The 72,089-nt window shown below is 37.3% G+C and overlaps 1 protein-coding gene and 1 long non-coding RNA gene across 2 annotated transcripts; one reads left to right on the top strand and one right to left on the bottom strand.

The window, feature by feature from the left end:
- The first annotated feature begins 30,303 nt into the window (after window positions 1-30,303).
- On the top strand, window positions 30,304-37,585 carry LOC140166427 (uncharacterized). Its single transcript, XR_011860859.1, has 3 exons — window positions 30,304-30,449; window positions 35,132-35,266; window positions 36,729-37,585. It is a non-coding gene; the product is annotated as an uncharacterized lncRNA (long non-coding RNA).
- A 17,668-nt stretch (window positions 37,586-55,253) lies between these two features.
- Window positions 55,254-68,927, bottom strand: LOC140166426 (uncharacterized). The gene is made up of 4 exons (XM_072189887.1): window positions 68,786-68,927; window positions 67,481-67,645; window positions 62,288-62,502; window positions 55,254-58,703 (listed from the first exon to the last, which is right to left on the bottom strand). Exons 2-4 carry the CDS (start codon window positions 67,621-67,623, stop codon window positions 58,522-58,524), a joined length of 540 nt encoding a protein of 179 aa, XP_072045988.1. The 5' UTR covers window positions 67,624-67,645; window positions 68,786-68,927; the 3' UTR covers window positions 55,254-58,521.
- Window positions 68,928-72,089: the final 3,162 nt, after the last annotated feature.

Here is a 72,089-nt window from a genome sequence, read left to right as displayed (position 1 = left end):
CTCTCTATGTTAACTTTCCACTTTAAAATGTCATTAATAAAGGAAATCACGTTATTGATGGAGCATATCATGTCACGTCCAATGTGCTCTCTTTGTGCATATAGGCCTTTACTAGCAAGTCATACCAGGGGACAAGTTATGATAGCTTAAATGAATTGGCGTTACCCACGAATTCAAAGATAAAGCACCATATATGTCATTGAATGTCCTTCAATCAAAATGAAATTATTACCGTTAGAAAGACGTTTGCATGATCTCTCATCATATGTAAAACGATTGAATTCCACCAAAGTTTGTGGACTCTAGAGGCCATTAAGTCAATTTGGCTAATAATGTTGTTACCCGCGTATCAAAAATAAAATGATCGTTCTGAAAATGTTAAGTAAATATGCCATAAATGACTATATCATGAAACGAAGTTTCGTTCTATAATTCTGAGGTCCAAGTGATTATTTTATGCAAATACGTCTTACCCATAAAATTCCATAAAATCAAATTTGACGTTACCCACGTATCAACTGTTACCCACGAGTCCAGCAAATATAATTGCCATAACTTAAATTAACATTTAATGACTTTGGACACTGAATTTAGTTTGACAAGCGCTTAAAATTGTAAATCGTAAAAATACGTTCACCGCTTTAACAAAGAATCTACGACGGTTTAAACTTTTGTTACCCACGAATCCCGAATAGATGCTAACCTTGAAAAATAAGGAGATTGTTTATTTTAAGTTTAAATCAGCACATATTCAAGCCATGGGTATGCTATAATTTTGACAGTACTTACAGTTTATACACCTAAGAAACGCAAACCCCAAACGGTACTATAGTACTTATAGCTTTACCCACGAATTCGGCGTTACCCACGAATCCAAGGATTTACTCGTAAATTATATGTTTCTTATGCATCTTAACATTTTGAAAACATGCGAAATAGGTTCCAAAACAGTCCTGTTTAATAGCGTCCTCTTGAAGGTATACTGAAGCTGCATCATGAAGTTTTGATTGATTATCCTAAATTACCATTTTTTTGTTAAATGCAATTGGTTAGAGAAACGGGAATCATTGAAATACAATGGAGGAATAACCGCATGGTGGTTTCCAACCTTCTGTAATATTTTCTATTTTGCCGCTTACCAATACATACCTTCAAATATGTGTTACCCACGAACATTTTGGTTACCCACGAATCCCTACTTAAATTACAGTTAACAATGTATTGATAGTGTTTTAGTTCATAGGAACTGTCAAACACGAGTTAATAGAATATTGCTGCATGAAAATATGGAATGATTTTACTAAAATAATAATATAAAATTGTTTGCTCTGTCTATTTGAATTTGGCAACTTCATTATTCTCAAAATTTTTATACCCAAAATGTCATAATGATCCATTCTAAATATTCCATGTAGTCTGTATTTTGATTAAAATTCATTTTAGTGCCATTGCAGCCTGAATTATTGACATACGGAAAAGTATTTTTTATTTTTATTTAAAAAAATAATAGGAATTGCTATTTTCCAGACGCTGTTACCCACGAATCCATCCGAGATCCTCATCCTGCGACGAGATACACAATCTAACTTTATATTTATATGAAGCATTTATTCTAACCTTTCGAAATAATACAGTAATGTTAAATGATAGCCACTTTGGAAAGAGTTCGAAGAATTGACACAGTCTTAACTGTACACCTGGTTCTTTCTTAAAATTTGTAATAACCAAAATATTTCTTTGTAGATATATGTAATAAAATTCTATTTTACGTTCAAAGTCTTTACCGATTTCTAGTGTATATGAGTCACACATAAAATATTGAAAGATATTAAAGAAAGTGAAATTTTATGGCGTACAACAGGTGATAAATGCTTGAATTCGTGGGTAACATGCATATGCGCATTTAACACTATATTTGGTCTAGCAAGAAAAGTTATTTTTCAATCCGATGGCACTTCCACCTGATGATTCACTAGACATGATCGTCTCATTTGATAAGTCTAGAATTGAAACGGAAAACATTTTCAAAATGGCCACCAGAGAGAATTTTGGCCCGCTTTGGCTGGAATTGACCATATAGTGTTTGGGGCAATGCCAGAGGAGGCTTAAAGGCATTCCTACAATGCACTATGATTGGGAAATTTGATCAATATAACCTAATTTTAAAGGCAAAGTCCCCATTGCCACACACACAAAATGGTAATTTTAAAACTGCAGCCAACAAGCTAATAGTTGAGACTTAGGACTGATATTTAATTTTCTTACAGGAAACATTCATATTGTCCCACTGCATTAATTTTATTCCTAAGTCTCGATGTTTTGAATGTTAAATTATAGGTTACAAACACCAGATATTTGCACACAATCCCAATGCAAGGCATGATCAACTGTACCATGTGTGTACAAAAGCCAGACATAACAAGGTCAGAAACCCCATTGGGTTGTGGGAATGTCTTTAAACATCCTCTGGGGCAATGCCCTATAAGTTCTTTGTTTGGTAAAGTATAAAAGATACGTTCTTTGTCAGTTTCTGTCAGCTTGATCTCATTATGCATAATCTCAGCCACCTCATGTGAAATTATTGATGATGTTCTGTTTGGACTCAATCCTATTGATTGACACACCTTGATTTACCTTTGTTATATTATTATCATTGATTTGAGATACATGCAGTAATTCTTTAAAATTGAATAGGCCGCGTGGTACTTGAACAATTTTCTGAGCGCTTGACTGATTGTCTGTTGAATGAAACATTGGTTCATCGTCCTATTAACTTAGAATATTTTTGCAGTCATTTATTTTTGGAATCCTTCACTGTTTGGACTTTGACAATTTTTCGTAGTGAAATATTTGTTTCATTCTTCACCGTCTGGACTTAGAAAATTTTGATTTTAATTTTCAAATCGTTACGCGGCTGGACTTAGTTTATTTTCATTGATCATATCCAAACTGTCATCACTATTTACTGCGTATGTTGTGAGTAATATATTATAAACAATGTTATATCGTATGTGATCCGATGATCACCGTGTATTATTTTATCATGTTCTCTGGTTATATGATATGATGATCGTGTGTATTTGTTAACATGAGTGATAATGATGTAAAAGAGGAGTCTTAAAGTGATCATAGTAATTCAGATAGTGACAGTGAGACCGATAGTATAGTGGATTATTCAGACATGTCTTTCAAATAAGACATGCGTGGTTTTGGTCTCAAATATTCAGGGGGTCCGAAGGATGATCTTGATACTTTTATTCGCAAATTCAATAATTATGCGCAGTTGAGAGATTATACCGATCCCAAATCCCTCTTGGCTTTAAATGCAGTCATTGATGGTCACGCTAGCGTTTATTTAGAAAGAATTGAGGAGGCTGACAAAAACACTGTTGATAAAATACACAAGTTACTCAAAGATCACTTTGAAGGTCAATCATGGTTATGGGGCATTGAGTCGCAATACGATATTTACTTATTTTTTGGTGAGTGTAGACAATAATTTGGTTTAATTCATTGAGTTAAAAATTATTTTATTTTATGACCACTCAAACAGTAAAAACTTTCTTCTGTTGATGTGTTTATTACTGATAACATAATCCCCTCTATTTTGTTTCCAAACCACGCATAGTCACATCACGGAAGAATACGTGGATTTGTGCACAAAAGATCTAGATCCTGAAAAGAAACCACAGGTAACCTACTTTTAGCCTTGGTTCAAGGCGTTAGGCTGTTTTTTCACACCACTATTTTCTTTAAAATTGTTTAGTTTATTCACCATAGTCTAAATGGCTTTACTGCTTAAAAATTGTTAAACTCTGTCAAACCATATAGTCGGGTTTAGGAACATTAGATTTGGTCGGGAACCTGGAATTGGAGTATAGGCGTAGTTTCAATTTTTTTTCGCTTTTCTTGATTATTTTTTATATCAGCCATCTTAAAAATCGTTTTTAAGACCGTAACCAGACATCTAGATGCTATTAAAAAGTTTTGACCAAAACCAAAACGCGTTTATAGCATATGTTTAGAACGTTTTCAAAACATTTTACCTATGTCTCAATGTCTCACTGAGACGATTCCAATTTCACGCATTCCTACACCTAAATGGCAGCCATAGCTGCCCCCTTAGGTCTATTCAACCTAAAATGTGAAATGATGTGGCCTTGGCGGGGATATTAAGCTGCATTCCATCACCTGTGTTACACGTAATAAAATTCAGCATCGATTTTTAAGCGGATTTAATACACCCAATTGGGCAGTAAGAACACAAGTTTTGTGCAGACGGGACCCAGTAATGGCCGATTGAATTCTGACCTTCACTGCACTTGGCTCGTTGGATTTGTCAATATATCTATATTTCTACAGGATTTTATGGGTAGACAACCTATGTACAGTTGTATCGCGCCCATCTTGTCCTCTTGAACCTAGAGGGTTGAGTGCAGATATCAGAACCGGGGATGATCCCCCTTCTCTTTTCGAACAGAAAACTGAGTTTTTCGTCACATCAACTTCCTACAAATTAAGCAATTTACCTGAGCTTAAACTCAAGATTGGAGATGCAGAAATTGCCGCTTCACCCACTGTAAAGAACCTTGGTGTTACTTTTGACACAACTATGTCCATGTCCAAGCATGTCAGTGATATGTGTCGCTCTATTAACTTCCATCTCAGGAACATGTTTAGAATACGTCGGTACATTGATTTTGACTGTTGTAACCATCTTGCCAGGTCGCTGATCACCTCTCGTTTGGACTATGCCAATGCTTTGTTATACGGGGTCAAAAGCAGAGACCTTAAACGTCTCCAGTCGCTTCAAAACAGAGCGGCTCGTTTGGTGTTTCGTGTTCCCCGAGACCAGAATGCGGCAGTTCTATTGTCTGATCTGCACTGGCTGCCAGTGAATGACAGGATTTTGTTTAAAAACATGCTCTATGTGTACAAGTGTCTTAACCATGAAGCTCCGCCATACCTTTCTGACTGTCTGTGCAAACGTGTACCTGGAAGGGAAGGTATGAGATCTGGACATGATTCTACACGACTGTACGAGCCGCGAACCAACTTAGTAACTGCGGGTGATCGGTCATTCCAGGCTTTTGCTCCAAGGGAATGGAATAAGCTGCCGACCACCCTGCGTGAATCAATTTCCGTGTCAAGTTTTAAAGGGAAATTAAAAACCCACCTTTTCCCACGTTTTTAGTTTTTGTATGACACCACTGCCCACGTGCTTTTAAAATTTGGATGTGTATTTTATGTATAGGCTTTTTAATTGCCTATTTTAATTTGTCTTAATTTTGTTTTTAATAACTATGCTGCTTATATTCTTGTGTTTTTAAAAAATGTATTAATATGTATTATGCTTGTATTATGTATATGCGCTGTGATCGCTTGAAATGGCGCTTAATAAATGCCTTTGTAATAATAATAGCTCTGACACTTTAACGTGCACAGGGACCAACGGCTTTACATGCTTTACGTGACTTCCGAATCACATACACTACCTATATCTGCACGTGCTAAGCAGTGTATGGGGGCGAGAGAAAATTCTTCAATTAAATTCTGAAATTAAATTACTGAACCTAATTGAAGGATTCCCGACCATATAGGAACTTTTTGGGAGGGAAGAGAATTTTCACCTAAGGCAAGCCCAAGGCTCGAACCCTCGTCGATCGTATCTCCCGGCCGGCAGCGCAACGCCTTAACCGCTCGGCCATCTCGCCCTTTATTTGCCGAGATATGGGTTAAATTTGCTTATTTTAGAGATATTTCGACTCGGTGACTACATTGCAACCGTAAAGAACTATGTAACAAATACACCGCCTTCTGCTTTTCCATTTTAAAAATGTTACGTCCATTTCACAGTGTTTTGGTAGGCTTTGAAATTACTCAATGATGACAAACGAGTCAAGGTCCAGAATTTCATTCTAAGACAGTGTCAGGACCAACAAAGGAATTGCAACGATACTAGCGATTATAACCTTTTTAAAAATCAAAATTAACGATTACATTTTTGGCCCTAAAATTATTCTCATAAGCCGTTTAATGTTGATGGCTACTAGTTACTGGGAATGATATATATTTTAAGTAGCGTAGGCCGGGAAAAAAGTAACAAATACAACCATCTTACATGACTGTTTTAAATACATTTTTAACTATTATGTCTTTTGGGTTATTTTTGGTCATTTTGGTGCCACAAAAGAGGATTTTGTAAACATGTTAATGTCATTTATCGACTGGTATCTACAAAGAGTAAATTGTGACACCGAAACGAGAAAAACATTGAAGGCAATATGATTGTATTATTATTTTCTCAATTTAAATTCAATTTGAGTAGTTTTTGGTAATAGGTGATATTTCTCAATATATCCAAAGCTCAAAACTTCATCATGTTCACCATGCTACGCCAGTGAGTCAGAAACAAATTACTGACAAACTAGTAAGGAAGCATTTTAATGCTATTTTATGTTTGATTATCTACTTGGAGTAGATGTGGTATACTTAAACTCCGAAAAATCATGCCCTTAAGGGCTGGGGAATGAACGTTTGGACAGTATTTATTTTGGGACATCAGAGCACATCAGACATATCGAATTGCATTCTGAATACGAAGAATGTCATTCTGATATCAAATAATTTTGATTTTTGAAATTCGCAATTTAATACACATTTTATGGCAAATCATTAAAAATTGATATTTTTGATATTTAACAGTACTTGAAGTAAACTTTATAAATCTGATGATTTATACTTAAAGTTTATGTAGGTGGGATGAAAAGCCGACGATCAATTGAAAATGTTGACCTTTCGTATTGAAGATATGGATTTTTTTTCCCAAAACACCAACAAAAATTAGGTCTTTTTGGGAAAAAAATCCATATCTTCAATATGAAAGGTCACAATTTTCAATTGACCGTCGGCTTTTCCTCCCTGCTACATACACTTTAAGAATATATAATTAGATTTATATAATTTACTTCGAGGACTGTTATATATCAAAAATTTGAAAAATATCACATAAATTTGTATTATATTGTGATTTTCAAAAATGAAAATTATTTGATATCAGAAAGACATGCTTCGTATTCAGAATGCAATTGATAGGTCCGAGGTGCTCTCATGTCCCACAAAAATACTGTCGAAACGCAATAAACGCTCATTTTAGATCCCTTAATAGAAAGCAATTACCATTTTCTCAATTTTGGGTAAATTTCAGTCATTGTACATGTTGTCATATTTTAAATAGCTCAGTGATGACAAATTGGCATGTCGGATTTTATGTCAGGACATGTCACGTCAGAGAATCAGAAACAACAAAATAATGTACGAATCCAACAAGCCAAGTCATGGTCAGGATTTACTCGGCCCTTACTGGGTCCCGACTGCACCAAACTGGTGTTATTACTGCCCAAATGGGTAGATTAAATCCGCTTAAAATCGATGTTGAATTGTATTGTGTTGTAAACTTTCATCATTCTTTTGTCTACGTGTAACACGGGTGATGGAATGCAGTTTAATATCCCCGCCAAGGCCACATCATTTCACATTTTAGGTGGGATTAGACCTAAGGGGGACCCAGCTATTGCTGCCATCGAGGTGTAGGAATGCGTGAAATTGGATTCGTCTATACTGCAATTCCACGTTCACCTCAAATATCCCCCGACTACGGGGTTGGAAAAATGTCTTGAAGTACAGCGAATCCCGCACGTTTTGACGACATAATATAAGTTTATTGTACAAATGCGCACAAAGCGCGCGAACATTTTGCTATATTGAAGCTAAAATGGTGAAATATGGTGCAAAAGTAGACTAATTTGAATGAAGAGCGCAAAAATGAGCACGAGGATAAAATGACCAAATGAGGTTAATTTGGACAGAAACCCACATACAGGTGTTACGTCAACGTGGGGGTGATTGTATATACTGTGCCCCTTATCAATTTTTGGTAGTTGCCGCACCCAACCCCATTTGCCACGCAGGTTGACAAAATGGAAAGTTGCCAGAATTTGTTTTGATTGTAAACACCATCATGACTATCGTGAGCAAGGCGTGAGGGGAGGGGAAGTTGATGATACTAGCGGTTAGCAAACTATGTCTATAATATGCATGAGGCCCTGTGAAAATTAAAGAGTTTTCTAGAAACATGAGAAAAGGGGTAATGAAGTGTAAAGGGCGGCCAGCGCAAAACCTTTGCCATTTCATCTGAAAATGACCATACGGTAGATGCTATTTTAAAGCATCCATATTGAGTTTGTCGAATAGCATAAAATATTTTAAGCACGGATTTTGAATTCTCACTGCACGGATTTTTAACCTCCCTGCACAAACGTGCCAGGAGGCACGTTAAAATAGCCCCTGTGCACACCTCAAGTCTTTGAATTTGTCGGTACCTGGTTTGTGTACATGTAAAAAGTTTTGGCCTCAATGTCTCTCTTTCTTACTCCGCTAGGTTGGCAGGTCTGCCCATAACCCGTCCCTGGGATCCTAATCCCACCTTTGGTACATGCATCCCCACAACCTGTTTACCCTTAACCAATGCCCGGCACCCCTTACTCTGTTATTGGTACGTACCCATTTAATGGGCTACCCCAACCCTGGGACCCCTAATTCTATCACCATTACCCCTTACCCTATTCCCTGGAACCTCTAACACCAACTATGGGACTTTTAACTCCTGGAACCCGTAACTCCGTCCCCGAGACCCATGACCCATCCCTGGGACCCTAATCCCATAGTGGCTCCTGTAACCCCACATCTGGTTCCCCATATTCAATGCCTTACTCCCCTTACCCTGTTCGTGGTACTCATATCCCTAACCCTTGGCCTCCATCCCATTACCCTATTCCCGGGGACCTCTAACACAAACTATGTGACCTTTAACTCAATTCATGGAACACCAAACTCCGTCCCTGAGACCCGGCCATGAAACATACCTGGGACCCTAATACGATCTTCGGAACCTGTTAGCCCACATCTGGTTCACCATACCCAGTGTCCAGTACCCCTTACTCAGTTCCTGGTACCCATTTCTCCAACCCTGGTACCCCTAACTCAATCCCCAGTCACCCATATCCTATCCCTTGGACCTCAAACACGCGTCACGATCATGCGACCTCTAACCCCATTCCTGGACCCATGACCGGTCATCTCTGAAACCCCTAGCCCATTCACCGGGACCCATAACCCGTTACCCTGTCCTCAGTACCCCTAGCCCTTCCTCAATGCACCTAACGCTGTCCCCGGTACCCATTATCCAAACCCTGGGACCCTTTACTCCATCCCAGTACCCCTCACCCTATCCAATATATTTCAAATTGACCCTTCCCATTGTGAATTTATTGGTACAGTAGGCATTGTTTTAGGTGCCCTAACACCGACCATGGGACTCTCCCCATTCCTGGAACCCCTAACCTCATCCCCCGAACACCTAACCCTGTCCTTGGTACCTCAAACCCCATTGCTGACACCCCTAATGTCACCCCTGGAACCTAGCACCTTCACCTGGATCCATAAACTGTTGTCCCTGGGACCTTCGGTACCCTTTACTAGTACTCTTTTATACCCCATCCCTGGTATCCCTAACTCCGTCCCTAGAAACCATTAAAAATTCCATCCCCCGGGACCCATAAACCATTTCTGGGACCACTCGGTACCTTCTACCCTGTTCTCAATATCCCTCAATACCTCTCAATGTCTGGCCAATGCCATGTCCTGGGTGGTCTTCCTGTTTGAAGGTGTACAGGAAGGTGCCACGGTTTTGGGGTACCTTTTTCAGCGATTTTGGTATATCGATGGGTGGGTTTTCAGTGGAGACCAGTGCAACCAACTGGGCACATTTGGGCAAAATTGTCCTTAAATGGTTCAATTTTTTTTGAAGAACCATGTACCCCCTGCTGCCATGTGCTTATGGATGTAGTAATACAGCCTGTAGCCCAAACTAGCACCACCAACTGAAACTGTTCCCGTATGAGCCAAGAAAACGTTTTTGATACATTTTCTGTGGTACTTTAAAATAATATACGAAATATACGTGGGGGAGGTAAGGGGGTGGGGTGTGCATTAAGTATGGGATTTGTGTGTGTTATTATTTTAATATTCATGCCACGTGTCCAATCTCATTTTTTACCAGATTGATGTAGGCTTATTGTATGTTTGAAGGAAATAAATTGATTTCGGTGGCCATTTTGAATTTTTGGCGGCCATTTTGAATTTGTAAATCATTAATATTGGTGCTACTGCATGCCAACATGACAAAACTACTATAACAAGCCTAAAACAATCGCTACTGTGCCAATAAAATCACATTGGGAAGGGGCAGTTTGACAAATATTGGAAATATTTTGCCAAAATGGGCGCCATTTTGAAAAACAAGATGGCCGCCTTCTGCTGCATCTAGATTTTTGTAAACATGTGTAAATATGTTACTTGGGACCCAAACAACATGCTAGGATAGGTGGCACACTGTCTTCATCAAAAGGCCACGGGCCTTAAAAACTGGGTAGTTTGCTGCCCGACTATAAAACAATTGTATCGTCTGCATATAATAACAGAAATAAATTTAAGAACAGTACACAATCATCTGTTTCCAACAAATTATAAACAGTATCCTTGAATTTAACCAGACCTTTGTATTTCTTTGACAGGAAGGATTCTAAATCACTTAAATAAATTGCAAAAAGTAATGGAGAGAGATTTTCACCTTGGCGGACGCCTGTGAGACAATTAAAAAAAGAAGATTTGTTGCCCTGAATTTTGACACAGGATTTGGCATGTTTATATAAATTGTAAATAACCGTAAAAAGTTTACCATTAATGTTATTACTGAGAAGCTTTGTCCAAAGATTTATTCTGTCTACACTATCAAATGCTTTTCTGTAGTCAATAAAGGCACAATAAAGTCTATTTTTATCACTTAAATACATGTCCAATAAACATTTAAATGTAAACACATGATCAGTAGTTGAGAATCCTTTTCTAAATCCTGCCTGTTCGTGACCAATAAGATTATATTCATCAGCAAATTTTGTTAATCTATAATTGATTACAGAGGTGAACAACTTACCAAAACAACTAAGAATTGTTATTCCTCTATAATTATCAGCATTTTTACGCTCACCCTTATTCTTATAAATTGGTATTATGAAACCAGATAACCATTCACTAGGAACAATGCCTGTATTTAATACAATATTGAACAATTTAACATAAACATCAACATGAATCTGAAGTGTTTTTTAAAAATTCATTAATGACATGATCTTCACCAGCAGCCTTATTATTTTTCAACTTTGTAATACAATTCATAATTTCATCCTTAGAAAATGGTTGATTCAAATCTGCATTAGGACAAACATTCGCAGATTTCATGAATTTTGCTTCAACACCATCATGAATTTTATTACCAGAATTGAGTTGCTTAAAATGATTTTCAAAATCCTTCAAATTTGGCATATCATATTTTTTGTCAACTTTCTTATTCAACAGTTTCCAGTAAGCTTTTGGATCAGTAGCATAAAGTCTTTTGATATTACTATTCATTTCATTATATAGCTTCTACGAGCATGTTTCAAGATTTTCTTATAGTCTTTACTGGCATTTTTCATTTTAACAATATTTTCAACACAATTATCAAGCTTAACCTGATTTTTAGCATCAAAATATACTTTCCTCTTGTTTTCACATACTTTTGAAAACCATGGTTTCTTTTTATTTGCCCTGTTGTAAACAATACCATTTTTACTACAATTATTATTCTTTTTCTTTACCATGCCACAGGCATATGCACTATTATAAAACAAATTATGAATACGATTTACCAAGCTGTCAATATCATTTTGAGTAACATTTTCAGAGGAATCAAACTTATCAAGTGCAGTTTCAATACTAGTCATCATATCAATATCAATGTTGTTTCTAAAATCAATCTTTTTCATATTATCCCATTTAATTGATTCATTAATGGCATTATCCTTAGTATCAGAAATAGTGTTGGGAGAGTCAACAATATCACACGTATTTGAAGTTCGTCTAAACACCACATGAACAGGGTTATGCTTATCTGATAAAAGGTTGCAAAATGGTAACACTTCGAATTTCAGGATATTACATAAAAGTTCTGGGGAACAGAGAACATAGTCCACAATACTAGCATTACTACATGTTGTTTTACCTAACACATTGTCCTTACCACATCTGCCATTGGCTATTAAAATGCCTAGGCTTTTGCACATATTGATTAACCTTGAACCAAAATTGTTTAGGCCTACATGTTGGTCTTGAGAAACTCTTCCTAGACTAAAACCAAGGTCCACCAAAGTTTGCTCATTATCAATTTGTTTTTGAATAAATTCATTTGTAAAATCAACAACATCTGAGTCAAAGGTTAAAACATCACTTAAATTTTTTGTCCTTGCATTAAGATCACCCATGATACATAAACTTTCATCACCGTCAAAAAGGCTGAGGGCTTAATTTTCAATTTCATCAAACATATCTAATGAGGAATAAACAGAATTCTCAGGAGGAATGTAGGTTACACAAAGCAAAAATTGGTGTCCCAAAAGATCCTTATCAACATGAAACCAAATTGAAAAGTCATTTTCAGTATCAATCTTAACAAAATATTTTGCAATATTATTTTTGACCAATAATGCAATTCCACCAGAGGCACGTTTTGCATTTTTTCTGTTTTGAACAAACACACAGAAATCATTGAAGTTATCTTGTAAATCATCTAGACTACTAAGCTTTGTTTCAGTAAGTGCAATGACATCATAAACATCAATAAAATCATTTAAGTCATTGGCAATAAGTTTGGATTTTAATCCGCACACATTAAGTAAGCACCATTTTAAGTCTTTGGAAGTAAAATAGTCATGTTCATTGAGTTCAGAAGTTTTCGGTGGTAAACCAACCTCAACCGTTCTTCCCGCGCTCTCCTATTTACTGTCTGTGTGAATCAAGTAACTTTCCACTCCCAGTCTTTTCAGTAGAGAGTCATCCACATTAATTCAAACTTTAAACAAGTCATCTAGGGTATCAACGTAGGTACGCTTACCATCCTTATCGTACACTACAATTTTGCCATTAACTGTATGAGCACCCTTGTAATGTTCTTTGACAACTTTGAGCATCTTAACACGAAGCGGCGTTAGATCTTCATTCACATATACTGGGGAGCCTGGATTAGCTGCTTTCAGTTTTTTCTTGTTTTTCAACAATTCATCCTTTTTGTTTCTTCTGTTAAGTCGGCAGATTACTGGTACTTGCTTGGCAGTTGGTTTGCCAGCTCTGTGGCAGGCAACAATATCTTCTTTGTTGAGATTCACTTCAATACTGTTTGCCATATGACAAACTTTGTCAGTTATCTTGTTATTATCATCATCTTCTTTGATATCCAACCCAAAAACTCTAAAGTTCTCCCTGCGCGTGTACTGTTCAATCTTGTCTCTTTCATAGTGAGCAAGCAAACCCTGTTTCTGGATTGAATTTGCAATGATATTCACTTTGTCATTCAGCTGTGTTAACATTTCCTTGAAAAACATGTCAAGAGATTTGTTGATGGCGTCAATAAGCACAGGTTTAAGCTGCTTCAGAACTGATTCAGCGATCTTCTTGTTTTTTGCTCCTATTTGATCATTTTGATTGACTGAGGTAAGAGCATTATCAATTGAGTCATTGACGTATTCATTCACAGCACCAACAATGCTTTCATCAAGTCCCAAGTCCATTTTGTTTCTCTTACTAGGGTTGTTAATGTTTTTACTTGGTGTACTTGTTGTTTGCTGAGAGTTATTAGCAAATGATTCTTCAAGTTGTCTTTTAATAGCTGCTTGTAAAGATGACATAATGACATATGTAAACACAGAAAGTTAAGTCAAGTTCAATGTAACATACAATCTCCGTCACTGTCCGTATCTTGAAAAGGTGCAAAATTTTGCAACCTCAAAATTTATCGGTGAATGATGCAAGGCTCAAACAGAAAGTACCTTAAAATTCTGCAACTCACTGGATACAAAAATGTAAGCTAAAGTCCTCAGAATATTCACTGGGTAATGTTGTTTCCCTGGAACCTCCAAAGAAGAAATAAAAGCTCAATAAAAGGTATGTAAATATTGACTAAACATACGAAGAAATAACACACACATGTTGCACATCCGCCATCTACTGAAAACCGAGGTCATTCGTTGAGAGATTATAAGAAATGTGTCCAAAATCTTGAAAAAAGGGGGTCTTTTGGTGACAGAAAAACAAAAAAGTGGGTCATTGGGTGAGAGTGAGTTCAGTCAAACAAAAATGGGGTCATTGGGTGAGAGGGAGTTCAGTAAAACAAAAAGGGGGTCATTGGGTGAGAGGGAGTTGAAAAATGGAGGTCAATGTGGCTGCACATCCATATCCACGTCATCCATTTTAGTGAGTTCCCACCCCGGGGGACTTCCTGCATGTATTTCAATATACCTTTGCATAGTATCTATACAGGCAAAATTGACCCCGATCATGGGCCAAAATAGTGTAAAATACAAAAATTTTGCGCGCTGCGCGCGCACATTGTCACAATAAAGCAATTTTCGTTTCGATCATGGGCAAAAATAGTGTCAAATTCAAATTTTTTTGCGCGCTACGCTCGCATATCGCCCCAATAAAGCATTTTTAGAAGCTCGAAAACATGTACAGTCTCTCTAAAAACAAAAATTTCATGTTGCAACTGCAATTTTTTTCAGCTGTGCCTCTGAAATTTGTTTTGCCTCCCTGACCAAGAAAGCTGGCTACGCCCCTGTATACAGGTACTTCTCTGCACCTTAAAGTTAAAGCTTTGTACATGGGCGGAGCGGAGAATGGCTGTGTTTGTTTGTTTGTTTATTTCTTCTTTATACTGGGTCTATATTCAGGGGAAAATTTAAGTTTTCCCCTGTTCTTCCATATGTACTAATATCTGTCGGGTGGGCAAATTTCAAAATGGCTTGGCAAAAATACTTTCCCCTGCTCGGCATGCCAGAAACCCTTTCCCCCTCCCGGCATGTCAGAAATTGCTTCCCCTCACTTTCTCGTCCTCCAAAAGACCCTTTCCTCCATTTTGCATATAAAAATGTTTCCGTACTGTGTTACTAGGCCTTTTACAAGCATTTTATTTAAGCTTATTTAACAGGTACACCGTGAATGTGCGCCAAAAATGTCTTCTCCCCCTTCTGACTTGCCAAAGATCTCATGCTTCCTTCCAACCTGTCAAATTTGCTCCCCCCCTGGTGCCTTGTCAAAAATTACTTCCACCCCTCCCCTACCCTGGCCTATAGACCTAGCCCCGTTCCACAAACCGCGACGCCTCTCGAATAGCGAGCGGAGCGAGCACCGAGCGTCGGGCTACTATCCTACAGTTGGAAAATCATCATACAGGTATCAGAGTACAAGGCCAGTGCTAGTTTTGCCCAAAGGGGGCAGATAATTATTGCACATCCCTTATAGTAAACTATTGAATGATAGGCTACCTCATGTGCACATTTTATGAAATAACTCAACATGCTCAAAGCCTGCTTTTTTGTACAAATGTGTTGTACATGCACGTCTATGAAGGTAGTAACCGTTGAGGTTGCTATAACCTGTTTTCAATCAGTTGAGTTTCAAGATTGTAGTCCAAAATTTTTCCTTGGCGCATGGGGGAATTGCCGCGAAAATTGCATCATGCAGTTATTGTTAACTACATGTATGCACACAACACAGAGGCACTCACAATAGGCAATTGAACCCTACTGGTAGCGCTGTATCGTAGCTATTGGGTATGAACTAGTTAGTATCATATAGGCCCCCTATCAAAAAGTATAAAAGCTATGATTTTAGTACTTTCTCTCTGTTTCAATTACTTATTCTTTTCCAAATATCTGAATCTTCAACCCGGTACAAGCTTTAATAACGGGGAACATACATTTTATTAAAAAGAAATCCTACCATCTATCCAAACGCGCCGTGTTATTCCAATGCACATTTTACTTCACCGGGCAGCCATTTTTTGATCGTTTTTTGAAGATTGGCGTCATAAAACCGTCATAGGTACAAATTTAGTACTTTCTGTCAATCAATTATGGCTAATTCTCTACATGTCAATCTTTAAATAATTGGCATAGTCCTTATAATAACGGTACTCCGCCTTGATGAGTAAATGACAGCAAACAGCTGCAAATCAGTGAAAAATATCCCAAAACTCGGTCAGTGGGGCTCTGTGCGTACATGTAAATAGAGTCATTATCGATTGGACTAGTCGTCCGTAGCGGACAATTCGGTCGCTCATTGGATCAATATTATCAGGTGGTAATAAATTTGCATTGGACAATAGATTACTATATAATGGTTTAGTACTGCATATATCGGTTTAATCTTCAATAACGGGTTTATGGCTGGAAAGGTCACGGTGAATTCGCCGTGGACGTAAGTGCACTATGGTAACTGTAATTTTGATTTTTATTCAGGGAAACGGGGGGCAAGATCTATGAGGGCACCAATATTACCCCACCCGCGTTCATTCTTCGCTTTCAAAAATCAAATCTTATTATAATCTCAAAGGTGTTTGACCCCCACCAAGGGGCTCTAACCCTGCCCCCTAACCCCCCCCGCCCCCCCCCACCACCATGTGATCACTGTCACACCGGGAACTCTCCACTGACGTACACAACGTTCATGCGCAAGAAGAAATTTAAAATGCACAGCCATTTTGACACGTAAAGGTGGCTAAAAGAAAAATCGACTTGGATGCTCCCAATTTTAGGCAATCATCTCCTTCTCTATACTCTTTCTACCTTCCCTTCTGACATGCTACGTATATTTAACGTACATAGCAACATATATATTGGTTTCCTCAAAGGGTTGCTGTTCCAGTGTTCCTTTCCATCCCGAGACCGTCAAAAACAGAACTCCGTCACTAACAGGTTTACTATGAGTAGGCCTATAGCATCTGGGATCTCTCTTCCCCAGTAGCAGTTGACGTATCTGCTGGCCTGTGCCTCGTACTCTCATAGTCTCATAATAACATTCGAGACCATTTAGATAGGTGGGTGGTCAGGTCCTTCCGTACCAACAGTAGTGAGCCATTCCTGCACCTTTATTAACACCCCAATGGGTTTGTTGCTATCGAAGGGGAAAGAAGAAACGAAAAAGCATAGAAGGCCTACCCCGGGGATTCGAACCTTCGAACCCTCGCGTGCCAACAACAGGATCACCGACCGGTAGCCACGGGGGTTTCGGCTGGCCCGGTCAGCGATTCCGTGCGTCTAATGAGTTTTCCTTGTTAGATTTTTGTTAGATTTGGCAGCATTAGTGTAGGCTTCACCTTGCTCATTAAGGCGAATGGGACGACAGGAGTCATATTTTCCAGTTTTAACCATTTTACTTAAATTCTGCAACGCGCTTCTTACTATAAAAAATAAATTAAATAGCCAAGGAAGCCAATAATCGAATTGACTGATTTCCGTAGGTCTTACATTTTTGGAGTTAAGGCTAGGCCTAATAATATATCAAAACGAAAGTTTTTAGGGCGTTGTCCCCACCGCAGAAAAACACATGTTATGGGGCGAAAATGATGACAAACCTTACAAACATTGAGACCAATAACGCTGACAAACAAGAGGAATAGTATGGGTTTTTATAAAGGAGATCCCAAGGATTTATTCGTCCGGCATAAAAAACAACGCGTATATGTTTCCACCAACCTTCGAGGTTGCAAGAGTGCGCTAATCTTTAAATAAAAATTGCTCATGCTCAGAAGCTGCTGCATCATCCGTAGGGCTCTTTTTATGCCCCAGAGAAGTCTCTTTCAATTTTGACACAAACGTGTCTTCCATATTGTTGTATAAGTCATCATTTTGGTTTTCTTTATCCTCATTTGCTTATATATCTCATCTTCCGGAGTATCATCTTCCTGCAAAGAGGGCTTATCGGTGACAATTGGGTCAGGAAAAACCTTTCCCCTGCCAAATCATTTCCTAACAACATTGAAACTCCTTTTACCATTGTTTACTGGCAATTCCTGTATAACTCCTATGGTCCTGCTGAACTATCCTCATTAATGGGCAAAATTCCTTCCAGAATCATAGACCGTGCACAGCACGTATCTTGCACGATCTTTATAGGCTGGATCATCAAGTGATACTAATCCCTCCAACACAAAAGTTTCATTCTTCACACACTTTGTCTGCATTACTTCCCTTTTGTGGGAATTCTTGTTTCTTGATTTGACTGCCTATTGGCTTACGTGACCCAAGTGACACTGCACATCCTACAGTATTAGTAGATGGTTGCTGCCTTGTGATTCTTTGGCTTTTAAGAGATAACACAAACACTGGGTCATCGTATGTCCCGTTATCCTACTACTAATAATTTTGCAAGTTATTTTGGGTTTAAAGTCATTCCTACCTTTTGGTTTATTTAGGTCCCTTTACCGCTTGCACTTTGCTGTGAAGTAGAATGATTTTGCCCCTTCTTGGGTACACCCTGATTTGCTTTAGGTTGGTTAGGCATGTTGCCATAGCATGACTGAATTTGCTTGAGTTCAACTTATGAGTTAAGCCATAGTCATCTGCCATTGTTGCCGCCTCATGCAATGTTTTGATTTTGCTCGCACTCTCATCCAAATGAGTTTTAATGTCAGCATGGACACATCTTTTGAACTCTTCTATGAGAAATAATTCCCTATGTTTACCAAAATCATCTTTGATTTCTTTTGAGCCGATCCACCTTTCAAACATTCGTTCTTTTTCTCTAGCAAATTCGACATGCGTTTGGTCTGTTCGCTTTCTAGCACATTTTTGTCTGTATACTTCTGGCACCAGCTCGTAGGCCTTTAGGACCGCCTGTTTAACTTCATAATCATTACACTTGTCTAGTGATAGAGATGAGTCAATCTCTCTGTCCTTCCCCCACAAAGCTGGTGACGGATGCGATATCGCCATTTTTGACGTCGCCATTGGACTAACACATAATAATCATGAAATCTTCATGTCAGAACAAAATTATCTTACTCTAAAACCGTTGGGGTATGACAATGTACCCCACTGCAAGTATGTTGTTTTTCAATTTATAACTGCTAACCGTCTATAATTTTGAATGGGGCTCTCAGCCTTGTATTTTCGCCAGCCTCGAACGTCACGTGTCGCGTGTCCTATACCGCCTAAAAACTACTTTGAAATAGCAGAGTCCAATGCTTTGTTTTTAGGCCACTCAAATTTGTAGCAATCTTTTCAAAGTGTTGAAAATACTTATCTACATCTTTTTCTTCAAACTTTGGCACAAGCTTGACATATTTTGTGACATTAAAAACTGATCTTGAGGAGAAATTTGATGAGTATTTTCCCATATTTTGTCTAATTTCTCTTGCTCAAACTTGTATTTCGCCTCGATTTCCTTTTCTTTCAAATGTGCTTCTATTTGGAGCTTTGTTTGTTTCTCCTTTTCTTCCATTTCCCCAATTGTTCGAGCGCTAACTTTTTGTTTTCAATTTCTAGTTTTTGTTGTTCAAGTTTTTCTTGTTTTTCATTCTCTAACTTGATCATTTCCAGTTTTTCTTTTTGGCCTTATTCTTTTTTCTTGATTTCTAATTGAATTTCTAACTAGTAACTCTTTCAATTTAACATGCATCCCCTTCACTATCAGTTTGAATCTCCTTTTTCTCGTCCAAAATGGTTGCAGAAAATAAACACGCTGCCAGGACCGGGTTTCCTTCATTACGGCTTTGCTCCTAGGCTGCAATCTTCCTTGACTAGGTGCCCTAAACTGGGTAAACTGGGGCTTGAGGGTTAGGGAAATTATGAAGTCTTATAAGACTGCATATTTGGCTTACTTGATGTAGACCCGAATTGCTAAACCAGTTTCAAACTTTGCTTTTGATAGAAATTAAAGGCTTACTCATTCCTCGTAAATCGCGCATTGACACCACAGAGCTGCAAATAGATATAAATGAGCCGCGCCATCGAACGTTTTACATTTTGAAGTCAGTTTTAATTTTGTTCGTTTATGTTCAGTTTCAGCGCTGGTGCCGTGTAAAGTTTCTCATATTAAGGCTGAGTTCACATAGGAGTATTATACACTGTATACGGTATTCGCTATGTAAGCTCATTCGATCACTCCTACATGTAGGCCTATGTTAACTCAGCCTAATGCATCATGCAAGGGCGCACACCACTAAATAATCGTCCCATTGAAATACACGGGAAAATACAAGAAAGTATTTTTAATATTTTGATCGAACCAATGTATTAAATAAAGATTACATTTTTTATTTAAATTTGATTTTTTGTGACAAGTTAAGAGAAACTTGAAAGATACGAACTCCTGAACAGCGTCATCCCGAATTTCAGCCGACACTCGCGTCTCCTTACCAGTTCCAGCCATGATATTGTTCCGAGAGCCTATCACCCATGCACATTCGATTCGGAACATTTTCTGAACAGATTTTTAATGTTGAGCTCCTATTCTATCGTTTTTATCAAAACAACCAAGAGTCACTCAAATTCGGTTCCCTCGGGACGCCGATATATTTCGCATAAGCCCTTTTTTTACCGGGACTATCAAGGATTTCACCAAATGCGGAAGGATTTAGTGTATGCTCCCGCAATACATCCTGGACATTATTGGTATTGGCATTAATAAGCAGTGATAAGAGGTGCGGGTTGGATGTATTGTCTCACGGTTCATTTGTTCCCAGAGCTCTGATTTCTCGTGTTTATGGAAGAGCGGAAGTCTGAATGTAATCATACAGAATGTCCACAGTTAAATTTTTTTTTTCAAGCCAATACTCCAGTAAGAGTTGCCACCATCGGGAATTTAACCCGGGACATATAGACCAAAGGCGAGAGTACCCTATAACCATTAAGCCACGCTCTCTTCAAGAACATTCATGGATAAAACACTCGAATGTAAGTTCATACATGCCGGTGATAAACAATATCTAAAAGTTTAATCTGACTTTCAGCACAAAATCCAACTAACCTTGAGATCCAATCGAAAGTCGCCAATGGTCAACAAACATGACAAAAGGGCAAGTCCATCACAACCTCCTAGGACTTCTTCTGATGAAGATGTGTCTCATACATCGAAAATTCAAGGTTAGTTGGATTTTTGTGTTGAAAGTCAGTTTAAACTTTTAGAAATTGGATAAAACACGAAAACTGTCAAACAAAAACTTATTTCATAATAACTACCGTATGCGTAATTACTCGTATGTCTATGAAGCCGGACCATTTTAAAATTTGACCTCTGTGTATGAAATTTTTGACATGACCTATATTCGATGTTATAACCCCTGAACTAATATAACCCAGCAAACACAATAAAATTCCTTTAAAAAGGAATGGGCGCCCAAGGGAGCTTTGATGTGATGTGCTGAAATCAGGGGGGGGGCTTACCTGATGTAGACCCGAATTGCTAAACCAGTTTCAAACTTTGCTTTTGATAGAAATTAAAGGCTTACTCATTCCTCGTAAATCGCGCATTGACACCACAGAGCTGCAAATAGATATAAATGAGCCATCGAACGTTTTACATTTTGAAGTCAGTTTTAATTTTGTTCGTTTATGTTCAGTTTCAGCGCTGGTGCCGTGTAAAGTTTCTCATATTAAGGCTGAGTTCACATAGGAGTATTATACACTGTATACGGTATTCGCTATGTAAGCTCATTCGATCACTCCTACATGTAGGCCTATGTTAACTCAGCCTAATGCATCATGCAAGGGCGCACACCACTAAATAATCGTCCCATTGAAATACACGGGAAAATACAAGAAAGTATTTTTAATATTTTGATCGAACCAATGTATTAAATAAAGATTACATTTTTTATTTAAATTTGATTTTTTGTGACAAGTTAAGAGAAACTTGAAAGATACGAACTCCTGAACAGCGTCATCCCGAATTTCAGCCGACACTCGCGTCTCCTTACCAGTTCCAGCCATGATATTGTTCCGAGAGCCTATCAACCATGCACATTCGATTCGGAACATTTTCTGAACAGATTTTTAATGTTGAGCTCCTATTCTATCGTTTTTATCAAAACAACCAAGAGTCACTCAAATTCGGTTCCCTCGGGACGCCGATATATTTCGCATAAGCCCTTTTTTACCGGGACTATCAAGGATTTCACCAAATGCGGAAGGATTTAGTGTATGCTCCCGCAATACATCCTGGACATTATTGGTATTGGCATTAATAAGCAGTGATAAGAGGTGCGGGTTGGATGTATTGTCTCACGGTTCATTTGTTCCCAGAGCTCTGATTTCTCGTGTTTATGGAAGAGCGGAAGTCTGAATGTAATCATACAGAATGTCCACAGTTAAATTTTTTTTTTTCAAGCCAATACTCCAGTAAGAGTTGCCACCATCGGGAATTTAACCCGGGACATATAGACCAAAGGCGAGAGTACCCTATAACCATTAAGCCACGCTCTCTTCAAGAACATTCATGGATAAAACACTCGAATGTAAGTTCATACATGCCGGTGATAAACAATATCTAAAAGTTTAATCTGACTTTCAGCACAAAATCCAACTAACCTTGAGATCCAATCGAAAGTCGCCAATGGTCAACAAACATGACAAAAGGGCAAGTCCATCACAACCTCCTAGGACTTCTTCTGATGAAGATGTGTCACATACATCGAAAATTCAAGGTTAGTTGGATTTTTGTGTTGAAAGTCAGTTTAAACTTTTAGAAATTGGATAAAACACGAAAACTGTCAAACAAAAACTTATTTCATAATAACTACCGTATGCGTAATTACTCGTATGTCTATGAAGCCGGACCATTTTAAAATTTGACCTCTGTGTATGAAATTTTTGACATGACCTATATTCGATGTTATAACCCCTGAACTAATATAACCCAGCAAACACAATAAAAATTCCTTTATTTATTTTTTGGGCGCCCAAGGGGAGCTTTGATGTGATGTGCTGAAAGGGGGGGGGGGGGCACTCCCACTTTGGAGGTGACGTGTATGTAGGGTTATTAAGACCCCCTTTTTCACCATCGCTGTTACTCAAAGACCCCATTACCAGCACATGCTCTGTCACCCAAAGACCCCATATTTTCCTTTAGATCTGTCACCCAAAGACCTAGACCCTAATATTTCCATCTGAACAGCAATGAGTCGTCTATCACTGATTTTCGAGGCTTCTTTTGGCTCTCACCCAAAGACCGCAAAAGGTCATAATCACACCCAATGCTACCCTAATTTAGATCCAAACGGTCCCTCTCACCCAATGACCCCATATTTTGTACACTGATTTTTGCTCTCACAGAATGCCAAAAATGATGCTCTCAGGCTTGCAATGACCTTATATTTTTTATATTTTGCTATCACCGAATGCCCCTTACTGGCCAGCCCTACACCTATATCCATTTCATATTGAAGTGCCATGCGCCACCCCTAGGCTGAAATGTAACGGTTTGGATACATTTTTTTCTTTTAAAAAACAATAATGTAATATAAAGTTCAAGTCAATTACAAAGTCAAGCCAAATAAGGGGGCCCGCCGTAGCGGGCGCCCCAAAAAATGTTCTTAGAACGAGCATTTAAATGTCGCGAGTTATATGAAGAGCTTGGTTCCAAAAGGCGCTAAATCCACTTTTGGAAAAAATTGAGTTATTGGTACCAATGTATAGTGTTACGGCATTAGTTTCACGGAATCAAACTATTTTTTCCAAAAGGAGCTTAATCCCATTACAGGGTGGGCCAGAATTTTGACTTTTTTTCCAAAAGGCGCTAACTCCATTTCAGTTTTTTTCCAAAAGGCGCTAAATCCATTCGACCAATCACCGTGCTCAGTAGGAAATTAAAGACTAAAATTGCATAGGACTATTCTCCTGTTGACAAGGCAACTATTGATCAAAATTTAAATCACAAAAGTTTAGAATTTCAACTTGTACATACACTAGTACACCCCCAGCAAGCACAGACGACATTTTGCGTGTAAAATTGCATGATTTGACCGAATTTTCGTTGAAAATTTTTTTTGAAAAAAATTTGCACAATTTTTTCACATTTTCAAGCTTTTAGTGAATAAATATCATTACATTGTTGAAATAAAGTGCAGTTTGCTTTATAAAAAAATATTTGTGTGTATTTCGTTTAATATAGCAAATTATTTTGAATATCATTGAATATTTTGTTTCCAAAAGGCGCTAAATCCACGGTTATTGGATATTTTGTTTCCAAAAGGCGCTAAATCCACTTCAAGCTGTTTAATAAAAGAATACTTACAATTAAATATTATAATCAGGATCTCAAAAATTGGTGTTTTTGTAGTTACTGACATGAGAACTAACATTTAAAACCAAAAAATAAATGAATAAATACCAATAAGGCTTTTAATTTAAAAAACGATGATTTTCTCCTATTTCACTAATATGGATTTAGCGCCTTTTGGAAACAAGCTCTTCAATCATGAATAGGCCTACGTTTTTAAAACGTTTGGTAAAATATTTTGGACAAACATTTTTGTAAAATATTTCAAAAATGTTTTATGAATGTATGTTACCCGTGTTTACCCTATTTATATAAAAATACTATTTCATTTGTCAGCTCTTTTGTTTTAGATTAAAGACATGCACAAATTACCCATTTAACACTCTCAAACCAGATGTCTATTCCGTGGAGTTTTGAATAGGTCAATTTGTCACTTTTAAAACTGGACCTTCGTCTAGTCAAATGCTTAAGTAACTTTGCTTCTGGAAGTCACATTAGATTCAATAGGGTGTCATAATGTACCAGATTAGGTGGTGCATCTATTATTGAAAAAACAAATTTACCCCAATATGGTTCAGTTTTGAAATTGTGATTATTTTTCCAAGTGTAAGGATATTTTTTTGGAGCAGTACCCCAAAACACATATAGCACCATGAGTAAAATCAGCTCAGGCTCGCAAAATTCCTCGTATAGCCTTTAACTTGTCATTGTACGTTTCAGTTTGTTAGAATTTTCCCAATAAGCTAGACCCTGGTCCTTGAACTTAAAAGCGTTAAAAAGTTCCACAAATATGTGAATTAAAGAAAATAAATAAATAAATAAATAAATAAATAAATAGATTTTACCATAGGGGCCAAAATATGCGTTTTAGGGCGTTTTTTGTGTGCTGTGACAATCAAGCCCGAATTCTAATGTCAATTTATCATGCATTATAATTTTGGAAGACAAATTTTCTAATATTTTTCATAACCAATTATCAAAAATAACAAACTATTAAAAGTATATGCTAACTCTTAGCTTTTGAAAGCTTAGACTTGTCGTAGAATTTTGTTAGTACAATTGTCAGAAAATATGAAAAATTGCATGTTTTTGGCCAATTTCCCCTCAACTCAAAAATATTAAAATTTGACTTTTATTGCCAGTTATGAATTAGGATTTAGCCACCGGCGGATCCAGGACTGCTCCCTCGGGTACTGTTAAGTTAGTGACCAAAACGGGGGTCCAGGGGCTGAATTTCGAGGGGGTCCACGGGACAGCGTCCCTGGCGGGTGTTCCAAGGAGGAAGCGGGGGGGGGCAACTTGTAAATGTACGGACAGAAAATATTTCTTGCCGACGGAAGTTTTGAATTGACCCCATTTTTTGCCCATTTTCCAAAATTTCTTTCAAAGCGCGTTTAGGTCTACGTTTATATCTCAATAGTCTTCATTATTATGTTTTGATGAATCCAAGTGTGTGAAAATATTGGATCCAACACATAATACTGATAAAATCGGATGCTTTACGCCCAATATTTATTGGTCTCGCTATGAGTTTTAACATATTGGACTCGACTACGTCTCCGTCTCGTCCCATATTTTAAGCTAAAAATCGCACTTTGGAACTTTTTTTTTTTTTTAAATTTTAATTTAAAACAAAAAATTTTTGCAGAAAAATAAGAATAAAAGTCTTGGATCGGGCCTATTTTTAGGGTCGGTCGGGATACGCCAATCAAAAAAATTTTAGGCGTTGTGTTTTTACGTCACATTGAGGCCTGTACCAAAATAACCTGATTCCCAGGTTTTGATGTAAATTGCAAATGGTCATTAGGGAACCAGGAGGGGGGGGGGGGAGTGTTAAGTTTTAAATGGAGAAACAAGGGTGGAATCCGAAAATTTTGAGCGAACGAAAGGGGGGGAACGCGAATTTTTTTTCGATATTTTTTCCAAAACGCCCATTCCCCCCTGCCGTAAATAACGACCGGTCCCTTAAAAGTAACAAAAAACGTTTCATGTTTAGTGTGCACAATTGGGGATGAGGCTATCATTTTTCTTTTTCGTTCATAGACATGTAGACGGAACGTAATGATTTCGGCCCTAAAATTTCACCGGGATTATGAGAAAAATGTGAGGTTTCTTCTGATGCCGAAATTTCCATTCTGAAAGGGAAAAGTGTGTGGGTGGGTGGGGAGGGGGGGGGGTGACGCTGTCACACATCATTAAATGTACCAACATTTGGGTAATTTTGTCTGAAACAGGCGAGAGGTGCCGGGCCGGGGAAGGAGCATTTTTGCCAATGTTGTTAACATGTAGTATTCCCCTGGACTGTCGGTACACATGGCCCTGGGGACCATGATTCTTGCACGGGGCACTGACGAGAACCGTTTTGTTGAAGGGCATACTAGCTGGGGTGGAGTAAAAAAACCTGCAAAGCAGTCTTCGTACATATTATGTTGTATAGTTGAACGTGGCCTACGTCAATATATGGGCGGCCACATGGGTCAAAAAGGGTCTAAGACTAAGAAAGGGATGTAAAATCCAAAAAGGGGTCTAAGACTCAGAAAGGGGTCTAAACGCAGAAAGGGGTGTAAAATCCAAAAAGTAGTCTAAAACGCAGAAAGGGGTCTATACACATCAGAAAGGGGTCTAAAACTCAGAAAGGGGTGTTAATTCAAAAAGGGGTCTAAAACTCAGAAAGGGTTGTAAGATACAAAATAGGGTCTAAGACTCAGAAAGGGGTCTAAACACAGAAAGGGGTGTAAAATAAGAAAGGGGGTCTATAACTCAGAAAGGGGCTAAAAACAGAAAGGGGTGTAAAAAGAAGAAAAGTGGTCTATAACTCAGAAAGGGGTCTAAACACAGAAAGGATATAAAATACGAAAAGGGGTCTAAAACTCAGAAAGGGGTCTAAACACAGAAAGGGATGTAAACTAAGAAAAGGGGTCTATAACTCGGAAAGGGGGCTAAAAACAGAAAGGGGTCTAAACACAGAAAGGGATGTAAAATAAGAAAAGGGTCTATAACTCAGAAAGGGGGCTAAAAACAGAAAGGGTGTAAAAGAAGAAAATGGGTCTAAAACTTAGAAAGGGGTCTAAACACAGAAAGGGATGTACAATAAGAAAAGGGGTCTATAACTCAGAAAGGGGTCTAAACACAGAAAGGGGTGTAAAATAAGAAACGTGGTCTATAACTCAGAAAGGGGTCTAAACACAGAAAGGATATAAAATAAGAAAAGGGTCTAAAGCTCAGAAAGGGTCTAAACACAGAAAGGGATGTAAACTAAGAAAAGGGTCTATAACTCGGAAAGGGGGGCTAAAAACAGAAAGGGGTCTAAACACAGAAAGGGATGTAAAATAAGAAAAGGGGTCTATAACTCAGAAAGGGGGCTAAAAACAGAAAGGGGTGTAAACGAAGAAAAGGGGTCTATAACTCGGAAATGGGGCTAAAACAGAGGGGTCTAAACACAGAAAAAAAAAAAGGGATGTAAAATAAGAAAAGGGGTCTATAACTCAGAAAGGGGGCTAAAAACAGAAAGGGGTGTAAAAGAAGAAAATGGGTCTAAAACTTAGAAAGGGGTCTAAACACAGAAAGGGATTTAAACTAAGAAAAGGGATCTAAAACTCAGTAAGGGGTCTAAACACAGAAAGGAGTGTAAAAGAAGAAAAGGAGTCTAAAACGTAGAAAGGGGTCTATACACAGAAAGGGATTTAAACTAAGAAAAGGGATCTAAAACTCAGAAAGGGTGTAAATTTCCATAATGGCTTTAGAACTCGGAAAGGGGTCTAAACGCAGTAACGGGATGTAAAACCGGCCGAGAAAGGTGTGCGTCTAATCGGTGTATAAAAATTCAGAAACGGGTGCAAAACCATAAAAGGCGTCCAAAGCTCAAAAGGGGTGTAACATCCGAATAGGGCTCTAAAACTGCGATAGGGCTCTAAAACTGCGAAAGGGGTCTCAAACTGCGATAGGGGTCTAGAGAACTTAAACTATGAGAGACGACACTCAAAAGTACTGAGTACGGCTAAATCCTCCAGTCTTGAATACTACGGCATGTTTAGCCGCCATATTAGATATTTGGCGAGTGAGAGGCTGAGTCACACTGTTGTCAGCGTAATTTTTTTGTTTTGTGTGATCCCAAACAAATTAGCAGGCAAATTATATAATTATATTGGCCATAGAATTCCTGAGCATGAGCAACGTAGTATCCGTCTATCTATCTATCACATCTTTTTTTTAAAACTATAAATGTTATTTGCTAATAGTAAACAAAAGCTATGGATTGAAAACATCGTCAGCCTTCTACACTATAATGAATGATATTGCCTATGTCATTTTTTGTAATTTTGAGAACAAGAACAAAATGTGGTTCAAGCATGCATCAGTTACGTCATCACCCTATTTTGGATTATTCCCTTTCATTTGTATCATTATCATTTGTTCTCAGTCCAAAGATTGGTGAATAAATATGTTCAAATGCATGCTTGAACCATTATTTTGTACTGTTCTCAAAATATAAAAAATGACTTAGACAATTCGTGTAGCAGGCTGACGAACTGTATTTTGAGCACCGTCGGCCTTTAAAGTTTACACGGGAGAGGTAATAAAAATGAAAATAAATAAATACATGATTAAATGAACAAAACAGACAAATAATAAATAAATAAATAAATAAATAAATACAATTAATTAATTAATTAATTAATTAATTAATTAATTAATTAATAATTAATTAATTAATTAATTAATTAATTAATTAATTAATTAATTAATTAATTAATTAATTAATTAATTAATTAAGAAAGAAAGAAAGAAAGAAAGAAAGCAATAAAGAAATAAAGAAAAAAGAAAAAGAAGAAAAAAGGAAAAGATAGAGAGAAAGAAAGAAAGAAAGAAAAATAAAGAAATGAAGAAAAATGAAAAAGAAACAAAGAAAGGAAAGAAAGAAAGAAAGAAAAAAGAGAAAAAGAAAAAAAAAGAGAAAAAGAAAGAAAAAGAAGTAAATAACTAAATAAATAAATAAGTAAATAACCATGGTATTAAGAAGGGTTCATTGTATTTAGTCACTTATTTTATTGTTTCTAATTTTTGACAAATTACCAACCATTTTGGAACATCTGTCAAATTTTAGGAATCGATAAGAAGCAGCGATTTATGCCGGGTAATACTCAGGGAGCTAGGACCACTGTCTGTGCACCCCCACAGGACCAAACCAAACCAACTTTTTTAGGTTCCTGAGATGACCCCAAAACATAATGGGGATGTTCCCAAAAATATAAACTGGCCCCCAAGGGGGGTAAAAGGTCATCGAACTTTGCATAGGGTCAAAATTTTATAGTTTGTATAGTTTGACATATCTAGGACGTATTGTTCTTGAGTTATAACCAGTAAGATCAAAGGTCACAAACAACAAAGTCTCCGATTTTGCCAAAAGATGTGTCAAATTGTTCGTTTTGGTTAAACAAATCAAATATAAGGATAAGATTGTAAATTTGTAATATCTTGGATGCTTCGTTACTAGGTAACACAGCAAAATAGGTAAGTAGGCCCTACCATTGAGGCCTATTGACCTTGACCTATTTTGCTGTGTTACCTAGGTACCGGTAACGAAACATCCAAGATGGTGCAATCCTATCCTTATTTGATTTGTTTCATCAAAACGAACATTTTAACACCTTTTGGGCAAAATCGAGCACTTTGATGTTTTCGACCCCCCAAAAAAAAAAAAACGTGACCTTTTGGTTATAACTCAAGAACGGTACATCCTAGATAGGTCAAACTATACATTTTCTGAATCCTTTTTAACACAATTTGAGCAAGTTTGAAATTTTGACCCTATGCAAAGTTCGATGACCTTTACCCCCTTTGGGGCCAGTTTATATTTTTGGTTATATTTTTCTGATTATGTTTTAGGGTCATCTTTGGAACCTAAAAAAATTGGTTTGGTTTGGTCCTATGGGGGGGGTGCACAGAAAGGGGTCCTAGCTCCCCGAGTATATTACGGAGCACTGCCTAATACCTCAAACGGGGTGAACATCCCGTTTGGCGAATTTACCGAACTGGTCGCGCGACGTTATCCTGAGAAAAATTTGTTCGTTCGTAGAAGACCGGTCAGTGGGATATTGAAATGGCCGGCCGTGTGTCCGATTTATTATCATGTTATCGTCTACGACTGTGGAAACTGGCCAGAAACTGCAAGTTCGTGTTAATCCCGTCAATTTACGAGTCTTAGTTCATCATCATTCAGACTGAATCAGGAGTAGAACTAGGTAAGCTTAAAAATACTTGTTACTTATCATGCATCCCTGGTGTTAGCTCGTTCACGTAGCGTTTTCGTTGTCCCACTGGCCTACATATTGCCTGGCGATCGGAGTGTTATCGTCAGAGCACCTCGGACTACCCTGGTGTATATATACATGTCACTGCTGTAGTAGAATTGAATTGAAGAATTCCAATTGAATGAACGCAGCTTTCAACATCTGCACTCAATCCAACCGCGATCGTATATTGCGTATTTCAAACTATTGTAGCAATATTTAGGTATCCCAGGCAAACCTTAGTTAACACATTTGCTAGTCAGCGAAATTCGCCGAGACCGGGGCCCAAACACAATGCATATTTACATAGAAATTTGAATTTTTTCGAGAATAGGTCGGTGAAGGAAACCTACATAAATATTTTTTTTATACTTCACTTGACCCAAATATATGATTTTTTATGGTGATAATCAAGTCGCACATGCAGGGACTGCCTTTTGAGAAGAGCGAGAGCAATTGCTCTCTACTGCTCTCCTTAAATCCGATATAGGAGAGTGATTTTTAGCTCTCCTTAGTTGACCATTCTTTCCTTACATTCTATTGTAAATGCTCTATACAGCTCTCCTTGAAGGCTCCCAAAGAGCTATTTTATGCTCTCCTGCAAATTCCAAAAGACAGTCCCTGCACATGGAATTATAGAGGGATTTTTATAGCAGTTCCATTAAAAAGCTGCTATCGCCATGAGACTAAGATCTAGAAACACCCCGAAATGCCGTTTTGGTGAATTTTGCTAGCTGAATCTTTTTGATGAAAGTCAGTATTTGACAAGATGTAACTTTGCTACGGAAAGTGCTATGAAAAAAAGGTTTTCAGTTTTGGCTTTGTTTACTCAAGGGCTTTAATTTGTATAAAATGATGCAATTTGATGGCAAATTTGAATTCACCTAGCATACCTACAATATTTCCAACATATTAATAAACTGGGGTTATCACACCCGTACCCATGGCTCCGTACCCGTACCCAAACCCATGGCTCCGTAATCGTACCCGTGGCGTAGTCCCGTACTCACACCTTCTTTTGGCTTCAGACCCGTACCCTTGCTCGAGAAGTCTAGCCAAAAATGTGCTCACCGATAGCTTCACATTCTAGGCTAGAGACCATTGCATTCAAAATCTAGTCGGATTCGACTTCTGATTGGAAGTCCAGAAGTAACACAGTCGATCACAACAGGCGATCGCATCAAAACTGTTGCTAAAAGTACACTTCAGCAAAATTTTAAATCTTGCTCAAAAGATACCGTTGACTCATCAAATAACTTTCATCCAAATTTCAACATTAACAGAATAAATAACCTCCGGAGCAAAAAAGTGCACCGCTGTCCGACCGAAAAATGATAGCAATGTACTCTAGCATTGAATGCGTAACTATCATGTGCAAATTGAAGCTAGAGTTCTCGAGCAACCGCTCCCTGTACCCGTGGCTTCGGACCCGTACCCGTACTCATGAACTGGGACCCGTACTCATGGCCGGGACCTGTACCCATACCCATGGGTACGGGTACCATACAGTACATGGCTAAATGCATGCAGGAAAGTGAGAGTCAGACTGAGCTAGATCTACTCTCACTTCCCATTCATGAATCCCACTGCACTGTGAGTCCTACATGTATATCATAATCAAAACAAATCTAGGTTACATGGGATGGGGTTGGGTGGGGAGTAACACATTAAGCCAGATAGCCAGTGCCCTAAATTTTAGCCTGGCCCAGGGCCATGAAAAAGGTAAATATGGTCATGGCTACACAGAATGTGTATGCTACATACAGTGTAGATACCTACATTGTGACAGCCTCCAGCCTGATGTGCACACTTTATGCCACCCATATACATAAAAGTTACATGTCGCATTCAATTGTACAGAAAAAAAGCATCAAACTGAAAAAACCGGGGGAAAAACATTTCAAGAAATTGTTTTTGTGGTGAATTTCAAGTTATCGTGTTCATAGCTTTTATTCATCATTTTAATATTCCCCATCGGAATAAACTCCCCTACATGCACAAGTGCACAAATGAAAAACTACATGTGACTGGTGTTAGCAGTGAACACTTTCCGCCATGTACTTGGGATCACAGATTCTGTGTTGGAATAGTGCATCTGAGTCACATCCATGGTCACATGAATAGAGAGTTCCTGTACCTGTAAACACTGAGAAATTTATGATTTCTAGGAGCTTATCTATAGGTTAAGTATTAATAAATATTGGATATAATGATCCTGATGTAGATAATTAATGATAATAATTATATTAAAGGGGCATTTCGTGATCCACAGCCTCATCCCCCCACTTTTCTCAAAAAAAAGTTGAGATTTTTATATCACTGGAAACCTCTGGCTACATAATGTTTATGTTCAAAATATTTCTTGCAAATTAATTCGTTTTGCAAAGATATCGTGAAATTTGAATTTCGTTCTGGTGCACCAGAACGAAATTACAACGCATTGTCTATAGAGCAGTGTAATACACATAATCATGCATAACTCGCATAACGCATAAAATCGGAATCAACTGAAATTTTGGGAATAGGCTTTTTCGTGGATATGTACTGAAAAATGTCATAAAAAGAGGATGCTAGGATCACGAAATACTCCTTTAAGCTATAATTGGATATAATCTGGTGTGTGCCAGGGATGTGTGGATGTGCATGAAAAGCTTTGGAAAATTGACAATTACCGTATTGGTCCGAGTATAGTCCCAACAGTTTTTTAGGTGAAAATTTTTCACAATTGGGGGGTGGGATTCAGTGGTTGTACTCTCTCTGGAATTTGATTGTTCCAAATGAAGCATCTGCATCCAAAATTGGCCCAATTTTGACTCAGCAATTCTCCAAATTGACTTTATTGTAATGTAACATTTCAAATTTGTGTGCGCCAAATATAGTTTTCACTGGGACAAAATTGAAACATACAGCCTCAGAGTAAACACTGGTGGGATTATACTCAATTTCAAAAAAAAAAAAGTTTTTTTTTTTTTGGTTTTGGAGTGTCCCTACTTAAATAGGCAGTCGTACCATAGAGTTAAATGCTTTGACTGCCATAGAAAGCAGTCGAAGACATTTAAAATTGCCAGTTGCACTTGCAGTAAATTATGCAGTCATGTAGTTGAGCCTGGGAAAACAAGTATTAAACTAGAACAACTGTGCCCTTTGCAAGGGCACGAGGTAAATTAGGTGGATGATTGTGACGATCTGATCAAGCAGCAATACTGTGCTGGATAAGATTAATTTTTAAATAAGACTGTTTCATTAATTGTAATTTTAATATACATTGATCATGGAAAGCTGCCATTTTGAAAACTTGACCTTTGACCTCTGTATGACCCCTTAATGACCTTAAATGAATTTAAAAATATTTAAAACATGTTTAAAATGTCATAAGGATCATTGCATTTAAATTTCAGCTCAATTGGAACATTTTGAAAAACTTGACCTTTGACCCCTTTATGACCTTAAATGAATTTTAAAATATTTCTAAAAGCTTTAGAATGTCATAAGGATCATTGCATTTAAATTTCAGCTCAATTGGAACATTTTGAAAATTTTGAACTTTGACCCCTTTATTACCCCTTAATGACTCTTAAACTTAAATAGATTCAAAATAGGCAGTCATATGGCATGTATGGAAGACAAAATAGGCAGTAAATAATTTAAGATCTACCACCAAATAAATCTGGGTATCATCAGCATATATATGGTATTTTACATTATGCTGACGAGTGCAGGGAGATTCTTCCTGGTTGAAGGTATACAGGGATGTGCCACGGTTTTGGGGTACCTTTTCAGCGATTTTGGTATATCCATGAGTGGAGACCAACTGACCAATGCGCCCAATTGGGTGCATATTGTGTTTTTGTGGAAAATTGGTATACTGGGTGGCAAAAACAGCTACCCCCGGTATAAAAAGTACACATTTTTTCAAAGACCCCCCTCCCAGTGGGAGTGCTGTACCTAAAATAGACAAATTTGTTCAAAGACATTTTGTATTTGGTATTATATAACTCATGCAAAGTTTCTTGTCATTTGATTGGCCCACTACTATGAAATTTCTGCTATTTTTAACGGCCAGCTCTTGCACACCGCGTCTGTGCAATAGTCATTTTTCCATTGCACGGATGCGGAGTTGCCATAGCAACGCTGTCAGACGTCTTGAACGATATAGCGTGAAGTTTCCCTTTGACTTGCTAATAGGTGCGGTGTTGCTTCTAAAATAAATATCGCATTTAGATATCTTTTGATTTATTTTGTGTTCCTGGTGATTTATAAAATTAAGTGGAAGCAATGGAACTTAAGATAATGAGTTTGAATGTTTTTATTTGTTCAATGGAAAAAATATTTTCATTCGGTGAAATATGAACTGTTTCATTCAACTCGGTAAAAGCCTTGTTGAATGGAACATTCCATATTTCACTTCATGAAGATATTCATAGCTTTGAACTCGGTAAACATTCAATGCTTGTATACTAATCATTTACTTTAGGCTAGGCCTCCCATGTAATTTTGGGGTAGGATTCTTTTATATCATGATTATGGTAAGTACAGCAGGGAGTTCAGCCCAATTTCAGAAACCTAAAAAACATGTTTGTTCTTGTAAAATGTTGCCACATTTTAAGATCTTATTTTTGAATTTTCATAACTAGGTTTCAGTGATGTCAACTTGAAGTGAACTGTACAGTTACAGCAACTACTTTCAGGAGATGTTCATTGTTACTTCAAATCATGGTGTATAGAGAACTCAACCTAACTGTGAACCTGACTGCAACATCAAAAATCTGGTATGTACAATGAGCTTAGTAATCTTTTTTTTATTGGTTAATAAAAGGATTAGGCCACAAAGGTCTAATGTAAATGAATGTATACCTCACTTTAAATGGTCTATTGAAGGTCCAGAATACTTAGTCATTGATCCCTGTCTAGGTTTTCACAAGTTGCACTTGCAGCTACCTACTTGCAGCTGAATTGTACTTAGCTCTGTATATATTATATGCAAAAATCAAATGTGCTAATTTCAACATAGTCATATTATTTCAACTTTACTGGATAATAAATTGAGTATCATAAGGCATTCAAATTTCATAAGAATCATTCTTTTTCTAACTTACCAATTTGGGGCCTGGAGATAGAAAGTTAGGGCCCTGTGATAGTAAAAACTTGGGTCCGACTTAGTAATTTGGGTCACTGACTTAGTAACTCAAGGCCCAAACTTAGTAACACAGGGCCCCAACTTAGTAACTCAGGGCCCCTAGTTACTAAGTCGGGCCCTGAGTTACTAAGTCTGGGCACAAACTAATAATTTGAGGCCAAAACTACTGAATCGGGCCCAAGATATTTTTTTCTTTCCATGGCACTTTGTGGGCTCAGCAGGGTTTACTTTAACGCACAAAACATGTGTATTTACGCGTTCAGGCACTTTTCTGACTCCTTCAAATCCATATAGTCCCAAAGTCCAATGCGTACAAAATCTTGAAAACGTACGCGTTCAGATATTGCAAGATTTGAATAGAGAAACACCCGATATTGTGCATTTATTCTCGGCTTTTGGCATTTAGGACCTACTCCCGATATGTAGGGCCCCATCAAATTTTGTCAGCATCGATCCATGTATGTTTTAGTGATTGCGAGTCTCTAAAATTGCATAGTGTCAGTTTGAAATCTTGCTTCTTGCAAATTGGGTTCGGTCCTTTTTTCTGTTTAAATGATGCACCAAATATGTCTTCAATTGGACTTTAAATGTCTTGAAGTATAGTGAATCCAGCACCTTTTGGATAAAGAATAAGTTTATGGTACAAAAAACTTTGCCATTTTGAAGCTAAACTGTTGAAATATGGTGCAAAAGTGGAATAAATTTGCACTTTGGGGGCTAAAATGGCCAAATATGAGGATAATTTGGTTAGAAACCTACATACAGGCGTCAACATTGGAGGATGGTTGTATGGACCATCCCCATGGCAAAATATTGGGGAGATCCCCCCCCCCTCTGGATCTACGCCTATGGCTCCAAAAACACACATATTGTTAAAAATGTCTTCAAAAATAATATTATAAAAATACCCCATGAGCAATGTTTTTGACTCCTTCAGATGAAAAATTTACAATTGAAAGGGTCAAAAAATGTGAAAATACCCCTTCAGCAAAATGCTTAAAGAAAACCCTGGGGCTCAGTAGGTTGTTCAATTTAATATTGGTGAGAAAAATGTATTTAAACATTTTTAATTGATATTTTGGTTTATTTTACAGATGAAATTTGTACTGGAACTGGAAGGAACCACCTGCAGCAACACAGCAGCAGCAAGCTAAAGCAAGAGAAAGATCGAGATGATGATAGTGATGATATGTGTAAACTTCCAGGATCTGTGGTGTAAATCACATTTAAATTTGAGGGAAAAACAATTGACAGAAAAAGACAACTTGTCAAGAACATGGCAGGTAGGGCCTACATGTAGGCCTACCTATCAGACACTAGTAGACATCACCTGCTGAATTTGACCAACGGGGTTCTTCAAAACATTTTGTGCAAGGATGTGCCACTGCTACACAGACTAATGGATGCTGACATTAAAAAGAAGCACCAAAATTTGCCTAAATTAGGTGCTTTTAAAATTTGCAATATAATACACATTTTATGGCAAATGATTAAAAATTGATATACAACAGTCCTCGAAGTAAACTTTCCAAATCTAATGATATGTACTTAAAGTGTATCTGTATGTAACTGGGATGAAAAGCCGACGATCCATTGAAAATTTTGACCGTTTGTAAATTTGTATTGAAGATATGGATTTTTTTTCCCAAAACACAAAAAATTAGGTCTTTTTACGTAAAAATGTATATCTTCAATATGAAAGGTCAATATTTTCAACTGATCGTCGGCTTTTCATCCCAACTACATACACTTTAAGTACATATCATTAGGGACCGTTCACAAACACTTGTAAGGGGGGGCCTGATGCAAAAAAATTTCATCACAAAAATTTTTCGGGGCCCCCCTTTTTGACATGAATATTATGGGTCAACCCCATAGAAAAAGCATATAAACTTAATTTTTCCAGGAAAATGTGTAGTCATTTTTTCAAAGCCCCCCTTAGGAGGGTTAAAATTTTCAGGGCCCCCTTTTTTGCATCAGGCCACCCCCCTTACAAGTGTTTGTGAACGGTCCTTAGATTTAGAAAGTTTACTTTCAGAAATTTAAAAAATATCAAATTTTAATAATTTGGCATAAAATTTGTATTATATCGCGAATTTCAAAAAATCAAAATTATTTGATATCAGAAGGATATTCCTCATATCCAGAATGGGGGATGGGGGGAATTTTGTGTTATTGATTTTAAAAAAGAGAGGAAAAAAATCAACAGGATTCAAAGATTAAAATAAAATGAACTAATTTGGTGAAATAGATATATAGTCACTGGCTGGCAGTAATTGCTCTACAAGGTACCTGAATCAAGTGTCATTTAGGGAAGAATTATAATGGGTTCATAGCATTATAGGGCAATATAGGCCTACATGTAGCAGTCTGGTCTCTTGGCTTTTACCCATCCCCATCCCAAAAATAATTATTTTGAGGGAAACCAGGGATGCTTTAGCATAAAAACGGACGAGTAATTCTTCCCTGCCTGGGCAATATAGTGACTTGTGGTCATACTACAGGAAAGGTAATAATGCACACAAAGATTAAATGGAGCTGATTCCTGCTTCGCATATTTCATACAAAATCTATTTTCTTTTCAGTTTGGACACCTAACTTTCTAGGGAAGCATTTGGGATTCTAAGTGAAGATAGAACTGCCAGTTAGCTAACTTAAGGGGGTACTATACACTGGCGTGTCCAGGATCTTTTCCTGCGGGGGCTCAGCCCCTCTTTCAGATTTATGTGGGGGGCTTAATGGCTAAAATCGCCCAAAAACGGCTGATTTTACATGATTTTTAACAAAGTGCGGGGGGCTTCAGCACCCGAAGCCCCCCCTGGACACGCCACTGCTATACCCCTGTCCAATTTTGTGCCTATTGTTGCATTTTTCTCAAAAATTATAGCACATTGGTGACAAGTAAGATATTTATATTATAGGGGCCAGGACTACAATTACTGTACTGAAAATTCAGCAACTCAAAGCAAATAGTTATTGATTTATTGATCAAATGTTGGTTTTCCCTCATTTTTTACTGTAACTCCACAACTGTTGTCTGTGCTGGCTGAAATAAAATGTCCAGTGCAGTAGTTGTAGTCCTTGCCCCTATAATATACATATCTTACTTGTCCCCAATGTGCTATAATGTTTTGAATTTGAGAAAAATACAAAATGGGCACAAAATTGGGCAGGTGTAGTACCCCTTAACAGCTCTATGAACATGATGGATATTAACTTGTCCAAGTTTGTCTTCCCTTTAAGCTTCAGATCCAAACCATTGATTATCCTTCCCTAGATGAGTGGCAATCTTGAAACTCTGCTACAGAAGAATTTTAATTCTAAAGAGCTAAACAAAAGCTGAAAACAGCTAGCAAAAAGCTGAAATCAGCCAGCAAAAATCTGTAATTTGGAAAGATCCTATACTTTTGTATGAGCAAGTTAGTGTACCAGGTACAAAAAAGTTGAAAATCAAAAACAAAAAAACTGACCTCTCACACATCCTGAAAATAATAAATCACAGTCCTGAAAATAAGAGCCTGGAGGTGTTTGACAGTCTGAGTCTGTCTCCTCTTTAAACCGTTAGTCCTTAGATGCAATTCAGTGTCCAGACTGTACCATCTAAGGAAGGATTTCATGTTTAAAGGGAAGACAGAATTAGAACAATTAACTTACAACACCTAACAGTTGATGGGCGTAGATCGGGGGGGGGTAAATCCCACAATATTTTGCCAGGGGGTGGTCCATACAATCATCCCCATGTTGATGCCCCCCCAATGTATTTGTACAATAAACTTATTCTGTTGTCAAAAGGTGTTGGATTCACTATGCTTCAAAAGTTTTTTTCCAACCCTATCTACGCCACTGATTAAAAGTTTCTGGGGCTGACAAAATAATACTCACCTATATTCAGTCAGAGAAGGGAGGGAACAAGAAACTACACATAGATAGCAATCAGCATAACATTTTCCATTTTGGGTCCATTTTGATTCCAGTAGAGGAAGAATCTGGGGAAGGCTGTGATACACCGCGGTAGGGTGTAGGAATATTTTCTGGAAGAATAGACACCCCTGTCCTAAATCAACAAAAACATTGAAAGACAAAAACACCTTTTAATGTTAAGTATGCATATTCCACTGGGGCGCATCAAGCGGGTGGACGAGGTCCATGGGCTACGTCCCTGATCTTCAGAATAATATACTGCCAGTAAAATTTGTAACAAATCAATGTTCACTTGTTTTAGGTGTTTACTGTTACATTCAACTTTGGTGTATTTTTGGTTTGAATCATATGCTGATTGCTGACCACATGTTGGAATACTTTGTGTGTGTTTTGGCACCATGTCAATCAAGTTAAAGACACTGAATAAGAAGTTTACATAATATGTGTTTGTTTTCGTGGTGACGTGTGCATTATGTCATGTGTTAGAAAAATAAAGTGACAATTACCAAATTAAAATGTATCTATGTGTTTGTTTTCAATTCATGGTGACTGGTGTAAGGACAGATCAATATTGGACTCAATTAATGGGTGAGCTTTTTTTAATGGAACGGGGTGATCGAACATGAAAAAAAAATAGATATACGTTTGTAAAATTTATGGGGAAAACAATTTTAAGCAAAAAATGTCGATGTTTTTGAGCTAAAAACAATTGAATTAATAAGTTGCCTCAAAAAAAATAATGGGTTCCTTTTGTGATGCTTTATTAAAATATTTCACATTCACCCCTTGCACTAACAATGGGTGTCAAATTTGACATCCGGCAAATACGGTCACCCCTCTACTGCAAGGATCATGATTCACGACGACCTGTAAATTTTGTTTCTATTTTAGCTAAATTTCTCATAAAGGATCGTTTACCATTTAGAAAAAGGTGCAGGGCCTATATTTATCTCAAGAGCATTTATTTCGAGAGCATAGTATTATTATAATAATAATAATACTTAATAGGTCTATCTCCACGATACGGGTACGTTTCTTTTTTTTTGTGTGTTATTTTTTATTCAGTGTTTATTTCGCTCGAAATTATCGGCTATCTACAGTAGACAGCAAAATAATTCATAGTCTCCACCGCGGCCGGTTTAATCCTACTCACTCCATTATTACCGGCGGAGGAGGAGACTATATGCCACTCTCAGCCTGCCAAAAATTGTTTTCCCCCTCTCCCCTTGCATATGCCAAATTTTTGGGATCTCAATTTACAAACCTTAATAATCTAAAAATGATACATGTTGCGGGCGCAGGGAGCAGGAAAATTTGCATAAACGTTTCCGTATTGTTTTCCTTTTACTTAGCTTTAAAGGCGCCCCTTGAATGTGTACCCAAAATTGCTTGCCCCCCTCCTCTCGGCTTGCCAAAAAGTCCCCCCCCCCCATTTTACCCTTCCCAGGGCTCATTGCACAGCCCCTAAGCTGATTTAAAAAGGGGGTCATCGGGTGGCAGATTTGCCTCACTGGAAAAATGGGGGTCTATTGACAGGCACATGACACGCACCAATATTATAGGAGTGCCCCCTCCCCCGGAACAACGGTTTGAACGAGTATGAAGGGTAGGCCAACAACTAAGCGTAGGCCTTAGTAAAATTGCACCAAGCCGAGAGTGCGTTGACCTTTGCTACATTTCTGCTGATGCATAGCGTCGTAACTAAAGGTCCGGCACAGATAGAGCAAACTACATTTTAAATTGGGATATATATTAATTAAAAGTTTATATTAAGGGAAGGGTATGAACGTTTGGACAGTATTTATTGTGGGACATTAGAGTACATCAGACATATCGAATTGCATTCTGAATACGAAGAATCGCCTTCTGATATCAAATAATTTTGATTTTTTGACAATGTAATACACATTTTATGGCAAATCATTAAAAATTGATATTTAACAGTACTCGAAGTAAACTTTATAAATCTGATGATTTCTACCTAAAGTGTATGTAGGTGGGATGAAAATCCGATGATCAATTGAAAATTTTGACTTTTCGTATTGAAGATATGGATTTTTTTCCCCCAAAACACACACAAAAATTAGGTCTTTTGGGGAAAAACATCCATATCTTCAATATGAAAGGTCAAAATTTTCAATTGATCGTCGGCTTTTCCTCCCAGCTACATACACTTTAAGACTATATCATTAAATTCATAAAATTTACTTCGAGGACTGTTATATTTCCAAAATGTGAAAAATATCAAATTTTAATAATTTGTCATAAAATGTGTATTATATCGCGAATTTCATAAAATGAAAATTATTTGATATCAGAAAGACATTCTTCGTATTCAGAATGCAATTCGATAGGTCTGATGTGCTCTCATGTCCCACAAAAAATGCTGTCGAAACGCTCATTTCAGTTCCCTTAAGGGGGTACTACACCCCTGCCCAATTTTTTGCCTATTTTTGCATTTTTCTCAAAAATTATAGCGCATTGGTGACAAGTAAGATATGTATTTTATAGGGGCAAGGATTACAACTACTGCACTGGAAATTTCATTACAGCACAGACAACAGTTGTGGAGTTACAGTCAAAAATGAGGGAAACCAATATTTAATCAATAAATCAATAACTACTTGCCTTGAAATGCCGATTTTTCAGTGCAGTAGTTGTAGTCCTTGCCCCTATAATATACATATCTTACTTGTCACCAATGCGCTATAATTTTTGAGAAAATTGCAAAAATAAGCACAAAATTGGTCAGGGGTGTAGTACCCCTTAATGAAATATTATTCAACATCAATTATGGTCTAAAATATTTTTGATCCCCCCTTCATGTCTAAAAAAGAAACCACAAATATATTATACATCATTAACAGTGGCATAGATTTCTTTTTGACATTGGGGTTAGAGAACCAGTGAATCCAGCACCTTTTGCCGCCAAAATAAGTTTGTGGTTTGTGGCAAAAAATTGTCATATTGAAGCTAAACTGGTGAAATATAATACAAAAGTATATGACCAAAGTATTTATGAACACTCCCTTAATAATATTTTTATACAGTATTGAAATGCCCATGTTTCCATTTTTCACAGTTCCCGAATTTTAATACTCCGAAGAGTAAACCACTGTTTCGCTTTTTCACAGTTTTAAGTTTCTTTACTCCGAAGAGATACCCCTGTTTTCATTTTTCACCGTTCCGAGTTTTTAATACTGTACTCCGATTAGATACACCTGTTTTCATTTTTCACCGTTCCGAGTTTTTAATACTCCGATTAGATACCCCTGTTTTCATTTGTAACCTTTCCGTTTTTATAGTACTATACTCCGATTAGATACCTTGTTTACAAGTTTCACCGTTCCGAGTTTTTTCCCTTTCTGTGTTTAGACCCTTTTCTTCTTTGACATCCCTTTCTATTTTTAGCCCCCTTTCTGAGTTATAGACCCCTTTTCTTAGTTTACATCCCTTTCTGTGTTTAGACCCCTTACTGAGTTTTAGACCCCTTTTCTGTATTTAGACCCCTTTCTAAGTTTTAGACCCCTTTTCTTATTTTATATCCCTTTCTGTGTTTAGACCCCTTTCTGAGTTTTAGACCCCTTTTCTTATTTTACATCCATTTCTGTATTTAGACCCCTTTCTAAGTTTTAGACCCCTTTTCTTCTTTTACACCCCTTTCTGTTTTTAACCCCCTTTCTGAGTTATAGACACCTTTTCTTAGTTTACATCCCTTTCTGTGTTTAGACCCCTTTCTGAGTTTTAGACCCCTTTTCTTAGTTTACACCCCTTTCTGTGTTTAGACCCCTTTCGGAGTTTTAGACCCCTTTACTTATTTTACATCCTTTCTGTTATTAGCCCCCTTTCCGAGTTATAGACCCCTTTTCTTATTTTACACCCCTTTCTGTGTTTAGACCCCTTTCTGTTTTTAGCCCCCTTTCCGAATTATAGACCCCTTTTCTTACTTTATATCCCTTTCTGTGTTTAGACCCCTTTCTGAGTTAAAGACCCCTTTTCTTAGTTTACACCCCTTTCTGTGTTTAGACCCCTTTCTGAGTTTTAGACCCCTTTACTTATTTTACATCCTTTCTGTTATTAGCCCCCTTTCCGAGTTATAGACCCCTTTTCTTAGTTTACATCCCTTTCTGTGTTTAGACCCCTTTCTGAGTTTTAGACCCCTTTTCTTATTTTATATCCCTTTCTGTGTTTAGACCCCTTTCTGAGTTTTAGACCCCTTTTCTTATTTTACATCCATTTCTGTGTTTAGACCCCTTTCTAAGTTTTAGACCCCTTTTCTTCTTTTACACCCCTTTCTGTTTTTAACCCCCTTTCTGAGTTATAGTCACCTTTTCTTAGTTTACATCCCTTTCTGTGTTTAGACCCCTTTCTGAGTTATAGACCCTTTTCTTAGTTTACACCCCTTTCTGTGTTTAGATCCCTTTTTGAGTTTTAGACCCCTTTTCTTATATTACATCCTTTCTGTTTTTAGCCCCCTTTCCGAGTTTTAGACCCCTTTTCTTATTTTACATCCTTTCTGTGTTTACACCCCGTTCTGAGTTATAGACCCCTTTTCTTAGTTTACATCGCTTTCTGTGTTTAGACCCCTTTCTGAGTTTTAGACCCCTTTTCTTATTTTACATCCTTTCTGTGTTTAGACCCTTTTCTGAGTTTTAGACCCCTTTTCTTATTTTACGTCCCTTTCTGTGTTTAGACCCCATTCTGAGTTTTAGACCAGTTTTTGGATTTTACACCCCTTCCTGTGTTTAGACCCCTTTCTGAGTCTTAGACCCCGTTTTGTATTTTACAACCCTTTCTGAGTTTTAGACCCTTTTTGAATTAACACCCCTTTCTAAGTTTTAGACCCCTTTCTGATGTGTATAGACCCCTTTCTGCGTTTTTAGACCACTTTTGGATTTTACACCCCTTTCTGCGTTTAGACCCCTTTCTGAGTCTTAGACCCCTTTTTGAATTTTACACCCCTTTCTTAGTCTTAGACCCTTTTTGACCCATGTGGCCGCCCATATCAATACGTGGGTTGAATTTGGACCTGAACCAAAAGTCTCGCAAACACCACAATATAGTTGTTGGTTTGTCAGCCAAATAGAGCCTGATTTTTCATCTTTAAAAAAAATAAATGAGCCATTTAATATAATCAACAATGTATCCATTCGTGCATGCGATCATATATCATGAAAAGTATTGAAATAAAAGAAGCTATGCGACATTTCCACAAAAACAACGAAAATTCTGAATAAGAAAAAGGATCGGCAATAACAGAGCGTAACAACAATAACAAGAGCGGTTATCGCACAAAAGCTGAACCATGGTTCTTCGGCAGTAGATTGTGCATGTGGTAAACCATTGTCGGGGGGAGTAGTCATACCTTCTTGGGATTTTGAATATGAAAAGGACACAAAATAGGAATATTGACTCGAGTCTTATGAGTGTCACCCCGGTTGGGGAATTATTTTTATTATATTCTTTACTTTTTTTCTCGGGGGGGGTTACACCTTCTTATAATAGGGTTTCAAGATATAAGATATGAAAAGGACCCGGGTCTTATGAGGAGTGTCACCCCCATTGGGGAAAATTTAATATATTTGTTACTTTTTTCTCTTTCATTTAACACCACTAACACCACTCGGGTGGTCATACCTTCTTGGCATTTCGAGATATGTCCATTTCACACCAAAAGGCGAGTCAGTATAGTAAGGGAGTGTTCATTAATACTTTGGTGGTAGGCCTACATGTAGGGTTGGAAAATGACGCAGGTCTTTCAGGTACATACTGTAGGCCTATAATACACCAAGTATAGCACACAAAACATTGAAAACAACCCAAGTATATGAATATCGATAACTTGTAAGACAAGACAATTAAGACAAAAAGAAAGCAGGCTATTAAAAAACAATTTTTTTTTTTTTTTTTAAATTGGTTGCGGGATTATTTTACTGGGAGCTACTGGGTATGCAGTGTTAAGGATTTTTCTAAAGAGTTCCAAAAGAACAGGACCACACGTTGGAATGGAATGACATGATTGGACAGGGGCGGCGCCAGGGTATTTTGATAGGGGGGGCAAATTTTTTGTAGGGAATTTGTTATGCGGCGCGACAGCGCTGCCCGTCGCGCTTGCGCAACGCAGGGGGGTGACTGAGGGGGGATGTGCCCCCCTCAGAATTTGGAAAATTTTCAAAATGAAAACACAAATGGAGCCATTTGATGCACAATTTTCACCCCTTTTAGGGTCATTTATTTATTTTCTAACCGCATACCTGTGGGGGCAGAGAGAGGAAATCTCAAGACACTGGTTGTGCAAAATTGGGAGGAATTCACATGATTGTTCAAGAAATAAGAGCAAAAAAGAGGAAGGTGTTGGTGTTAGAATATGGAAATGGGTTATGCAAAAATGAGGAAATTTACAATTCATTACCAGAGGAGGTATCCAATACAATTTAACAGGAAAAAAAGTTGGGTGAAGGCAGGTGAAAATATATCTGAGGAAATTGATAGAGATGCAGCAATAACGATTTTATGGGAACAAAAGTCATGAAGGAATTAAGTGTATCAATACTAATGCCAGTGAGGAGAGGATGGCATGGATAATATTGAGGAAATTGAGGAAAGAAGAATAAAGGACTGAACAAGTTGTGCTCCCTCTGACAAAAAATGAAAGATGAAATGGGGGGGGAGGGCAAAGGAAAAGAAAGGGGAAGAGGAGCATGTGTCCCACCAAAATTGACTTCAAACTAGTGTAAAATACCAAATTTTTGCGCGCTGCACGCGCATATTGTCCTCATACTCATAAAGCTTTTTTGGCAGCTCGAAGACTTAACATATTTTATGTCTGGTATGATTGAGGAAATCTTGAGCCTAAACACCTTGCTCCTGAGGAAGAAATCACAATTTGCACCCCTGCTACTTTTCTACTACAAATAATCTGCAATATAACTAATTTCATTTTGGGTTGGGTGCCAGTGCATATTGTCATCATGCAGCAAATTAGACCTATAGGGGCCTACGTGATACCATTAGATGGATAAGTGTAAAGGTTAATTTTTGCGTGTCTTCTGATTATTTTTGAACTTGGCATTGAATCAGAAGTCTATACGTCAATTTACATGCAAGACTGCAACGGAATTCGCTGACAAAACACATAACGACTACGCACGTCAATTTCGATGAACACCAACAATAGCTAACAAGTAACAATAGAAAATCCGGGTTGAAATTGTGCAAAACAAAGTTGTTAATAACAAGTTATATTTTAGCCCTATGCCTAAAAATGATTTGGTAAGTCAGTGTCGTCTGCCCGGGGTCGTCTGCTATTGAAGTGATTTCAAATCCAGGGTTCCCCTTTCTACCTTCTACGACAGTACTGAAAAGATGTGATTCCAGGGTGTCTCTTTGTAGCACACCTACATAAGTACAATGTCATGGTTCATAAACTTAGTTTTAAACATATAAGACACAAAAGCCAAAATGTTTTCAGGCCTTCTATATTTTTCTGAATTTCAAGTTGCAGTCAACAATTAATGGTTAACAGATTACCCTTAATCTAGATCTCACTGAAAAGCGGTATTTAGGCCTACCTGAATATTGTCAAAACGCCAGGGTGTTATGTTTCTGTATACGAAATATTTAAACAAATTTTGCAACAGAAATACACTGTCAAATGAAATTTCAACATGAATTTTACTCCTTGGTTCCCGTTTCTCAGGCCCGTAACCAAGGAGGGGAGGACCCCCCCCCCATCGTCAAATGCCCCAAAAGTCTCCTTTTGACCCAAAAAGTCCCAGTTGCGAGAGTAGCGAGCGAAAAAAAAAAGTTTTTTTTAATTGGTCAAAAAAGGTCCAAATTGAAAAAAAAATCCACTTTTTCAAAATCACCCCCAATAAATCCTGGTTACGGGCCTGCCGTTTCTCACTTTTTGACCTGGGACTATTTCATTATTCATTATATATTCCTAATTCCTTAAAGGGGTACTACACCCCTGCCCAATTTTGTGCCTATTTTTGCATTTTTATCAAACATTATAGCGCATTGGTGACAAGTAAGATATGTATATTATAGGGGCGAGGACTACAACTACTGCACTGGAAAATGTGGAAATTTTATTTCAGCACAGACAACAGTAGTGGAGTTACAGTCAAAAATGAGGAAAACCAATATTTGATCAATAAATCAATAACTACTTGCTTTGAGTTGGTGAATTTTCAGTACAGTAGTTGTAGTCTTTGCCCCTATAATATACATCTTACCTGTCACCAATGTGCTATAATTTTTGAGAAAAATGCAAAAATAGGCACAAAATTGGCCAGGGGTGTAGTACCCCCTTAAATTCATTGATTGCAAATATTAATGGTAGGAGTCAGCACGAATATAACATGCCAATATCAAACACATGTGAAGTGTTTATTCGCAGTTTACTGCGTATCAGAAGCATTTTGAAAATAAATTGCATTCATTTAATAATTGCTATCAGTTGCACCCAGAGGTGCAAAAATCGTATTTAGAAATTTTCTTACACCAAGTTTCTAAACATGTTTGATTCCTCAAATTTCAAGACAATCATGTGTTAAATTCCTAAATACAAGGCATCAAATTCCTAACGTAGTGCAAGAGTGTTAAATATCTAAACACACTTTTGCAGTGTATGTGTATTGGATAAAAACACTATCAAATATTTATGTGTAGGGGTGAACCCCGTTCCCACACACACCCCCACACAGCGGCCATGTGAAAGATGGATTTTTAATGTCACAAAAAACAAAAGATCCGCCAAATTTGCGCATTCAACGCTACGATAATACAAAATGTTAATTTGAGATAGACAGTGACATTCATACACACAAAAATTAAATATTTGCAATTAAAAACTCGTGTTTTTGAACGATTCTGAATTTTATCAATGAAAATGCAGCGATGACGTCATTGGGTTAACGATTTTCCAACTGCTGATTGGTTGATTGCGTCACTGTCTGTGATCTGTGCATGCACGGTACGGTCCGTACGGAATGATTTTTCGTATGGGTAAAATACACTGTGCCCCAGCAAGGGGCTTTGACGATGGATTCCACCAAACATGCATGCCAAAGGATCTAAGGTGGATCCTTGGACCCCACCCGTTTGAGCTAATAACATTGATAACTTGCCAGTAAAAATAGTCCTAAACGCCCTACAAGTGAGAAAAGAGTTTGACTGCAGTATTTTCCCCTCTAAAATCAATATGTTAGACCTTCGGCCAAGTTGCTTTTTTATTCAAATTTTATTCAGACATATTTTGCACTTTGGTTTGCAGATTAAGTATTGCTATTATAATGAGTGTCAAGTGTCCAATCAGGTAAAGTCAAAAATGACTAAAATGCATGATTTTTAAAAATCGCCAAAGCCATGAAAGCTGGAGAGGGACCAGCCCTCCACCCTTCCCCGCAAGCTCGTCATAGCTGGTTGATCATCGAGACTTTACATTTGCCAACGTGCAGTGACTTTTTTCTCTTAAAATAGGCCCCTGGGTGTGCAATACTTTCAGAATTCAAGGTTTTGCTGGTCTAAATTGATCACAATAGACTAAAGAGAATGCTATAGCAAAATTTTAAAGTGAAATTTGCATCATTTTCTGCTGTTCTTACATTTAAATTTGCCATCACTGAAATTTTCAGAAAGCAGTCCTGTCCCTCTTTATCACTTTGGAAAACCCGAAATGAGGGACAGTCCCTCAAAATGAGGGACAGGGACAGTTGGCAGGTCTGTATGTATATTGCAAGAGTTCCAGGTTCCAGGAACGGAGTTTAAAAGTCCCAAAGTTGGTGTTAGAGGTCCTAGGGAATAAGGTAAGGGGTAATGGAGATGGAGTTAGGGGTCCCCGCGTTGCGGTAATGGGTACCAGGAAATGGGTTAAGGGTACCGGGCATTAGGTAAGGGGTACCGGATGTGGGGTTACCGGTACCAAAGATGGGATTAGACAAAAGGTTCTAGGAATGGAGTTTAAAAAGGTCCCATAGTTGGTGTTAGGTGTCCCGGGAATAGGGTTAGGGGTACTGGGGATGGAGTTCCGGGTTTCCAGGTTTGGCGTTAGGAGTCCTGGAGTAAGATACTTAGGGTACGAAGGATATGGTTAGGGTGCCAAGGGTGTGGTTATGGGCTGGTCCGAGTACATCAAATTTAGCCAGAACATATCAGGTTATGGGCCACTGGGCAGTGGATTATTATTATTATTTATTCTTTCTTTATTGAGGGTAATACTGCTTCAGTGACAAGCACTGCTTTTCAAGCAGGCCCTCATTGTATACATGTTATAGCAACAAAATATATTACGATACACAATATTTACAAAAAATAGCATACTAATATACTAGTATTACAAATAAGTATAATGGTATCATCAAATACAAGAAAATTATAAATACCATGATTCAAAATACAGAAATACAATAATTATATTTATACAAAAAAAATAAGCAAGCAAATGAACAAAATGTAGATAAAGACAGGCCTAAATGTCTTTAATTTTTGACTGAAATTGGCCTAAAGTCATATTTTCCATCTGCGCTCTTACTGTCGGTGGCAAAGAATTCCATGCATAGGCTGCCCTGACGTGAAAAGTACGTTGACCTGAATTTGATTTAAATTTTGGAACAATCAATGTATTAGAAGTATGATTTCTAGTTATATGATTATGGTTATCATGAACAAAATCAAATTGAGAAGATAAGTATGATGGATATTCGTTCTTTAAACATTTGAAAACAGTCATTAATAGAGTATTATGCCATCTTTGATCAAGTTTAACCCACTGCAATGTATTCATTAAATCATTAGTTGGTGTCCTTATATCTGCTGAGAGAATTATTCTAGCTAAATTATTATGAAGTACCTGAAGCCTATTATGGTACTCTACACTAAAATTTGACCAGACCATGCTGCCATAATCAAAGTGGGGAATAACAAGAGCATTTGATAACATTACAGTGGTTTTATATGGAAGGAAATATTTTATACGTTTTATTATACCAGTTCTTTTGGAAATAGTTTTACTAACATTATCAACGTGAGCTGACCAAGACATCTTGCTATCAAATTTTACACCTAGATATTTAAACTCATCTACTCTTTCAATATCATTGTTGTTATATAATAAATGTACATTGTTGAACTTTTCAAGCATTTTGTTTGATTATGGGTTCCGGTGTTGTGTTAAGGGGTCCCTTGGATGGGTCTAGGGGCCCCAGGGATGGGTAGTGCTACTGGCCAGGGACGGGGTTAGGGGTACCAAGAATACAGGGTTATGTGAACCGAGGAGGGTATAGGGTAGGACATTCGGGTACTAGTACGGGATACATGTTATTGGGTATAGATATCAGAGTACGATGTACGTTTAGCAGGGTAGGCCTACAGGGTTATGAGTTAGGTACCAAGTTAGGGGTGATCGGGGTAATGATTAGGATTACGGGTTCGGGTATGAGTATGGGCTGGCCCCGGTACATCAAACGTAGCGGGAACATAATTATTATTATCATATCCAGATGAGGAGGCATGAAGACATTTAAGGTGAAAGTTACAGATTTTAAATTCAGGAACTATTTTAAAATAAAATGTTATCATAGAGAGTGAATTATAGGTAAGCATTGGAATGTGGGGGTGGTGTGGTGTGTATTTGCAGTGTAGTATGGAGTTTGTGTATCTGTTGGTATATTAATTAACATGTTATTTGCTTAAACTTATATTTTATAATGCTCATTGTATGTATAGAGGAAATAAGTTGAATTTGGCGGCCATTTTGAATTTTGGCGGCCATTTTGAATATCACAATCGTCAATATTAGTGCATACATGTCATAAATAATATCCTAGGCCTAAAACAAAAAATTGTATCAATAAATTCACAATGGGAAGGGTCAGTTTGAAATATATTGGCAAATTATTGAAAAAATGACCGCCATTTTGAAAAACAAGATGGCCGCCATCTGCTGCATCTGGATTTTTGTAAACATGTATAAATATGTTACTTGGGACCCAAACAACATGTTGGGATAGGTGGCACATTGTCTTCAAAAAAAGGCAATGGAATTTAGTTTGCTGCTTGACTATTAGCTGAGTGCAAAGACGACTTACAATAGAGGTTATCCGTGTTCTATAAGTTGCATATCCTATCAGCGACTGCTATACCTTGTTTAGGACTTTCAAAAGAAGTACCTGCATGAGCAACCATGACTGTTTCAAAATAGCCCGCCAAAGTCATGCAGGTAACTCCAAGGTCATGCATTGAATTGTTTTGAATAAGGAATACTACGGGAATCAGCGCCTTTTGTTAGAAGTCATACATGAGTAAAGTGGATAACCTCTATTAGCAATTAATGGAATGAAAGAGTACTGTCAATTATGGGATTTAAAAATTAATGCTTCCATATCAAAAATTCTTGTGTTCTCCCGGGGTAAAATTAGAAACAAGCCTGTCATTCTTTTTGGTGATGACGTGTTAGAAGTAGTTGATGATTATGTATATTTGGGTGTTGTATTCAATTACAATGGTACTTTCAATAAAGCAATTAAGAGATTGTATGATATTGCAAACAGGGCAATGTTTGAAGTCATTAAAAAGGGGAGAGCAATGTTTCTTGATATAGATACTCAACTCAAACTCTTTGATTCGGTTGTCATACCAATTCTTTTATATAGCTCTGAAGTTTGGGGATATTCTAACAGTAATATGATTGAAAAATTACACCTGAGATTTTGCAAAATTCTTCTGAGAGTCAAAAAAAGTACCACTTCTAATATGATTTATGGTGAGCTCGGCAGGGAACCATTAATTAACAAAGTGAATGCAAGAATGATCCAATACTGGTTTCAGGTTGTCACTATAGTGATGAGTCCAAGCTCACTAATGTTATTTATAATGTTATGTACAAGTTGAATCAACAAAATTGTGTTGACTGTAAATATTGAGTCGGTTTTAAACAATCTTGGATTAGGATTTGTATGGTTATTCCAGGGAACAAATGTTAGTAAATTGTGGCTTAAACATTTTGTTACTAAAATTCAAACTGACCAATTTAAACAAAAATGGAGTTCTGAAGTTTTTAGCTCCAGCAAATGTTCTAATTATAAATGCTTTGAAATTGATCCTACTTTTGAAAATTATCTCAATGATTTACCATGTAATCTTCGTATTATATTTACAAAATTTAGATGTAGAAATTTTAATATTCCAGTAGAGAAAGGTATTTTAACATTCAATTAGATTCTAGAACTTGTAATCTATGTAATTCCAATGATATAGGTGATGAGTTTCACTATTTGTTTACATGTAATTATTTTAGTAATGAAAGAAAAAAAAGAATTAAGGAATATTACTATTGTAATCCATCTACCCACAAATTGTTTGATTTGTTCAACTCAAAAGGAAATGATCTTGTTAATCTAGTTAGATTTTTGATTCATGTGAAAAAGAATATATAATCTTTCTTCCCAATATTACTCAATTTGCTCATGTGATATGTTAATTATATGCCAGTTGTTATTTGATATACCATGTTGTACTTCTTATAATTTTCATGTTTATGTACATGTACCTTTTTGAAGGTTTTTCGTACAATAAAACAAACAAACTTGAAACAGTAAAACTTCAAATTTTCAAAACAATTCAAATTTTGATGACTTTTGACAATTTTGTACCAACTTTTATAGGCCTATATGGGTGCACACCAGTAAATAGCTCCCATTGACTTTGTGTACAAACAGGGACGGGAAAACGTCATTTTCTTGACTCCAGAGCGACTCAGTTCTTCAAAACTTACCCTTTCTGCAAGTTGAAGGTCAGATGAAGACATCCATTGTAGAAATTATATATATATATGGAGTCCAGCATTTTTTTCCAGAAAAATGCCGACTAGATCACCCTATAGCCCATGCAGCCTACGCCACCTTACGAATAGCTTGGTGTTTCTGAAATGCAACACATTTTGAAAGTTTAGCGAAATCGTCATAAAAAGTCGGATCCTGCTCATTTTTCACAGACAATCTATATATTTTCCAGGCCTAAATGAGGATTAAATATGAATCAGGGCCTAATAGTTGGGTTTTAAGCCTTTTCTAATGCATTTAATTTAGTCGTATTGCACGATTCCTCGTTTGAAACACTGATTTTTTTCCTCCCAGGGTGTAGGAGACTATAAATGTGTGCACTCATATGACCCAAATTTGTGCCGAGTATGAAAGAACCCTTATTTTGGTAAGATTTTCCCCAGTCTCATGGGCCTTCTCACGGAAAGACCCCCTTCTTTTGGTGTCTAGGGTCTCACCGAAAGACCCCAAGTTTTGAACTGCTGTCCGCACATCCCCATCACTTCCAAAGTCGAGTGCCCCCCCCAGGAAAGTCCCCATAAAGCATGACACTGCTTACTTTATTGGGCAGTGACTTGGCAGATTCCCCCTCCCTAGTGTGTGATATATTTCCGCTATATATTCCCCCTACCCCCTCTGTGGGATGTTGACCTCGTGATATTTGAGATGCATTCTTTTGTCATTTGTTAATTTTGCACCCCTTGAAAGTCACATTTCCCCCTTCTTGAGCTACAATTTGGTAATCAGTTCTTCAAATGGTGGATTTTCAGTGATGTTTTGCTTAAGTATTGTACTGACCTCTGATACGGACCTGAAAATATCCCCTCGATTCAATCAATGGTGTTATTTATTTATTTATTTATTTATTTATTTATTTATTTATTTATTAATTAATTAATTAATTAATTAATTAATTAATTAATTAATTTATTTATTTATTTATTTATTTATTTATTTATTTATTTATTTATTTATTTATTTATTTATTTATTTATTTATTTGTTTGTTTGTTTGTTTGTTTGTTTGTTTGTTTGTTTGTTTGTTTATTTATTTATTTATTTATTTTTATTATTTTTTACATATATTTTTTTAAATTTATTTATTTATTTATTTTTTGGCCAAAGCCAGTCAGAGCCCAATAGGGACAGGGACATGTGTATGGGAAGAGGTCCAATTTCAGATGCAGGAGAAAACCTGCGAGGACGAGCAACCAAACTCACATTGTGACAACGCGGTGAATTGAGTGACTAACCCCGTCCTCCCGATTTTCAGGGGAGACAAAATATGACGAAAAATATGACGAAAATGCTCATAAAGTGCCTAAAAATCTTAATCAAATTCCGGCAACAAGTGTCCCACCAAGATGTTCCCATTTCCCCCAAGCCCCCCCCCAAGCCCCCCCCCAAGCCCCCCCCTGGGGGCACTCCCATATATTGACATACGTCATGTGTCCATGAAAAGACCCCTGTATTTTTGGCAAATCCTACACCCAATGACCCCGTTTTTTGCCTACACTGAATGACCCCCTTTCTTGAACAATTAGTCCTCAAAATTGAAATTTCGGCGCGCGAATTTTGTCTATTTTGTAGGCCTATACTGTAAAATTGGGTAATAAGCTATTTTTGATTGTCAATGATGTGAAATTTGGGGCGCTCCCATACAAAATCACCCCATTTTTGACATTGCCAACACCGAATGACCCCCCTTTTTCTGAAAATTTCTACACCGATAGACCCCTAGTTTCGTACGCTGGTGGACACAGGTATGTCACTTTCATATTCGAGTGCCCTCCCCCGGACGCCGCCATCGGTGCAACCGTTACTAAATGTATTGCCCCAAACAGAATGTACAGTTAAATAAAGATACAGGCAAAAGTTATGTGTTATTGTACACTTTAATGAATATCTTATTCTTAATACTTAACAATAAAGATTGAGGTATGCGAACGACATGGAGATTTCCTTTTAATTCCTGATTCCCAATATTCATTAACGATAAGCCATGCGCCGGGGCCATGCGGTATTCGTAATTTCTTGGTAATTAGTGTTTACGGCAGTACTTAATTGTAAACGAGAGTTCAGTTTAATCTATTAAGCTTTAATTTTTCGTTCTAAAAATATGAGTTTAAACCTTTTAAAAATAATATGTACAACAACAAGAAAAGAATAGGTATTTATATTATTCAGCAAGATCCTTCAGTGGTATACGATTGCTCTTCCTGATTATCGCGTAAAAAGAACTAGGTTTCACGTTGCTGCGCAGGTTCATCGGCGAATGACTGAGGTGCCGATGTGACGATGACGTGATCGGGGACGTGATTCAATAAGCCCAATCGCCATTGTAACTTCCGGTTTTTTGGGACACTTTGACCTCTGACATATCGGGAAAATTGCTGTAATCATTAATAATTAATTTATTATCGTAACAATGTTATCGTTATAAATAATAATTAATTTATACAATAACCAAATTTTTGGGTTTGTTTTTATTCTAGTAACACGTTTTTAATTATATTGTGTACGCACAAAACCCCAATTTTTCTGAATTTTCCCGATAGGTCAAAGGACAAAGTGTCCAAAAACTGTAAAATCTGTCCCACAATGCATTGCAAACTTCCAATGCCGATTGGGCTTATTATCCAATCAGAACCCCACTTCCGTGTTAACGCTGTAAGTGCCAAATCGGTAGACCGCTGAAGAACTTTGCCGAAAACTTTACTGATCAAGACTACAAATAGTATATGCTTCCACCATTACAGGGGAGTGGGTGTGGGGGTTGCGGGTGGGGGTGAGGGTGGGGTGTGTGTATGTGGGGGGGGTGCTTGTGTTGTTGGGGGTGTGTTTGGGATGTGTGTGTGTGGGGTGGGGTGTGGGGGGTGTGTGTGAAGGGGTGTGTGGGGTGGGCGGGTGAGTATGTGGGATGCGTTTGTTTGTGGGCGTGTTTGGATGTAGGGGTGCGGTTGTAGAGGTGTGGGGGTGTATTGGGTGCTGAACAAGTATACTTACACTTTAATCTACATTTTAATCTATTATTCTTTAAGTATATAGTAGAGCAGGAAAGAGTTATATTTGGCATAATCGTGCATGTCACGGTAAAGACTTCAAAATTGGTATAACAATTGCCTGGAACGGTTGAGTAACCTTTAGGTTAAATACCACTAATTATGTATTACACGGGTTTCAATGGGAAAATGCCTAATTTCGGGTGGAATTATCTCATATTCAGAACTCTCACAGTTCAATGCCACCAATATCAGGTGAAACTATATGATTTAGATGCCAAATGATCAAAAATTCAACATAGGTTGACCTGAGACTTTTCTTGTTTTAACGCACTGAACCGTAAACACCTTAAAATGACAGTGCGCCCTCGAAGCTGAAAGTTACAATATGATAAGGCGACTATTTACTAAAACCGAAGCTGTGCGTATGAATTTTGGTACTATTACATCAAAATGTCATATAATGAGAGAAAATGTACCATTTTGAAGCATCAAACTCTAAAAAGTACTTTTTTGACTATCTAACATGATCAATTTAAGCGATTTTAATGCAGTTTTTTCGAATGCAAACAAATAGTTCCTCATCGTATTTCAATGTATCGCCCAGGCCTATTAGTGGTCTTGGTCTTTAACCTATATAGAGATACCTTGTCTCGGTTGTAATCCCCGTGATGAACAAATTGAGATGGTTTCAGAATGATTTAAAAACATTGACCCCTATCAATGCCTATAGACGAATCCAACGAGCCAAGTCATGGTCAGGATTTGGTCGGCCATTACTGGGTCCCCGCAGCACCAAACTGGTGTTGTGACTGCCCAATTGGGTGGATTAAAGCCGCTTAAAATTCGATGCTAGATTATTTTGTGTTGTAAACTGTCATCATTCTTTTGTCTACGTGTAACACGGGTGATACAATGCAGTTTAAAATACCCTCCAAGGCCGCATCATTTCACATTTTACCCAGCTATGGCTGCCATTGAGGTGTAGGAATGCGTGAAATTGGATTCGTCTATATCCGGTACATATATTTGACCCTATCTTAAACGGGAGGGTATACCGGTAGGCAAAACAGATTGATTCCCAGCTAAGCCTGCAAATTTTTAATGTGATCTTATGCCTAACACTGTGAGCTAATGTGCCAATGAACAGAAATTTAGAATATTAATGTACACGATCTCTGCCATTTCCTACTCTACCAATTGGCTATAATATAAAAAGTTTACAATAAATCTTATTAAAATTTTGATTTTATCCATTCAGAATGCTACTGACCACCCTCTATTGTTATGCATATATCAATTCTGAGATACACCTTTTTGCTTTGAAATTAATTTTGTCGGTCAAATAAAAAACAATGATTGTGGGTTTTTTTTCAGTGATGTCAGATAAAACCATAGTGCTAGCTTGGGATATACTATTTCATTTTTAAATATCCTGGAATTGTGTCTTTTAGTGTAAGATTTTTGATTTTTCAGACCTTGAACTTAAACCGTGAGGTCAAACTATAATAGTTCGCTACAGAAAGATTTTCCTCACTCTACAAGGCACATCTTACGGGTCTATTATATATTGTCAGAATTTCCATTTTGATTTCACCATTTTTCACTTCCGACCACCAAAATGTCCAACTCGGTACTTTATTTCGGATACAACCAGTAAATATAATCGATATTTCTGTTGTGGCATCCAGAATCACAGCTGGGAAAACTATGATATATAGCCGGCCCCGTGTGATGCGCTTATTTATAAAGTTTGGGAAATATCTTTCTTTAGCGAACTATATTACTTTGAAAAACAGCTAAAAAGTTGACCTCCAAAACTGCTCACCATGCTCACGGGCCAAGTTCAGGCCAGTCAAAATCGAGAAAAAAGTCGTACACTAGAAGACTAAATTTCACGCTTATAAGTTTAACACCAGGATTTAAGATAAATATATATATTAATATCAAGCAAGCAGTATGGTTTTTTTCCTGATATTTACTGAAAAATGAAACTTATTGTTTTTTTATTTGGTCATGCAAGAAAATTAATGTTAAAGTCAAAAGGTGTAGCTCACATTTGTGCTCATTTCAACACCGAATTCGAACTTGTATAACAATAGCCATCGAGTGACTCGCGTTCTGAGTGTACATCCATCTTCCTTATTCGTCATCATCTGGATTCTTGCGTCCTTTTGGACCTTGGGGGTCAGGGTTGTTGTTATCCTCTCCCAACCGCATCGTCATATCGTTAAACATATCCATCGGCATCACCATAAACTCATCCACTTCTTCCATCTGCATAGGTGCCATCGCAACTTCTTCTGCTGTTAGGAGATCGTCACCTATATTTAAATAATGAAAGATATGAAAGACATGAGAACGGGGAACACTATTTTATTGAGTTCAGGTAAGGAGGGGGAGAATGTTGAGCAACATACCTAAACCCCCTATTGCGATGAATAAATTTTACACAAAATTCACAAGAAATTTTACATAACTCCACCCCCGCATTGAATCAAACAAAATCACACCCCCCCCACCCCTTGCAAGCAAACATCAATATTATTAATTCAATCACATGTTGGGACACAGAGATTGTGTTCCATCCAATACATTGGTCCAGAGTGTGAATTTAGTCATTTGTATAATTATACTTGAACAATAATCATTATATTTAAACAAGTATAAGTTCAATACACTTGTGACGTTGGTGCTAAAAGCGCAAGAAAGTGTGCTGACAAATTGCCCTTGTATAGAGGTTAGCACGCGATAAACGAAATACGAGGTGTAATTGACACGTTTTTGTAGGAAGATCATAGAAATATCCAACTCAGATTTTATATTAATTAGCTAATTTTCATATTTAATTGGCGAAAATTGGACGAATTAAAAAAATGTAGTTCCACTATACAATGTCATATCAGGACACTTGAGGTGTCAAAATAAGCTCTCGCAAAGATCTAGGGCATGGACCTGTTTCTGCTCACACCAGTGGTGTAGAGGGTATACCATCTGGGTTTTTGTAATAATGTGTACCAAATTTGGTCAATTTGACCAATTCTTTTCTAAATGTCCCAGATCAATAGTCTAAAGACAATACATGCAAAGTTTGAGGCCTATAGGGGGGTATACTTTTGGAGCTACATTTTTTCTTAGGTCGAAATTTGGTTAAAAATCAAACATGTAAAAATGCATTTTTATCCAAGTTGCAAAAAGTTTTAAAATTTTTTTAATGTGGTATCAAAAGTACATAGGGCCTATTAATGTGTCTAATAATGAAAAAAATATTTTTTTGATACAATGATGATTTTTGGGTTTCCAATTACACCTGTCCCACCTTTTAACCTCACTATAGCAAACTTTTAATAGGCAATATTGGCATTGAACATTACATTTGTATAGGATCAAGCATATTCAGGAACTCCAATTAAAGCCATATTATAACATTTGCTAAGGAAGACGCCCTGACTGAATTTTTAAAATTCCTTTTTTTTTTTTTAAATTGTACTTTATTAAACCAATATACCCTGCAAAAATCACGACTCTAGGTGCTGTAGTTTTGTTAAAATCCGAGATTTTGAATAAAACGCCGGATTCGGCGCTTTATTATTACGATGGAATTATTAGTCGAACGCATACACGATGTTCATAACACACAGTACGTACACGGCGTGCGGGACGGTGATATACACAACAAAGGGTCGTACCACAACATGACCGAAGGAGTGGTACGTATTGGCGACATGTGCGCTTGTAGTAAATTCCAATATTCTTTGCTTTGCCGTAGTTGTTCGGCTCAAAAATAAAAGGGGATATATCTGACAGTAAAAGCTAACATTTTATGGCAAAGAAATGCTAATCTATTTTGTTTGAAAATGTTATAATATGGCTTTAAGTCATGTTCAGATCGTTAGTCTGCATGCATCCTTAAACATTTAAACCCCCTGGCTACGCCACTGGAACCACACTGTGGGGTGTGGGGTGGTGGGGTACGGGTGCGTGTGCATTACAAATACTTCCGAGGGAGGACTCTGACATAACAACACACCAACACCGAAATGCCATTTTGGCCCCAAATCCCAAAAATAACGGTTTTTGGCCCACTTCTTTTTCGTGCATCGTAACAAAAAATACTTTTTTTAATTAATTTTTAAAAACTACATGTAGATCATTTTTTTGAATTTTGACCAATTTCACCAAAGATATCAGCATTTTTTGACCATTTTTGGTGCAAATTTCTCAAAGTTGGTCGAAATTCCAAAAAAATAAAAAAACGGGTCCTAGATATTTTTAGGACCCGTTTAGGACTCTCTTTTTCCCTGGTTACAAGTCACGATGCGCCGCCCTACAGGTGACCAACAAGCGTTTTTCTCTCCTCCCTCCCTCTACTTTTGTCCTGGTTACAAACCGCCTTCCTTGTATATGCCGCCCGTCACAAGCCGCCCCCTTGTGATAGGTCACAAGCGTTTTTCTCCTCCCTCCCTCTACTTTTGTCCTTGTTACAAGCCGCCTTCCTTGTATGTGCCGCCCCCAAATCCCCATACTTATATGTGCTGCCCCACTAGCCACCCCTCCTTGCAGGCCCATATAGTCAAAAAGTGTGAACTAACTTTTCACCCTCTCTTTTCCCCTGGTTACAAGTCACGATGTGCCGCCCTACAGATGACCAACAAGCGTTTTCTCTCCACCCCCCCCTCTGTTTTTTCCTGGTTACAAACCGCCTTCCTTATATGTGCCGCCCGTCACAAGCCGCCCCCTTGTGATAGGTCACCCTGTAGGCATATTAGACTGTTTGTACATTTCCAACCCCTCTTTTATATGTGCCGCCTCACAAGCCACCGCTCCCCTTGTATATATGTGTCGCCCCATAAGCCGCCCTCCTTGTATATGTCACCCTGTAGGCATATTTGCCGCCCGTCACAAGCCGCCCCCCTTGTGATAGGTCACCCTGTAGGCATATTAAACTTGTTGTTTATTTCCACCCCCTCTTTTATCTTGGTTACAAGTTGACCATGTGCCGCCCTCACAAGCCACCGCTCCCCCATGTATCGCCCCATAAGCCGCCCTCCTTGTATATGCCACCATGTAGGCCTAATAGTGCTTTCTCCCCCTAATTATTGCCTGATTACACGCCACCCTACTAAAATGTGCCGCCCTTATAGGTGATAAGCGTAATTTTCTTTCTTCTTTCTGTTTTTTTTCTTTCCTTCTTTTTCTTTTTCTCTTTCCTTCCTTTTTCCTTTTCTCTTTTTTTTTTTTTTTTTTTCTTTTCTTCTTCTTTTTTTTGCCGCCCCTTTTTTTACCCCGGGGGGCTGGCGCCCCCGAAGCATGAGCAGCTGGAATGGCGATGTGGACTGGATCGAGTCAAATATTTGACTGCCAAGAGCAACCGCTGGCGGCGCATCGTATTGTGTAACGCGAGAATTAGGTCGTGCTTCCGATCCCTGTTAGTATTTTCGTCTCAGAACGCACAGACACACCGAGGACACACACACATTTGGACTTTTTTTTTTTTTGGTCTTTTTTTTTTTCAGGTCCTCGGAAGTATACGTAATGCACGGGGTTGTGCGGGGGTGCGTGTGTGAAACGTGCACAGATTGGTGTCATTTATTTATTTATTTATTTATTGTTGAGGGGTACTCTTCCCCTGCCCCCACTGGCTAGCTACGCTACAGCTTGGTACAGTAAATGAATGTTAACATCCGAGACTGTGGCATATCTAGACGAATTAATTATTAACTGTCTCCGATCCTGGCAAATAGATGGGGAAAGCGAGGAGAGGGGAGAGGATAGGAGAGGATAGGAGAGGAGAGGATAGGAGAGGACAGGATAGGAGAGGATAGGATAGGAGAGGAGAGGAGAGGAGAGGAGGAGGGGAGGGGAGAGAACAACGCGTACTATGAACAAGGAGACATAAATAACCTACCATTGGTATCGTACATGTTAAGTGCCTCAACGAAGTGTCTCGCAACACCAGGTGTATCCCACCTTTGGTTATGCCATTCATCCGCATCGACGAACCCATCACAGTCAGTGTCCAGCAAGCTAATGATTTCTGGCAGAGTGGCGTTGTTTTTTAGCCATTCTATGAACTCGATATCCTTTTCATTGTCGCTGCTTACTCCGTGTGTTAACTCACCCCTGTATTGGAGAAGAGGAAAGAGGGCATCATTAAGGGGCATTTTGTGATCCACAGCCTCACCCCCCCCCCCCCCCCCCACTTTTCTCAAAAAAGTTGAGATTTTTATACCACTGAAACCCCTGGCTACATAATATTTATGTACGAAAATTTTCTTGCAGATTAAAGCAATAATGTGTGATTTACATAAAGAATAGATTCTTATTTAAATGTTTGTTTTCACTAATCACATTATTCCCTTTTAATTTCGAGCCAAACAAATGAGGTATAACGAAGAAAATTGCGATTCATTCCAACGCCTACAATGCGTGTACTACGCTCGTCGATCGTATTACATGCAACTGCACGGAGCATCGCGCTCGACCTCGACGTGTGTACATACAAGCTGACATCCACGGTACATGTTAGCAAATAATCGATCGTTGAACTCTGAATAAAACCGGGTCGACCCGGTTTTAATACAAAAAGTTAAATTTTACTGTTATTAAAGCACTTCAGGCTTAGTCTTTTATGTGGTATTTTAGTATACCACTGGGCATTATAATTATGCAAAAAGTAGAAATCCGAGTAAAATTGAGGGCGTCGCTGTGAAGCAAATCACACATTATGGCTTTAATTCGTTCAGCAAAATTAGCGTCAAATTTGAATTACGTTCTGGTACACCAGAACGTAATTACAACAGTGGCCTCTGGAGCAGTGTAATACAATAAATCATGCATTAGACCTACTCGCAAACGCAAATTCGGAATCAAGTGAAATTTTGGGAATAAGCTTATTTCGTGGATAAGATCTACTGAAAAATGTCATAAAAAGAGGATGTTAGGATCACGAAATACTCCTTTAATATAGGGAAAATCACAGCGATTTTATGTACAAAACATTTTTGCCCGATTGCGGCAAATGATCAACTAATTGCCGGGACTAATTGACGTCGCTACCGAACTTGAGGCGAACCAAACAATAGTCGCGATCGAGGGGGGCAGGTATAGATGGCGGATACCTTCAAAATACGCCTAAGATAATACGCCTAACCTTAGACGTATTCTTAGGCGTCTAAGATGCAATCTTAGGCGTCTAAAATGCAATCTTAGGCGTCTAAGATGCAATCTTAGGCGTCTAAGATGCAATCTTAGGCGTCTAAAATGCAATCTTAGGCGTCTAAGATGCAATCTTAGGCGTCTAAGATGCAATCTTAGGCGTCTAAGATGCAATCTTAGGCGTCTAAGAATTTCGCGGTGCTTAAATCAACAAATCACAGGACCAGAAATCCCAAACAACCAATCATCTTAGGCGTATTCAATTATTGACCAATGAAATCTTAGACGCCTAAGATTTCACACGGCTAAGAATTCTTACACGTCTAAGATTGATATTTTAAAGATGGACGGTATCACCAATGTGATAGCTCGCAAAAGCACCTTGGAAGACTACTAGCAGCTCGTATTACAGATACCATGCGCAGTGATCGAAAATACCACGTCATCTCTGGTTCAGAATAGTTTATCTATATGAATAAGGTTCGAATAGAAGTGCCATTATAATCCGGCATTCACCGCCCCATTTTGTACCAGGTTATAGAGGAGGTTGACGAAATAACACGACCAACACAATCTTCAACATCATCTACAGGGTCTGCCCCCCCGCTTCTGTGGCGTGGTGGAGGGTCAAATTTGCGTCGGGAACATTTTTTTTATAAAACAGGGTGGGTGCAAGTCTGCAAGCAATTTTGGCAGGTAGAAAAGGGACACAGGCCATTTTTTACTGGGCACCTTTTAAAATAACCATAACATGCTCTAAAATCAGTGGCAATGCTGGGGGAGCGTCTTGGAGGAAAATTATAACCCTCCATTGCTATGGCGTCTAAGATTTCATTGGTCAATAATTGAATACGCCTAAGATGATTGGTTGTTTGGGATTTCGGGTCCTGTGATTCGTTGATTTAAGTCACCGCGAAATTCTTAGACGCCAAAGATTGCATCTTAGACGCCAAAGATTGCATCTTAGACGCCTAAGAATGCATCTTAGACGTCTAAGATTGCATCTTAGCCGTCTAAGATTGCATCTTAGTCGCCAAAGGTTAGGCGATTATCTTAGCGTATTTTGAAAGTATCCGCCATCCATAGGCAGGCGGCGAAGCCGCGTTGAAACCCGCGATATCGAGCCGCGAATGTTACCCTCCCCTCCGGGCAGGCCCGTAACCAGGATTTATTTGGGGGCTGATTTTTTTTTTAAAGTGGACTTTTTTTTTCTTCAAAATTTGGACCTTTTTTGACCAAAAGGCATTGAAAAACACCCATTTTTTCACTCGCTACGCTCGCAAATGGGATTTTTGGGTAAAAAAAGGGGACTTTGGGGCATTTGGGGATTGTGGGGTGTTCGCCACCCCAGTTCCCCCCTGGTTACAGACCTACCTCCAGGTGAAAGCCATGAAAACAATTTTTTATTTAGCTTGAAACACGTCAACAAAAATTAATGATGGTCATACAGGGTGTCCCAGAAAAAATTATCGAGTGAATAAAATTGAACGTAAGTCGAGAAATAGACATCAGAATTAAAAGATTAAAAATATAGCGCATAGCTTAATTTACTGTGCATCACATACGAACATTTTATTTGATTCGCTTGAGTGGTTGCGAAGAAATTAACAATTAGGCCTACATAATGCGCGCATCAATGCAGTTCATTCCAAGTTTGATCAAAAGACGTTTTTCTCATACTTGCTCACCGCTTCCTAAAGTTTGTGTATCTCATTACATTTAGTCCCCATTATCTATTTTATAATCCGACAGTGTTATGTTATTCATGCTTTCACTGAAGATGAATAACATTTTAACTTTCCAAAGAACATTTGAGCCAAGAATGACAATGAACAAGTGCTTACAGCTTTACGTGTGGTTTCTGATACCATCCCAGCAAACACAAAAACGTTTTAAAAACATTTTTAAATAAGTTATATTTTGGCTTTTGGTTTAGGTAAAAACGTTTTAATAACATTAAAATGTCGGGTTATATAAAGGTCATTAGGCCTATAACGTTTTAAAACGTTTTGTATGAAAACACACTACAACAATATTTTTTAAATGTTTTCAAAAATTGTTATTTTAAATTATTATTGCAAAAATTTTTGCCAAATATTTTGTCAATACTTAAATAACATTATGTTAAAATATTTGAACACAGCAAACACAGAAATGTTCTTAAAATGTATTTTTCAAAACCTTTTAATAACATTTAAATGTCGGGTTATATAAAGGTCATGAAAACGTTTTTAAACGTTATTGCAAATATTTTGGGCAAACATTTTTCGCAAAATATTTTTTCAACTCCCAAAATAACATTCTGTTTAGAATGTTTTGTATCAAGTTTTCAAGAATGTTTTTGGAATGTTATTAAAACGTTTTTATACCCTTTATATAACCCGACATTTAAACGTTTTCTGTAAAACATTTTTTGTTTGCTGAGCAGTAGATTATCAAAAGTGTTTTTTAAGGTTATGAAAACGTTTTATACTCTTAATATACCCTTTATATAACCCGACATTTAAACGTTTTCTGACAACCTTTTATAACCTTTTGCGAATAATGTCGAAAACGTTTTGTGTTTGCTGGGAAGCCTCCAAAACAAAAAAAATGACTTGCTGTGATAATTTAATTTTTGTCACAACTGAAATTCAATACTTAGAAGCAAAGCATAAAAATTGATAATTGTGATATTTTTTACCTATTTTTTTATGTCAACTTGTAGTAGTTAGCCAAATATTTTACCTTTATGATCACCTGTGTTGTTAACTGAAGCCTCCGAAACACAAATCGCTTGAATTGCCAATTCTAAAAATAACTCCAATTTCTGTGAAACTTGGCTGGGAGGTTCCTTTCATCAAGTAGTATTTGTACATGAAGTTAGACATTCAAATTATTTTAGGAACCCAATTAAAACTTAAAAAATATGTTTAAGGTTTGGAAATTTCCATTGTAAATGACACTTGATGTTAAAAATTTTCAAAACTGCAATTACAAACATAGCAAAACATGGTATAAAATTTAACTTATATCTGTTGACTTACTTTGGAATGGGATTTCACATGTATTCCAGCTTTCATGTCATAATTTTCTGAGGTTATGTAAAATACATTTTTTCTTAGATTTTAACCAAAATGTTATGGAAATGTCAAATTTTTTATTAGAAATCAAAAGGTTTAAGCCTTGAAACATTATTTTACTGGAATTTAAGTTGCTTCTATGCATGATTTCAGTAAACAGAAACATATTTAAGTGGTTTGAAATTTTGACCCTAAAAATCAAAAGTTACACCCTTTACTGTGAAAATGACCATATTGGTACAATTTGCTACTATAGATTTGGTTCGATTTTACACCTTTACCCCTGGGGCAAAATGTTAAAGCCAGGCTAAAAAACCTATATAAATAATAAGTCATCCTTCAGAACACTCCTGTTATATAAAAAATATAATACTGGGAAGCGTGGGACTGTTGTACTTTAATATGTTCAAATACATGCAAACAAACAATAACAATTAAATGAATTATTAACCATATTTGGCAGCCAACTTGAACTTTTATTTTACTTATTTATTTATTTTTTTGTTTGTTTTTTGTATAGGGCCTAATTATGCTACCACCACTCCTGTACAAATGTAATTATGATCAACAACAACAACAAATGTAGAGATCCTGGGGACCCAGCCAAAATATCTCATAATGTCAGTACGATCTTATAATATGAAGTTGTCTATTTATAAATAATGTTGTTGTTGCTGTATGAAATGGGAGAACGTGTTACGTCTATACGGTCTTAGAATGAAAACAAAACAACAACAAAATACTTTTTATGACATTAAGATAATAAAGATTTTATCAAATAATTGAAATTTTGTGTTTTTAATACTAAAACTTTTTTATGATGCACATAATTTAACAAGGAACCCAAATGCACAGACATAAATCATGGTACATGTACTCACTGGACACTGAAACCGGGCCCTTGAACGTCCCGGCGCCGGCCCCAGGAAATGGTAACGGTAATTTTGACCTTCCATCCAGCAAAGGCCTCTTCCATGGCCACAGCAAGCACAAGGCAAATCAAGAACACACGTGCACTTTGCATCTTTTCTAAATTGATGATGAATCTGCCAAAAAGCAATTGGTAAACTATACAAAATCAGTCTGGATAATAAGTAATAATAATAATAATAATAATAATAATAATAATAATAATAATAATAATAATAATAACACTAGCACTAACACTACAACTACTACTAGGCCTACTAATACTAATACCAGGAAAGTTGACTAATACTAATACTAATACCCATACTACTAATACTAATACTACTAATACTAATAGTGCAATACTAGTAGTACTACTACACTAATAATAATAATAATAATAACAATAACAATAACAATAACAATAACAATAATAATAATAATAATAATAATAATAATAATAATAATAATAATAATAATAATAATAATAATAGGGGGATAAAAATAATAATAACACTGCTTATAATAATAACACTAATACTAACACTAATAATATGCCTATAATAGTAATAATTAACACTTAAATAACAATGAAAATAATAATAATAATCCAAGTAAATATTACGACTGAGTAATTGGTACAGTGCTCAACCTAGGGAGCTTGATAAGATTAAATACAAATTTTAAACTTTGCTGATGCTACATGTTGTCTTACAGTACTGTTTCGTAAGGCCCATAGGACCGCACTCATCAGAAACTCAATGCAAAATGGCAATTATAGGCCTACTCAATATAAATTATAATACTGGAATCGTTCTTGTTCTTCGCGCCCAGGCAGGGCCGGATTTACCTTTTTGGAGGCCCCAAACGCACCGTGAGGAAGACGTAGTATCTAAGTTTTTAGATTTTACTGGGATATTTGCGATTTGCATTTTTTGTAACCTATTTTGGTCCAAAACATGGTGTTTTTCGGCTAAAATTGAAGATGCACACTGCACAGGGTAATTTTGGGGGCCCCAAAAATTTGGGGGCCCTGGGCCCGGACCCATCTGGCCCTATGGTAAATCCGGCCCTGCGCCCAGGATGCCATAACCTTAATTTAGTTTAGTTTAGCGAGTGTTATTTTCAGAGGAATTAAACAAAAATAACTTTTAAAAAAATACCACAAAAGAATTTTGAGTTACTTTGAAAATAAAATCGCTAGAGTATCAAAATAACGAAGCTTATAATAGCAAAATATGACATTTTATAACGCTACACTGAAGATTACACCTTACCTGGTTATTTCAAGAAGAAATGAAAATGACTTGTAAATAATAATTTCTTCGATCAGATCTCACAGACTGGAGATGGAACTTACTCTAATCAACTTATATACGTTCAGCATGATCCATTGACTGGTTGTTGTACCGATCTTTGCAGCTCTGACTGTAGAATATCGGTTTTCATTGGCTCAAAAGTTAGAAGCAGTCACCGAGTGGTGTAATGAAGTAATGCACACACGATGTGATTGGATGTCATGAAAATCACAACTCTTACGTAATCTTCTAATAATAAGCATGTATGATAGACATTATTCAACCAAGAAAATGTTTTATTTTTATCAACGATTTGTGCCAAAATTACTTTGGGCCATTAGTAATAAGCTTTATGATATTTTGATCATGTTGATTTGCGCATACTTTGTGGATAGAGCATAGGGGCCGTGTGCAATAATCATCTCTATTCACAGGTGGGCAAGTTGTAAAATGACCTGCCAAAAATGCTACCCCTCCTTCGGCATGCCAAGAAACCTTGCTGTCCCCCTCTCTCACGGCCTGCCAAAAATTACTTCACCTTTCCCAGCGGCGGCCGAATTCTCCCCCCCCTTTGCACATGCCATATTTTTAGGAACCCAATTGGCAAAGCGTATGGTGTATACCCGGGGCGTATAGATATACAGCCTGTCTCAAAAAAAATTGTGCAAGTGAAAAGCGCCCTCTCTGGCAATTAGAAAATACCGTTGTGACATAATGCTTACATCAACGTCAAGGGCGTAGTCTTAGCTCTGAAATGCCGTTTGTTCTGTTCAGTTTGCTTGTTTTAATCTCGAGATATGCTTAGTTAAAGACGAAAGGGTAAAATCACAATTGTGCCACTGAGAGGGCTTTACATGTAACAGTGATAGCATCAAGTTTATCAAGAGTTCCTTCGTGAAATCAAAAGAATGCATCAATAACACAATACAAAATATTTTTGACTGTTTTTACTGTTTTATCATGATGCAGGAATGATGAGTCTCTTTTTCCACTTAAAAGAGATTAAAAGATAAATAAATATTTCACATTCTGCTGTAAAAATTAAATACATGTGCATGTCAATGATTTTATCATGGTAAATGCTGTTCTCTTACCCAGCAAACACAAACACGTTTTTAAAACGTTTTAAATAAGTTATATTTTGGGTTTTGGTTTTAGTAAAAACGTTTTAATAACATTAAAATGTCGGGTTATATAAAGGTCATGAAATCGTTTTAAAACGTTTTGTATGAAAACACACTACAAGAATATTTTTTTAATGTTTTCGAAATGTCATTGTAAACTATTTTTGCAAACATTTTTGGCCAAATATTTTGTCAACACTTAAATAACATTATGTTAAAATATTTGCACCCAGCAAACACAGAAATGTTCTTGAAATGTTTTTTACAAAACGTTTTAATAACATTTAAACGTCGGGTTATATAAAGGTCGTGAAAACATTTTAAAAACGTTATTGCAAATATTTTGGGCAAACATTTTTTGCAAAATATCTTTTCAACCCCAAAATAACATTCTGTTTAGAATGATTTGTACCAAGTTTTTGGAATGTTATTAAAACGTTTTTATACCCTTTATATAACCCGACATTTAAATGTTTTCTGTAAAACATTTGTGTTATTTAATGTTATTTAATGTTATGAAAACGTTTTATACCATTAATGTGCCCTTTATATAACCCGACATTTAAACGTTTTCTGACAACCTTTTATAACTTTTTGCGAAAGATGTCGAAAACGTTTTGTGTTTGCTGGGTAGTCACTTAAAAGACAAACAAATATTGCGCACTTATACATGTTATAGGTTAATGAACGCGTATTACTTGTTGGGAGAGATATTAGAAAAAATAATGCACGCGTGCTGATGTTGATGCGTCTAATGCATGCGCCCCGAAAGGAGGAGTGCAATAGACGCATCAACATCAGCTATCATTGATTTACATGTACAGCTCTCTTCTCTAGTAAAAGTGGCACAATTGTGATTTTACCCTTTCGTTGTTAATTAAACATATCACATCTACTACTGATATCAGATAGTTTATCAATGCTCACATCTACTGCTGATATAAGATAGTTTATCAATGCTCACATCTACTACTGATATCAGGTAGTTTATCAATGCTCACATCTATTACTGATATCAGGTAGTTTATCAATGGTCACATCTACTACTGATATCAGGTAGTTTATCAATGCTCACATCTACTGCTGATATCAGGTAGTTTATCAATGGTCACATCTACTACTGATATCAGGTAGTTTATCAATGCTCACATCTACTGCTGATATAAGATAGTTTATCAATGCTCACATCTACTACTGATATCAGGTAGTTTATCAATGCTCACATCTATTACTGATATCAGGTAGTTTATCCATGGAGGTATATAAATAAATGGAGAATGATCCAGCCAAGCCTCTTTTGTACTACGTTGGTTATGACCAATTATTGTTGAATAGGCAATTTCAGGTTTATATTGATTATGCTAAGCTGATTACATTGTGAAGTCTGTTTCACTGGCCATTGATTTCAATGGGGTAAAATGACGTTTATACTTATTGGAAAGTGCTCATGTTTCATACAATTTTGATAGGCCTATCAAAATCTCATTTTCGCCAAAAATTGAGTGCTTAAATTGGATCAAGAAATCAGTCTTTTTGAAAAAAGAAACACCTTATCTGTTGTCATCTTGTTACTCCCTACATTTTGGTCATGAAAAATTGAATTATGACTTTTTTTTTTTTCCAAAAAGTTATGACCCCCCCCCCCCCGTATATTTGGAACCCCCCTCCAAAGAAAATGATAGCCTCCTAATAATATTAATAATCATTTAGGCCTAAATACTGATAATTATTTATTATACAATGAGAAGTTTAACAGAATTAAAAGTTTAAAAACAATAACATGACATATCCGTCATGGCACTCAATCAATTTGACCCGAAGCTTCAACCAAAATCACGGTTATCATACACTAAACTATGAGAAACTGTTTAAACAAAGTATGTATAGGGCCTATACATTCCGTATATCAATTTCTCTCTAGAAAAGATTGTCTGATCATCACTTTTGCTTGAATTCCGGAGTACTTCCGGTAAATTTTGCTCGCTCGTAACTCAAATGGCCCAAATTGGCCCAACATAATTTTTTCACAATCGGAAGGTAAAAACGTTTTGCTTTCATTTGCACTATATTTGAACTCCCTCAGACCCCCTTAAAAGCTTAATATATGAACATGACAAGTATATTTGTCAAGTTACGGCACAACTAGTGTAGAAAACAGT

This window comes from Amphiura filiformis, chromosome 12 (genome assembly GCF_039555335.1).
Source record: "Amphiura filiformis chromosome 12, Afil_fr2py, whole genome shotgun sequence".
Taxonomy (NCBI): Eukaryota; Metazoa; Echinodermata; class Ophiuroidea; order Amphilepidida; family Amphiuridae; genus Amphiura; species Amphiura filiformis.
This window is presented reverse-complemented; position numbering and strand designations above follow the sequence as displayed.

What these genes read in the sequence shown, in the direction of transcription:
- LOC140166426 (XM_072189887.1), bottom strand. Translation starts at nt 67,623, where the DNA reads ATGCAAAGTGCACGTGTGTTCTTGATTTGCCTTGTGCTTGCTGTGGCC. An exon ending in GGGCCCGGTTTCAGTGTCCA is followed by an intron (nt 62,503 to 67,480) that starts GTGAGTACATGT and finishes TCTCCAATACAG; the next exon opens with GGGTGAGTTAACACACGGAG. An exon ending in TAACATGTACGATACCAATG is followed by an intron (nt 58,704 to 62,287) that starts GTAGGTTATTTA and finishes ATTTAAATATAG; the next exon opens with GTGACGATCTCCTAACAGCA.